The following is a 60,948-nucleotide window of genomic DNA, read 5'->3' as shown; positions in this document are numbered from 1 at the left end:
GAACAAGGAAAAGGATCAACTGAAGATAATATCATACACACTAACTCCCCAAATGAGCAGCAAAACAAAGATACTTAGTTTGACTTAATCACTGCTATTGCACCAGCTGAGTCAAGAATTCCTGTTTTTAAGCAGTTCAATTCATGGGTCTTAGTGTTGTCCAGGACACTAGCTTCATCTTGTCCAAGATGCAAATGCAACCACAGAATGTTTGTGTATGACCTGGATAATTTCCAGTCATTTTGGCGAGTGCTTTTCATCAGCTTATAATCCTCCAACAGGAATTGTCGGTGAGATGTAAAGAGTGAGGGATCCACTGGAGATAAAGCAGTTGTCGTAAAGTCATCTGAGAGAGAGTGAAATCTGTTATGATCAACAGCATTGCCTTGGTAAGGACATGGCACATTTCCCCCTCCAAGACCTGAACATTTCGACAGTAATGATATGAATATACAGCATGTGCTCAAACTCAAGTGCTCCCTCTGCCACAGCTAGGTAGTTGGAAACCTGCACAAACACCACCTAGGCTTGCTCTGCAGAGTTTCACAGATAACTTTCTAGATCAGTCCTTGCTCTGACTAGCTCTAGAACAAAGCACAATTGTTAAACAGAAAACATGTTAGGCACGTCGTTCGCCGAATCTTTCTCCTTGTCAAACTAACTACAGTGAGAAAAGCCTAGAAGGATACTTCCCCTGGATACATCAATGGCGGATCAAAAGAAAGCTACAGTCCAGAAGTAACGGAATATAAAAGTTTGAAATCAATTTTCTTCAAATTCAGTAAATTATAACAATTCATGATGTATATTTCGGGATACTCTTAGCAACCTTTGATGCGTCGTGTTTCCTTTTTCTACTTTTTCCTGAAGAAAGGCAAAATTCCTTTTGAAACGCGTTGAAGAGTATTTATATAGTTCATTACATGCATAAACTCAAAATATAAATCATGAATAGTTACACGGGCCATAAAAGTCTAAAGGATAAGATTATAACAACTTTAAAATTACCGTAAATGCTTGATTTTCAAGAAAACTATAGGTACTATCAAAATATAAAATTAACAAATATTACATTTTCCAACTTAAGGTATCATTTCCTGAGGACTTTATAGTTCTGCATGCTCTTCGCTGCAAAATTTGTAGCATAATCTTTTAGTAAAACAAGGTCAGGAACAGATGTCCATATTACCTGATTTGGCAGAAGGAATAGTTGCCTCATTTCAAACAGAAATTGTCATATTAAAATAATGTTCCAAATATAATTTTCCTAGCTGAAGCAGTCAAATTTTAAAAAGAAAACTGCCATTTGAAATGCCTAAAGAGCAAAACAATGCTCAAGTGTAAGCCTTAGTGAACATTATGAGCTTTACAAAGGCTTTTTCTGAGTATAAAGATGCTATTCTCACTACCAGTCTATTTACCATCCAACAGTGTATTTACTGAGCAGTTTCATAACTCTGCCACTTCTTACAAAACTATTTTTGTAAATTCATAGCATTGCATAAAACTTTTAAAAACAGGGGCATCAGAATACAAAATATATTTTTTCAACAGGTACTTAAAAGAGTGAAGTTAGGCCTCTAATAATGTCCGTCGGCACACGCAGCTCACTCAGTCTTTTTCTATTACCTGTAAATAAAACTGGAATTAGTAAAACTGTAATTTACTACAAAATTAGGTAAGTTATAACAATTGAAATTTTCACAAAGCCAACACAGTCTGTTACCACAATAAATGTGATCTCAAATCATTCAGCAGCAAACAAGCAAGCTGTATACAATAGTTTTGTTATAAGAATGTTACATCTCCCAATAGATGAAGAAAATATAAACAAAGGAAAAACAGTTAATAAACATATAGCAAAAGAGAATGGGTACGACCCAAAACTGATTGATAAAATCACACACACACACACAAATTTTTAAAAACAAAATACACAATATGTAACATTTTTACATTCAAGAAACAGAATTCACATCGATCTCAACAATCGAGTTGTAAGCTTGTGATCATACCACTATGATCGCCCCTGCATGTATCTTCAACTTGCAAAAGTGGCATGTTGGATAACATATTATAACAGCAACAACCCCAGGCTCCGGACACACCGAATCCGGTTTCTCCCGATCATCGGACTCGGGGGGGATTGAGAGCATCATGCAGGGTCGGAGCTTCTCAAAATCTCTGTCTCAAGAAAAGGACCTTTTTAGGTACAATTAATGTCAACATCCTGCTGAAAACGGGAAAGCTTAAACATTAAACAGCTCATGGACAACCTGGACAAATTTGACATTCAAATAGCCACACTCCAGAAAATGTGCTTCAGCAAATGGTTTTATTTTGACTCTGAAGAGTACAGGATTATTTAAAGGTAAACCTGTCACCAGAATCCACGGGAACCTACCACAACTACTGTAGGGACAGCCTTTGCAGTACGAAGAATAATAATCAATTCAGTACTTTACTTTACATCCCCATCTGAAAGAATTTCAGTACTTACAGTGAAATTGAGCAACAAAGCTTACTCCTTGGTCAATGCCCATGTTCCTACAAACAATGACAAGAAAAACCCACAGAAAATTGTAGCCTTCTGGGAACTCTTAGAAGAAACCACTCGCATGATTCCAAAACATCACGTGAAAATTTTACTACGTGATTTTAATGCGCAAACTGGCAGAGAGAGAAAACACAAATGGATTGTACGACATCACTCGGCATATTGGAGGAAGAATAATAACGGAGAATGCCTTATCGACTTTTGTAAAACTTTCTTTTTTGCTAGTTGCTTTACGTCGCACCGACACAGATAGGTCTTATGGCGACAATGGGACAGGAAAGGGCTAGGAGTGGGAAGGAAGCGGCTGTGGCCTTAATTAAGGTACAGCCTGGTGTGAAAATGGGAAACCACGGAAAACCATTTTCAGGGCTGCCGACAGTGGGGTTCGAACCTACTATATTCTGAATACTGGATACTGGCTGTAAAACTTTCGCTTTGAAACTCATGTCTAAGTATTCTGCAAGACTTCCACACAAAATGAAAATGTGGAAATCACCGAACCCATTATTAGGGGAATTCCAGATTTATTACATTGCAATCCCCAGAAAAAATATGTGTGACATCCAAAATGTCATGATATACTAACAATTTGTTGGTCGTTTTGATCCACCTTTTCAATACAAATTAGTTTGTGTTGCTAGGTCGTAATGTTACAACATTAATTTACCGGGACATGTTTCGCTTTATTCACAAGCATCATCAGCCTATACAATTGTCTCAAGGTTTGTCATATTTGGATTGTTGTCACAAACTTCATTACATTGAATGTAAATTTAATTTCAGTGATAACATTATTTAAAACATAGGAATAATATACACATTAAAAATTATGACAATATGATTTGCAATGTTAAAATGGAGTAACTCTTAATTCTAAAACACATTGACGTCCAAAACACAGTTTTTATAATTTGAAAATTTGGCCAAAAATTGTTTGCAATGCTAAAATAAAATTGATTCAACAATAATTTGGCATTAAAATTTGAGTCATAAATATAAATATTGAATGTTAATATATAGGAGCCATAGTTTCAAAAGTGCGTTGGTTTCTAGAACACAGCAACATTTCAGTATTGAGAATTTTAGTTAAGAATAGTGCTCTCTAAATAATGTTATTTAAAAAGACTGTAATTTTGCATCATGCGTGATTAGAGTCATGATGATAATCTAGAATTGAAGTCTTGGGTTCGTTGGAGAATGGCTTCTAGATTTGATGAGGCTTGCTGCTGCAGCTTGGCAATTTGATCAGAGGAAGTATTGACATATTTAATTCTTGTTTGTAGTGACCAGACTCTCCATTGGAAGTTGATTGTTTTAATGTAAGTTATGGTTAAAAGGGGCTTCAATCCAAATTTTGAGTATCTGATTTTGTTTCTTTCGAGATATAGAATGGAAGAAGCATCTGGAACAAATGGAAATTAACTTAAGTAATATTGTGTGTGTGTTGTGCTTGTAATGTGAGTGTTGATGTTGCATTATCATTTACCCCTTTGTCTGCTGCTACAGAATCTTGTGGATCTTATTGCGTTACTGTGACTATTGTCTGTTGTGGTTCTACTCCTTGTGTTGTACGTATGGAAGAGCTGTTGTGAAGGGCAGGTAGGGGGTTGAGGGGAAGAGATGTTGGGCGGGGTGTTTGCTATTGACGTGCTATGTGGTAGGGAATTCTTATCTGTTGTCGAGGTGGGGGTAGAGGACGATCCTGCAGGCGGGGCGTTAAGCTTTGGCGTGTTAATGTGGAGGGGGATTTTTTTGCGTTGCCAAAATGGTTTCAGTTGTGACTGTATTTAGATTGAATATTTTAAAGAATTTGCTTTTATCTGATTTGAGATTTCATAATAATGTTGGCAACTGCTCTATTAACGGACTTTTTATTTCGACCGCGTCATTCAAGTTTTTTCCTTTATTAAAGTATTGATCCAAATAAATATATATGTTTTCAAACTCTGTCATTAGCTTCCCCTTTTTGATTCTTTTGATTATTGTAAGGTCTTTGTCTATTGAGGTGTAATGATGGCCGGTTTCTTTCATATGATTACTCATTGCGGAGTATTTATTGTGTTTTAAGGCGTTGAAGTGTTCCATGTTACATGTTACATGTAATCCAAAATGTCAGAGTACGGAAAGGAGTTGTCGACTCGGACCACTATAACAAATCAAGTGAGATTCCCACTCAAACGATCCAGACCTAAACACAATAGATCTCAAACAGTTGACCCAGAATACCTAAACAGAACATTAGCAACTTCTTACAAGCCAGGATCCCAAAGGCTGGCCAGACCTACATAAAACACTTCAAACATCAGCCCTGAAGTTAGGACAGCCTCCGAGGGAAAAAAAAACAAAACATAGATGATGGAACACGACCTGTGATCAAGCCACTGATGATCGGATGAAAGCACGGAATCAGTGGACTGGACATCAAACGACTGAAAAATGGGAGGCCTTCTTAAAGGAGCAAAAAATTACCTAAAAAATAATCCACCGGGAAAAAGGAGCGTATTACAAAAGCAGTCTTATAGAAATCGAGCAAGAATTCCTCAAAAACACCACTAAGAATTTCTACAAGACCTTCTGTGAGAATTTATCCTGTTATCAATCACAATCTTCACGTTTCCATCGAGCAGATGGAACATTAGAAACGAATGAGGGAAACTGAAATGATCCCACAGGATTGGAAGTGCGCATTAATACACCTATTGCACAAAAAAGGTGACAAAGACAGATCCAAACAACTAGAGAGGCATATCCCTACTACCGATCACATATAAAATTCTTTCTAATGCTTTCTTAAACTGTTTAGAAAAACAGACAGATCACCTGATCGGCAAGTAACAAATGGGTTTGAGGAAAGCTCGATCAGGTGCTGAACAAATATGTAATTAGAAGACGATATTAGGGATCTACCGAGCTACCAGCACGATCGTCACTTCTGTGGACTTAAATAAGGCGTATGAATCTGTGGACAGACAGACCAGAGAACTAATCCGGAAAACCTCACGAATACAAATTCAGAAGTGAACTTCCTTCGGGAAATTTCTGAGCCTTTTGAAATATGTATGGGCGTTGGTCAAGGTGACGGCATCTCCCCTATTCTGTTTAACTTAGCACTATACAAAGTTATTAGTGAATGGGAAAGAAATGTCAAAGGTGTGAGCATCAGAAACTTGGCAAGCAAAGTCCAGGTGATGATCTAGCAATTATTACTAAGACCAGAGATGAACCCAGATATACAGTACAATGCAATATAGCATCAAAGGCAGGCCTCCAGATATCTAACCAAAAAACCAAGTTCAGGGAAAATTTACAGCAAAAACACTCTGCTAGAGATGGAAAATGGCACAATTTCACAGGTGTCCTCCTTCAAATATCTTGGAGAAATCCTACTACCATCAAGACTAGACAGTAGGACCAACACAGAAAGAGCCACTAAACTCCATAAGGTATACAGACTAACGTGGAATTACAACAAGAAAGTCATATCGCGTAATGCAAAATTACAACATTACAAGACAGTTGTTTTGCCGGAAGCTTTATATGCCTCAGAAACCATATACCTTGGGGGTCACTCTTAAAATTATACAAACTGAAAAGCAAGAAGGGAAAATTCTGCAGAAAATGTATGGTCCCAAGAGAGAAAATGGAACGTGGATTAAGAGAACAGCGGACCTCTACTCATTAACCAACAGGTTCACTGATGCCGTATGCAAGAGATGCCTGAAATTCTATGGCCATTTTTATAGAATGGACAGCGACAGACTCACGAAAAGATCATTTACAGTAATCAAATCAAAAAAGGTCAAAATAAACTGGCTAGAAGAAAATAAGGCGGACCTCCAAGAAATTAATATCATGGACGACATCATAGAAGATAGCAGAGCCTTTAGTAGTAGCCGAACACAAATTCGTGTAGCTTGTCCAACCAGACCTACCATTTTCAGTACGTGCAACATCAAGGACAGGATAAAGATAATGGGCAATTTCAATGAAAACAGGACTGAAGGATATAATAAATGATGGGTAAATGTGGAGAAGATATGAAAGCTAATAGGAATGGGAAGCATTTACTGGACTTCAGTGCTGATATGGAATTAGCTGTTATGAATATATTCATCAAACATAAAGACTACTCAATGGTACACATGGGAGGGTGGGGACATCAGATCCATAATAGTCTACACCACTATGGACTTTGAATTCAGTTACAAATGTGCGGGTATACTGAGATTTTTCGCTTATACAGGCCACTATCTGACCTGTAGTGAACTAAGTCTCTCTACGCTTATGACGGAGAAAGTGAAATCTATCTACAGATGAAAAAGTGTGGAAAATCTCCAGGATGAGGAAATTAAACAGAAGTACGTGGACAGAACTGGCGAAAAGCTCCAAACAATAGACATTAAGCAGATTCAGGAAATAGAAAGAGAATGGGTGGCATACAGGTATGCTGTACTAGAAACAGCAGGGAATGCCTAAGAACAACCGCATGTTAAGATGGGAAAAGCAAACATCTTTGTGGAATGATGAAGTAAATGTAAAAGGAATGCATATAAGGAATGGCTTGGCTCCAAACCCAGACTGATGCAGACAGGGTATGTTATGTAGATGAAAGAAACAGAACAAAACAAATAATTGTTGAATCCAAAATGAAGTCATGGTAAAATGTTGATAACATGGAATGGCAGTGGAGGGAAACCTTTCTGGACAGTAATAAAGAGAAGAAAAGAAAATGAACAGTGTTTTGGGCAAATCAGGTGAACTCATAGTAGAGCCCAGAGAATCACTGGACAAATGGAAGGAATATTTCAAAAATCTTCTTAATGTAAAAAGAAATCTTTTTGACATTGCAAACAACTGAGCGTATGGGGAGGAGGAAAATGATGTTGGTGAAATTACGCTTGAGGAAGTGGAAAGGATGGTAAATAAACTCCAGTCATAAAAGCAGTAGGAATAGACAAACTCATACCTGAAATGATGAAATATAGTGGGAAGACAGGGATGAAAGGAATCAGAGTAATAAGACTAGCATGGAATATTAGCAAGGTACCTTCTGATTCAATGAAATCAGTAATTGCAGCCATCTATACGGAAGGGAACAGGAAGGACTGTAACAACTACTGAGGTATTTCATGGATCAGTATACCGGGAAAGGTGTTCACTGGCATTTTGGAAGGAAGGATGTGATCAGTGGTTGAGAGTAAATTGTATGAAAACCAGAGCAGTTTCAGACTACTGTCAGGATGATATTGTCGTGAACGGCGATTCGCGACGCGCCTTTCGCACATATCAGAGTAAGCGAACGGACTCTAATGGAATTCAAATCCGTGAACTCCAGGGTAAAAAGCCTGTGATTTGAAAAGTACCAGGCATATAAATGCATGTATATATGATGGGAAATTACAGGAGAGTCTGTATATGTCTATAATTCATAATGGTAATAATAATAATAATAATAATAATAATAATAATGACAGAATATTTCAAAGAAGGATTTAAAACATTCGATGTTGCGTAGGAGCTCGTAAGCCGAGCTTTGTGTCTTAATATTGTGAAACAAGTTAAATGCGCACTTCTTTTGGGTTGGAAATATACAGTCATGTGTAAGAGACATAGAAACAGTTTCCAAAGTGTTCTGGAACAATGTGTGTAGTGCAACGTGACTGGGTGGTTCCATGCTAAAGAACCAATCAGAGAACAGTGCAGTCGTGACGTGAACTAGTGACTTGTGGTGGTGGTATATGAATAAGTAGGATTATTCGAGAAAGATTAGAAAAAAAACTATATAACTTGGTAACTTGTAAACAACAGGGCTTTTTACTGTGATCCCTCGAAGGAGGCTTTTCGACTCTGAAACCTCAAAGACAGCAGTTGACTGTTAGCTCGAGTCGGCCGTAGGCCCTATCGCGCAGAGAAGTGAATAATTAGCTCAGAGAACTGTTGGAGTGCTGATAGACTTTGTGTAGAACCGCAAGTATGCAGTACAGTAATAAGTCAGAGGGATATTAGGCTCAGAAAATAAGTGTGATTCGTCGGCAAATGATCACAAGGGTTTACCACACCGATTGTCAAAGTAGGTGTTGGAAATTAATCGCATAAGTCAGTAACTCCATCTCATTTGGGAAAGTATCACCTCGTAGCGTAAAACAACGGGTTCCAGGGATCGCTACGCAGAGACAGAAGAGAAGAAAGAAGAACGAAGACTTCAGCGGTACAAGGATCAACTATACCCTGTTGTTAAGTATTCAACCAGTGACAATATGTACTATATGCATTCTTGAGTGTGATAGGAAAAGACTCAAAAACTCTTAGCAAGATTTGAAAGAGATCTAAAGGGTAAATGGTGTCAGAGATATTGTGTTTAACACTGTACATTTGTCTTGTACATATTGGTGCGTGAGAATATTCTTGGGTTTTAGAATATAATAGAGGTTCAAACTTTGCTGATCTGAATATACGCTCCCAGAATTCGAACCCAAGTCCTCAGCCCGTTGAACATCCCTTAGGGTCACGACAGGTGGACTAAAAAATTTGGTGTGCAGATGTGGCGCAAGAATTAATTACGAGAAATCACTAGAAAATTCTGGTGTTAATTTGTTGTGAATATATACAAGTGTAATTACGATCACTTTAAGCGCTCCTTAGAGATCGGGGACATAAGCGAACAAACTTGTAATTGTGTCCGATCACTGTTCCAGGTACATTGAGGAAGACAACGGGAAAGGAAGGAAATTCGAGTTGCTTGGAGGCAGAACTAGTAAGAAAGCAGACAGTAGCAGCTATCGGGAACAGTCAGTCCAGCTCGAAGTCCAGTGGTTATTCAGAGAGGGTGAGTCAAAAGCCAACTTATAATGGAGGGTTCAGATAGAAATGCTAGTCCTACCCCTAGTAATGTAGAAGTAATGCATAACGCAAGCGGAGTGCTGCATGGCCGCTTTCTATCAGTGACCGAAGCTTTAAAACTCATGGGGTCTAAATTTGACGGCTTTCACAAAGATAAGAATTTTGTGAAAATGGTGAAATGGCGATAGGGTTAGTTAGGCCGGAAGAGCGCAAACTATTTGATAAATTAATACTCACTAAAATTACGAAAGATGCACGTAGCAAATTATTGGAAAGGGCCGATATTGAAACATGGAACGATATAAAGGGAGTCTTACAAGAATACTATTCTGAGAGACGAACTGTAGACTTTTATGCATATCAGCTTTCTGCCGCTAGACAGGGTAAAAACAAAACAATTTCACAGTGGGCACATAGAATTGACCGTATGGGAACCGAACTGTGGAACGCGATGGTCCAGGGCGAACCATTGCTCGGCAGAGAACACCAAGCACGGGCAGTACGTAAGCTGGTAAAGGCTAGCTTTGTACAGGGTATCAGAGACGAAAGAATACAGTCTCTCATTAAGAGGCGGGATGCACAAACATTTGTACAGGCCATCAACATTGCCACAGAGGAGGAAACAGCAATAGTTTCCGCTCAGGCTAAGCAACAACTCATGGGTCAAGTTAGGAAACCAGCCAAAACGAGAGTGAAAACATACATGTACTCAGACAGTCACTGCGAATGACCGGGCAAACATCCAGTTAAGTAACAAGTAAAAGGGCGAACATGAGAGTAATCTGCTATAATTGTAATTGTGAGGGGCATATAGCTAGGGACTGTAGAAAACAGAAAGCCACCAAGAAAAGGCCACCTATCTGCCAGTATTGTCAGAAGGTAGGCTATATAGAAAAAGACTGTAGAAAGAAAACTAGGGAAAAAGAATAGGATAGGTCACGAGAAATCCATATTTATCCAATAATTCGATGTTACAACTGTGGTAGGACGGGACACAAACAATCCCATTGCCGCAAAAAGCCGAAACAGTTACGGGAAAGAAAATGCTTCATTTGCGGATGAAAGGGTCATTTACAAAGAGTCTGTTGGTTTAGAGACCAAAAAGAGAGTAGCACAAAAGAAAACAGGAAATCCCAACCTCACGAGTACGCGAGAAAGGAATAAATACCTACACAGGCCGAAACAGTATACAAAAGGAAAAGGTTAAACTAAACTGGGACCGCCATAACGGGCCTAAGGATGAGTCCCAACGAAGCAAAGGCCCATGCAAGAGCGCAACTAGAAAATGCACAGAAAAGTCGCGTAGTCCTCCGCGACAGATTAGTAGAAACCAGTCCATCATAGAACGGGATCAGTCACGATGGGAACATGATACAACAGGTCCGATACTCGTGCACGCTAAAGAACGGGATAGACATTTCAAATTTTTGGTAGACACAGGGGGCTGACATTAGCCTAATTCGGGAGAGAAGCATACCGAAGAAAGAGATTCACTATCGTAAACCGGTAGTAGAGCTCTCAGGTGTAACTGGGAAGACTTCGCGCACTTGGGGATGCGTTATATTACACATAGGGGAATCTTCCCCTGAATTTCATGTTGTCGGAGATGAATTTCGACTTTCGTCAGATGGCCTCATAGGGAGAGACCTTTTGCAAGAGAGTATAATTAATTACAGGGATGGATATGTAGAGATTTTTGATCGAAGATACCCAATGGGTTTAAGCGTACGTGAAGTATGTCAAATAAGTGTTACTAACAGGGATAATTTGAGTGCACTAGAAAGCACTGTAAAAATTAGAATACAAGGTCAGTAGAACCAGCTTCGATTCCTATTAGATACCGGAAGTGGAATATCCCTCATAAAAAGTCAGGTAGTACCAAGAGAAGCCATGATTGCTAGGGAACCTGCCCTCAAATTAAAGGATGTAGGTTGTGAGAGAATCCGAACCAAGGGCACCATAAGACTTCCAATAGGGGAGTCAAATACGGACTTTCACATAGTGGGGGACGATATACAGCTCAAGTATGACGGGATTATAGGCAGAAACATACTTAAAGATAGTATAATAAATTTCAAAGAGGGTCATGTCATACTAAAGGGTGAGCAACACCACATAACAATGAAAACCGCCCAGGTCCACACGATCTGTCTCAAACCTAGAACAGAGACAATTGTTGAGGTTAGAACGGACAAAAGTGTAGCGGAAGGTGTGATTGACAAGAAGGAAATTTTACCAGGGGTATACATAGCGAGTTGCTTGACGAAGGCACATAATCACAAGGCATTAGTGAGTGTGCTTAATAAAAGGGAAACTGAAGTAAATTTTGAGAGCCCCGTACTCCCTGTACAAAAGATTGAGCCTATGACAATCTCAGAACGTACCGAACAAAAGAGAGTGAATAAAGTAAAGTAGAGCGGGAAAACACAAAATCTCGAGAACAAAGAGTGATAGAACAATTAAGGGTCGATCATTTGGCACTTAAAGACCAAGAAGAGTTGTACGCTATCTGTGCAGCATATAATGATATTTTTCACTTAGAAGGGGATAAAATAACATACACCGATCTATTACAACACGAGATCCGAGTCAGGGAAAATCAACCTCCAATTAATGTAAGACCTTCCAGATTACCTGAGGCTCAAAAGGAGGAAATTCAAAGGCAGATTGACAAGATGTTACAGGACAAAATAATTGTACCTAGTAAGAGTGCATGGTCCGTGCCATTATTGCTTGTTCCAAAGAAAATGGATGCTTCAGGGAAACAGAAATGCAGAATTTGCATTGATTTTCGTGCTCTCAACAAGGTGACAATAGGAACAGTATTCCCAATACCTCTCATATCAGAGCTCTTAGATGCTTTTGGGAAAGCAGGGTATTTTTCTACCATGGATCTAGCATCAGGGTACCATCAGGTGCTAATAAAACCACAGGACCATGAGAAGACGGCATTCTCAGCCTTAGGGCGGCATTATGAGTATTTACGTATGCCCATGGGACTGAAAAACTCGCCGAGAACTTTTATGAGGCTCATGACAACAGCCATGTCAGGCCTAAATGGTGTTAAATGTCTTATTTATATGGATGACATTTTGGTGTATGCGAGCTCCACAGAAGACCATAATCAGAGATTACGGGAAGTATTCCAAAGACTCGGGGAGCACAGGCTAAAATTACAGCCAGATAAGTGCGAATTTCTGCGAACAGAGGTAGCATTCCTAAGTCATATTATTACCGAGCATGGAGTGCAACCAGATGAGCGAAAGATTGAGGCGGTAAGGAATTTTCCTAGGCCTACAACCACAAAACAGTTGAAGGGATTTCTAGGCTTAAGCGGGTATTATCGGAGATTCATTCCTCAGTATAGTAAGATTGCAAAACCTCTGTACGAACTCCTGAAGAACATGTCCCTTATGTATGGACAGACAAGCAGGAGGCAGCCCTCAATATTTTGAAGCAAAGGTTAACTGAGAAGCCCATATTACAGTACCCAGATTTTGAAAAGCCATTCATCCTTACTACAGATGCAAGCGGCGAAGCTTTAGGCACTATCCTATCACAGGGAGAATTAGGGAAAGATTTTCCAGTGGCATATGCAAGTAGAACTCTGAATAAAGCAGAGAAAAACTACTCAGTCACCGAGAAAGAACTACTTGCAATTGTATGGGGTGTAAAGTATTTCAGGCTATACTTATTCGGGAAACATTTCACAGTAGTGACAGATCACAAACCACTGAAATGGGTATTTAATGTGCAAGACCCGTCATCCAGGTTAATAAAATTCAGATTGAAATTAGCTGAATATGATTTCACAATAGTGCACAAGACGGGCAAAACGAACAAGAATGCTGATGCACTGAGTAGAATTCCTGCTGTACCTGAGAAAACGGTGCAAGTGGCGAGTTCAGAGGGAACTATTCCCCAAGGGTCAGGTGAAACAGGCGAGGCCGAAAAGAGTAGATAATGAACGGAATGATCTCGCGGACGCGAAAGCAGAGAGATGAGGAAAAGAGGTACAAATCGAAGAATCCAACCCTGAGGACGCAACAGCAGAGGAGAATGAGTCCAAAGAAGAAGGCGAAACACCTGTTAAAGAGCGAAAAGACTTAATTGAGGAAGAAAAGTTAGCAATATTACGTGATGCTCATACGTCCCTTGTAGGTGGACACCAGGGGATCACGAGAACGTTAGCACGTATTAAAGATGTTATACAGTGGCTGAATATGAAGAAGGATGTAGAAACATTTGTACGATCTTGTCCTTCACGTCAAAAAAATAAAATCACGGGTCCAGAGGTTAGAGCACCCATGATTTTAACGGACACCCCTAGTCAAGTATTTGAGAAAGTAGACGTAGTGGGACCCCTGCCAGTTACAGAAAGGCAACATAAATACATACTTACCTGTCAAGACAGCTGTCAAAATATTTAATTGCCAGTCCAATGGTCAATCAGGAAGCTGAGACGGTGGCAAAAACACTAGTAATGAATGTAATTACCATATTCGGGATTCCAAGTAAAATTCTAACAGATATGGGAAGTAATTTTAGGAGTCAGACCTTTAAAAAATTATGTACGATTTTAAGAATCGAAAAGATCCATACGACGGCATTCAGGCCGCAATCAAACGGGAGTATCGAGCGATCACATTGTGTGATCATAGAATATTTGCGTCATTACGTATGTAAGGACCAGAATGATTGGGACGATTATTTACCAATAGCTACTTTTGTGTATAACACTTCCAAACACAGTAACACAGGGTTCACACCTTATGAATTAACTTTTGGGCAAAAGGCTAACATACCAGGAATTTTGCAGAGAAAACCAGAGCCCACTTATGAGTATCAGAATGTAAATTACAAGAAAACCATGAGATCGCACGAAAGACTCTGATTCAGAGCAGAGAGAGGGAGAAACAAAATTATGACAGAAAATGACGGGAAATAAATTTTCAGGTAGGTGACAAGGTATTATTGAGAGATGAAACCTTGAGATGAGGGAGATCGTTGAAATTTGAACCACCATATAAAGGACCTTACAAAATAGAGCGAATTGATGGTGTTAACTGTTTGTTGAAAGTCAACAAGAAAGGTAGGTTAATCAACGTGCACAAAAACCGCTTAAAACTTTATGTGTAGAGGCTCGAAGTACAGACCAAAGGGTTGAAATTGGCTCCAATTTAGGCCTCAGTAAGATGACACTTCTCCTTACTCCAACGGCGCTTTGGAAGTTTCGACGATTGCTGATAAGGCTAGTATGAAATACCCCGTCAAATCACGTCCTAAATTTCACGAGAAGGTCTTAGAAATTCAAACCTGGGTAATCGAGGGGCCAAGAAATAATTCGTGGAACGGAACACATCGCGTGTTATCGCGAAACCTTTCAGAAAAGGTTATGGTTAGTGAGAGCCTAACCTAAATGTCAACCCACACATCGGGAGTTGAACCGAAGGTCCGACCCCATAAAGTGACGATAGAGGTAAACAGGGAGACATAACGATATGTGTGCATGTAACAAGGTGAACAGAAAGATCCAGCTCAATTAAAAGTGAAAAGTATATCCATCATAATAATAATAATAATAATAATAATAATAATAATAATAAAACGCAAGTCTGCCGAACGGGGAAGTACAATATCAGAAAAAGCGAAGGGATGTTTGAACTTGGCCAGTTCAAGTTAACATAACGGCACTTAACAGAAAACGAAAGCACTTAGCAAGGGACACTGTCAACACGGCAGCCAGGCCGCTACAGATAACAGGAAGGTGAGTCTAATGAACCTTGAGCGAAAGTTATCTTCAGCAATTGTGTATACGGGAGTAAAATGATCTAATAACTAAACAGGGGTACACAAATTAGGAGAGTTATATAAAATATGGTGGTGGCTACACTTAACAAAACCTCATGCGGGAAACGAATCCCAACATGGGAAATATTCATTAGGGTGATACCAAGTGCATACCACATAACAGGGTGAACATAACTTGTATTAGAAGGGAGTTACTATGAGTTATTATGATAGTGTTTAAAATATTTATAAATTGCAAATTTTGCATAAATGTAGTACTCTTACAGTACGGTACAACAGAGACTTTTCTTTACAGGTCACCCATAAGGAAACAAAGAAGACACACACTACATTCAAGATGTATTGGATAATTTATGTAGTGCTTATAGTATATTTTCCGGGAAAAGTAGTTGGAGACGGAATAGATTTTCAGATAACTCCATATGAGAAAACCCCAGGGATATATTTTAAAGATGAGGGAAATGTACAGTTATCGACTACAGAGTGGAAATGGGTCACTTAAGTCAATTTAAGTAGATTACAAGCCTACACTGTAATTAGGAAGAACATACAGAAAACACAGGTGTTATGTTATCAGTTACAGAGTGAACTGAATTTTACCTGCCAACACGAAGTGCAGATGGAAATTAGTAGTTAACAGAGAGTACAGGAATTAAGGGACACTTTGAAACAATTTACTAAGAATACAGTGAAACGCGAAAAAAGAAGTCTATTTAATTTTATAGGCACATTATCGAAAACATTGTTCGGGACACTCGATAATGAGGATGCGGAGATGCACCAGAATAAAATTTCAGAATTAGAGAAAGAACAGCTTTCGACACTTAAACTCGCGAAGGAACAACTTACTATCACACGATCAACATTGCAGTCATTAAATAATACTTTGTACGATGTAACAGCTAATGAGCTAAAATTAAACAAGAATTTAGAACAGATAAAAGGGTTTTTGGGAAACGAAACAAGTCAATTAAAACGTGAGTTCACTCAATTAGATGTTCAGATTGCCATCAACTGACATATAATAGAGTTAGAGGATCTCATAACACAAGTGTATGATCAATATAAGGTGATATCATCTGGGATAATGTATGCACAATTAGGAATTATTAATATGCAAATTCTGAGCCCTTCTGAAACTTTAAAAGCTTATAGGAAATCCCAAGATCAGTTTCCACAAGGGATGACCCTCCCTTTAGAGTTGGATATGGCTCGAGATTATTTAATTTACAGGATTGCAACTGTAAATGCATTTATAAATAAGAATATGCTAGTGTATCTGGTAAAAATGCCTCTAAGTAACAAGAAAAACTTTCAGTTATATAAAATAATTCCTTTCCCTACACTAATGAAAGACTGTGATAACAATGTAAATATTGTAAAAGAATATGTTCATATCAGGGTAGAAAAAGACTTTCACCGAGTGTGTACATCTAGTATTGTGTTAAAATTGCTGCATGGACAAAAGGAATGTGTGTTAACCTTGTTGAAAGGAACAACAATACCAAATGAGTAACAAAAACATAATTAAAGTCAATCAGCTTGTATGGTTACCTGTAAGTGACAAATATTTATATTTGAATCCATCACTTACAAGGATAACAATAGTTTGTGAGGAAACACATAATGTAAATTTGGTAAATGTAGGGATAATTACAATGTATCAACCTTGTACAATTTACGGACCAGATAGTAAGATACGGTCCACAGCTAGTGTTAACACCACTTATAGGAAGGATATAATTCCTGACATTTTATTAGAATATTTATGTTGTGAGTATCTTAATAGTGATATGAAACTAAACGATCTACCCGAATTAAAAGAGGTACCATTACATAGTCTGTCACACATATGGATGTTAAAAATGCAGGTGTAAAAATAGAGGATGTGGAAAATTGAATATTGGAAAAGGAATTGTACACAAAACAATTACATGCTGATGTCAATGTGCATAAAATCATAGTATGGACGAAAATGGCTATTGTGGCTCTAGTAATTTTGTTAACATGTTTGTTTTTCGGGAATTTTTAAGAAAAAGCATTGGGATCATGCTACTGCTTGCTGTACTCAAATATGCTTTAAGCAGAAAATCATTAATGAGAATAGGGTTAAAGAGAGGTCATCTGATGATGACTTAGTGGTCCATTTTGGGAGACCAAGGTTAACGGGCAGTTGCGCCAGCACACATGATTCAGAAGTCAATGCAGTTGCGATTGAAGACACAGCAACAGTACAAACACCCAGCAGCTTGAGATATAAAGAGAAAGGTAGAGTTTAAAGAAAATAATGCCACACAGGTGAAAAATTCCACATCCAGAGAAAATGTAAGCAAACACAAATGTCTGACAGAAGTGTTTGCGTCAAGAGGACGCAAAGCACTTCTTCCTAGGCGGGGGAGGTGTAGTGAATGGCGATTTGCGACACGCCTTTCACACATCAGAGTGAGCGAACAGACTCTAATGGAATTCAAATCCGTGAACTCCAGGGTAGAAAGCCTGTGATTTGAAAAGTAGCAGGCATATAAATGCATGTATATATGAAGGGCAATTACAGGAGAGTCTGTATATGTCTATAATTCATAATAATGGTAGTAGTAATAACAATAATAATACAGTGAAACCTCGGAATGCGAGTAACTTTGTCTACGAGTGTTTTGCAAGAGAAGCAAAAATTTTAAATACATCGTAGCTTGATAAGCGAGTGAGGTTCCGCAATACGAGCGTCACGTGTGCCTACGTTTTCCCCTCCCATGTTCGTGTTTTGAACGGATGAACGAGGTCTTTGGTCCTATAGTGAAGACGTACCTTTCAGAAGATAATCTGCCGCTCAAAGTCTTGCTGGTTATGGACAATGCTTCTGCTCATCCTCCAGTCCTTGAGGACGACTTACTGGAAGAATTCAAGTTCATTAAGGTTAAGTTCCTTCCTCCTAACACTACTCCACTACTCCAACCTATGGATCAGCAAGTCATTTCGAACTTCAAGAAGCTATACACCAAAGCACTATTTCAGCGATGCTTCGAAGTGACCGAAGGAACAAACCTTAGCCTCCAGGAGTTTGGGAGAAATCATTTCCCCATCGTGAACTGCCTGAAGATCATCGATAAAGACTGGGATGGTCACCAAGAGAACTCTTAACTTCCGCTTGGGGAAAGCTGTGGCCTGACTGTGTTCTTGTAAGTGACTTTAAGGGGATTGTTGGTGACAACAAGCTGGTGATTGTCGATCAAATTGTGTCTTTAGGGAAGACTATGAGGATGGAGGTGAATGACGTGGACATTCGAGAGCTGATGGAAGAACATAGCCAGGAACTGACCACCAATGAACTGATGGACCTGCATCGCGAACAACAGGAGAAGGTTATGGAGATCTCGTCCGGGGAAAAGGAGGAGGAAGTCAGTGGAATCTCTCACTTCAGCTGAGATACAGGAGAAGTGAAAAATGTGCGAAACGGTGCAAAATTTCGTAGAAAAACACCACCCGAATAAGGCTTTAGCAGTGCGAGCGATGAATCAGTTCAATGACAATACAATGTCACATTTCTGTGAAATCCTCAAAAAGAGGCAAAAGCAACAGTCATTGGACTGGTTCCTCATTAAAGATGCACGAAAAGAAAACAATTCCAGTGAGCCAACAGATAGCAGTGATTCAGTTAGTGAAATTCGTGCTACAGAGTAACTCTTCTCATGTGATCTCTCGTCTCCCTCACACCAGCAACAATTCTATTGTAAGGAAAAGTGCACTTTAATTTGTTTTACGTTATATTTTGTTTTAGAAATGGTATGTGAATAAATATTTTTGTGTTGTGGACGAATCATCCGCGTTTCAATTGTTTCTTATGGGAAAACTTGCTTTGATAAACGAGCGCTTTGGATTACAAGCATGTTGCTGGTACGAATTATGCTCGCAATCCAATGTTCCACTGTAATAATAATGGGAATGACAGAATATTTCAAAGAAGGATTTAGAACATTCGATGTTGCGTAGGAGCTCGTAAGCCAAGAGCTGTGTGTCTTAATATTGTGAAACATTATGTAAGTTAAATACGCACTTCTTTTGGGTTGGAAATATACAGAGTCACGTGTAAGAGACATAGAAACAGTTTCCAAAGTGTTCTGGAACAATGTGTGTAGTGCAACGTGACTGGGTGGTTCCATGCTAAAGAACCAATCAGAGAATAGTGCAGTCGTGACGTGAACTAGTGACTTGTGGTGGTGGTATATGAATAAGTAGGATTATTCGAGAAAGAATAGAAAGAAACTATATAACTTAGTAACTTGTAAACAACAGGGCTTTTTACTGTGATCGCTCGAAGGAAGTTTTTCGACTCTGAAACCTCAAAGACAGCAGTCGACTGTTAGCTCATGTCGGCCGTAGGCCCTATCACGCAGAGAAGTGAATAATTAACTCAGAGAACTGTTGGAGTGCTGATAGACTTTGTGTAGAGCCACAAGTACGCAGTAATAGCAAGTCAGAGGGGTATTAGGCTCAGAAAATAAGTGTGATTCGTCAGCAAACGATCACAAGGGTTTACCACACCGATTGTCAAAGTAGGTGTTGGAAATTAATCGCATAAGTCAGTAACTCCATCTCATTTGGGAAAGTATCACCTCGTTGCGTATAACAACGGGTTCCAGGGATCGCTATGCAGAGACAGAAGAGAAGAACGAAGACTTCAGCGGTACAAGGTTCAACTATACCCTGTAGTTAAGTATTCAACCAGTGAATATATGTACTATATGCATTCTTGTGTGTGATAGGAAAAGACTCAAAGACTCTTAGCAAGATTTGAAAGAGATCTAAAGGGTAAATGGTGTCAGAGATATTGTGTTTAACATTGTACATTTGTCTTGTATATATTGGTGTGTGAGAATATTCTTGGGTTTTAGAATATAATAGAGGTTCAAACTTTGCCGATCTGAATATACGCTCCCAGAATTCGAACCCAAGTCCTCAGCCCGTTGAACATCCCTTAGGGTCACGACAATATTTTCAGGTTGTGCCAGGTAACTGCAGAATGCTACAAGAGCAATGGACAGTTACGTTTAAGATTTGTAGATCTTGATGGACATGATCCATGGTTGATCTAGTTACCAGAGGATGGACAGTGGATGATGTTCTCCATGACAAGTATATGGACGGAAAGAAGTGGAAGAGGCTCATTAGCAGTACCCGGGAAACTGGAATTGTACAATGATGATATTTTGAGAATACACGTGGAAGAGTACCAAGGGAAATGATGTTAGGCACATACATACATATATATATATATATAGACTGCTCCGTACCGAGCATGTGGCCGCGCGGTTTGGGTCAAGTAGCTACCAGCTTGCATTCGGGAGATAATGTGTTTCAACCCCACTTTCATCAGCCTTGAAGATGGTTTACTGTGGTTTCCTATTTTCGCACCAGGCAAATGTCGGCGTTGCACCATAATTAAGACTGTGGCCGCTTCCTTCCCAGTCCCAGCTCTTTCCTATATCACCACCGCCATAAGACCTATCTGTACCTATGCGATGTAAAGCAAAAGAACTGTCAATTTCAGACTTTCAGTGTTCAGTCTGCAAACCTCTGTGAATTTACTAATCGCCACCAGAATCCTCTATCTGAAACTAGTTCTGTAACCTCGTTTAGTTCTATACCTCTTACCTTTAAATCGTTAGAAACCGAGTCTAACCATCGTTGTCTTGATTTCCCTCTACTTCTCTTACCTTCCATAACCGAGTCCATTATTCTCTTATCTTCCTCCATTTGCCTCACATGACCCCACCACGGATGCCAGTTTATGCATACAGCTTCATCCATCGAGTTCATTCCTCATCATCATGATCATCGAATTTACTTCCAGCAAGCCGGGAAGGAACTTTGTGAATGATATGCCTCCACTGAATTCTGTCCTGGTATAGATTTTCCCTCTCCACAGCATCCCATGTTACTCCTCTCCTCTTGAGATCTTCATTAACCTGGTCTGTCCATCTCTTTCCAGGACGTCCAACAGGCCTTCTTCCAGGCACCTCCATCTCCAGATACTTGCGTGGTGTTCGAGTTGGGTGCAGTAGCTTCACATGACCTAACCACTTCAATCTCTCAGCACATTCACCTGCAGATCTCTCCTTACATATTCATTGATTCTGTCTCTCTTGTTTTTCTGTAGAACTTCCCATGCTTGCATTTGACTCACTTCTCTCTTATTTATGACACAGGTCTCCAACTATACGTCATGACTGCCAGGAGATAGGTTTTATGCATTGTCTGTTTAACACTCAGAGGGACTCCCTTGTCCGTGATTAGGTTTTGTACTTGGTGGAAGAAGCTGAATCCTTTTGCTGTTCTGTTTAATACTTCTAGTTTGGCACTTCTATCACATGATATGACACTACCAATATAACAAACTTTTCACACTTTCAAACTTCTCTCCCTGCATGAACAGCTTCTCCACTGGGATTTAAGTCTGAGTCAGTGTGATACACAGGGGTATTTAAACGAGAGTCCATTGGGTTACGAAACTGAAGTCTCCATTTTTCGCCTTGCAGTGTGACGATTCGAAAGATGTGGCTTAACAGTGTCAGTTGATAGTACTGTATATTGGTGATTTGTGGATGAGAAAAAAGTAAGAAGAGAGTTCTTGTTTCCTAAACATCTGCAAACTACATACAAAGGTTCCGACATGTTTTCTACTATCAATTACTTTTTAACTGAAAGTGATTTGTCTTGGGATAAAGTTGTGGGAATTTGTACAGGTGCTGGGTTCACAGACTGGCTTCATGAAACTTGCCAAAGAAAGAATCCTGCTCTTATCCGTTCTTACTGCATTATCGACAGACAAGCCCTGGCTTCTAGAAGTTCACTACAGAAGCTCAATCATGTACTGAATGTGGCTACCAAAGTAGTTTATTTTATTATGTACCTGTTTATTTGCCTGCTTATGGCGCAGTAAACACCTTCTTGGTAAAGATACAACTACGGAAGCGCTGACTAACTCTTTATCACTTCCTCAATTCAACAAGCTTCTAGATAGAAAAATACAGGATCTGAGGAGTGGAGTGAGAGATTCTCCTTCAATATGAGTTCAAGCATTATTTTCATTACTTGACTGCAGAGGACTGGCAGTGCCAATTAGCAAGATCGCCCTCCTTCACTGAACTATAAACTTGACCATATTAATGGCTTATAAGTTAGTGGTCTGTATTGACTACATACAGTGACAAAAGTATTGACAAGGTGGATCATGTTACCTCCTGTTTTACAGTGGAGTAAGATTGTCACTTCACCACTGATGTCAATGTACTTCCAGATAAACTGCAAGAGGAAGTGCCAAAGAACAGTTTTGAGTAACAGGAATGGAAGAATTTTGGGCCAGTTTTCTTCCTGTTTATTGAAAAGTATCAAAGGAAGCCTTTAAAATTCTCGTAGAATTCTCATCCACTTGCTTCTGTGAAAAAAGAGTTTTCAACACTGTTCATCATAAAAACAAAACACTGCAGTCATCTGAACATGGAAAGTCACCTCAGGTGCGACTTAACAACCCCGAACATTAAGGAGCTGTTTAAAGTTTAGCAATGTCATTCATCCCATTGATATTCTGTGTTCTTGTGAGATGATTACAAACAAAACAAATGGCTGAAAGATGTTCATGTGAAATGTAAATAAATGTGAGTGAAAATCATTCATTTAGTTACAATGGAATTTAACTGTTCCATGTTTTTTTAATTAAATTTTCTCTTCAGGCAAACACTTTCAATTTGAAGCAAGAGCTTTTAATTATGACTATTTTTATAATATTCCAATTAACATTCTCATTTGTAGTTACATTACTTTTGATATTTATACAATAATATTTTATTAACTAGTTTGGTAAATGTCAGCTGGATACCTTCATGATAATTCTCAACAGTCTTCTTGCAATAATTGCAATTTCAAACCCCTTTAATTCAATCTACAACACTAAATTATTCACGAGTATAAGTGTTTAAGAAAAAATATTTGTATTAAATATCGTGAGGAGGGGGGGGGGGGGGGGATTTGAAGAGCTCACAAAAGGGGGGCATGAAATGGAAAAGTTTGAGAATCACTACTCTAAAGGTCAAGCCCTGTTACTGTAACTACAGAACTATCATGAGCAATTTGCGTTAGCTGTAAAAAAAGAGCCTCAGATCACTCCGGTGGCCAAAATTTTGAAATACGACTTTCTTGGTTGTCATCTTCCACTCCAGCCGACAACTTTTCGTCATGTCCAAAAATTGTTTTTGCCTTGCTTCTTTCAATCTCTTAAATGAGGCTTCTTTTTTCCATCATTCCTTGGAGAAGCTCAGTGCTGCTCTTCTTCTGAATAAACTTATTCAGGTCATAGCCACAGCTTCTCTTTTCTTCACCTCAAGGATATTTCTGCTGTCACTGGTGACGGTGCTTCTGAGGTAACAAAACTGACCAACATGTGCAATTTTTTTTATTACAAACCATTATTTCAGCCTCAGGTCTTTGAGAGGCGTTACTTATAACCACTGTTTTTGTCTTCTCAGTGTTCATTTTGAGGTTTCCCTAGGAGAGGATTTCAGCCAGGAGTGTTAGTGCTTCTATCATATTCCTTAGCACTATCAGCAACTATTGTAATATCTTATACAACACACCTGTTTACCATTAATTTTAATACCAGCTATTTTTGTTTTCATCACTGCTAATGCCTCCTTCATTTACATGAGCACGTTTCCTTGCAGGTACACTTTTCTCAGAAACAACTGAAAGTTTTTGTGGGTATTCACAGGATTCGTATCAATATGGGAGGTGAATTATATTTTGATAAGAATTAAAATTAAAACCAAACTCCATGGCCCAACAACGCGAAAGGGCTTTGGTCTGCCATGTGACTACTGTTCAACCCCAAGGCCTGCAGATTACGAGATGTCGTGTGGTCGGCAAGACGAATCCTCTCGACTGTTATTCTAGCCTTTCTAGACCAGCATCACCATTTCAACTTCAGATAGATCTTCAATTGTAATCAAAGAGGCTAAGTGGACCTTGAACCAACTTTCAGATCCAGGTAAAAATTCCTCTGGCTGGGAATCGATCCTGCAACCCTTGGGTAAGAGGCACATGTCCATACACCACGGGACCAGCACAATCAAAATTAAATCTAATAAAATATTAAATGCGAGAAACATACAACAGCATGTGCCCACTTTTTTTTTTAAAGTGACTATACGTGTTCAATGCCGGCTCCGTGGTATAGGGGTAGCGTGCCTGTCTCTTACCCGGAGGGCCCGGGTTCGATTCCCAGCCCGGTCAGGGATTTTTACCTGGACCTGAGGGCTGGTTCGAGGTCCACTCAGCTGTGTGATTAGAATTGAGGAGCTATCTGACGGTAAGATAGCGGCCCCGGTCTAGTAAGCAAAGAATAACGGCCGAGAGGATTCGTCGTACTGACCACACGACACCTCGTAATCTGCAGGCCCTCGGGCTGAGCAGCGGTCGCTTGGAAGGCCAAGGCCCTTCAAGGGCTGTAGTGCCATGGGGTTTGGTTTTTTATACGTGTTAAATAAGTAATGTGAAAGCAGGCAGCACTGTCTTGCCTTTCCTTATTTTTGCAGTCACTTTGGTTCATTTCACTTCAATTTCAGTTTGCTGTGGTTTGTACAGATTAAATATTAAGGATATGAAATTTTGGCCAAGTTCTACCTTTTTCATGGTTTGAAAGAGAAGTTCTCAGACTACTATGTCACTATAATTTTTTTTTTTTTTTTTTTTGCTAGTGGCTTTACGTCGCACCGACACAGATAGGTCTTACGGTGACGATGGGATAGGAAAGGCCTAGGAGTTGGAAGGAAGCAGCCGTGGCCTTAACTAAGGTTCAGCCCCAGCATTTGCCTGGTGTGAAAATGGGAAACCATAGAAAACCATCTTCAGGGCTGCCAACAGTGAGATTCGAACCCACTATCTCCCGGGTGCAAGCTCAGAGCCACATACTCCTAACTGCACGGCCAATTCGTCCGGTAAATTTGTTCTTTTAAAGAAAAGGAAACGAACATAAGGAAAGAGAGTGTGTGCTGATTACACATCTCTAGTTCCAGAGTTCCAATACACAACAGTTATAGTAAGACTGGACAGAATCTTATACCCCAAGGGCTAATCATTAATACCACTTCTATACCCACTAATGAACCACTTCATGGATTCTCTCTCAAGAGCACAATTTCCAAACATGTATATGGGATTGACTTGTCAGCATTTCACTGCTCTCAATTCTTTTTTATAGTGTATTCACCCAGTTGAGGACTGACCAATGTTCCGCAGCCAACAGAACAACTTGCATATACTGATTTTATGGTACCAACAACAAGTGCTATCAAACCTACATATCAATATGTCGCAGTCGATCTCCAGTGGAGAGTATATTTCTTTCACTCTTTTCAGTTAACTGTTGCTAAGAATCATCCATTGAAGAAAATAAAGGTGACTTGCCTTAAAAGAAAATAGCACATATTGCAGACAAATATAGACTGATAGGGTAAAAAATGTAACCCAAGACTGCTATTCCACCTCCTGCGCAATATGTCCCGACAGCTTAGCAGCGACAGTGGTGATGGTGGCAATGATGACAAGGACAACAAGACTATTTCTGTAAATGCTTCAAGCAAATGACGAATTCAAAATACAGTCCTATAACACATTTAATGATCAGTTACCTTGTGAATGATAATATACAGTGTCTCTCTTATAAACCCAGCCCGAACACACGGTACGGCAGCTGAACTATGGGAGGCGTGCGCATAGTTGTAAGCATGAGTCGTCAGTCTGAATCTCAGATGTTAATAACATGGTGAGACAGTTACCATTGCAACACCGTATTTTCATTTGTGAAAGTTCTGGTTTCATCTTGATGGTCGTGTGAACAGTCATAACTGTCGCTATTGGTGTGCAGAAAATGCAGAGAGGTACCAAGATGACATTTTGACACCATTCTTCCATCAGTTAATGCAAGAAGAAAAATCATGTGGATGGTTTCAACGAGATTCAGCCCTTGCTCATACAGCAAAAGATTCAGAAGTGTTTGCAGAAAGAGTAATCAGTGCTGGGCCCTGTTCCATGAACGAACTTTGCACTTTACAATTCTTTCTGTTCCACCATGATCTAGGTTTTACTTTACAATTTCTTCGCAAACTGAGAAGTCTTTGCGAATGAGTGATACGATCAAGTTTAATCCATGAGAAAACTGTATAATACTCCATGATTTTAATGCTTTATTTTTTGCAGCAAACTTGACAGTATAATTGTGGTACCGGTATTTAAAAAGTTTTAATCATGAGAAAGAAAGATAATTACAAGAAGCTGGCTGTGCTAGAAGCTGTCAAGGAGAAACGGGACATCCTTTCGACAACTTTAAAAGTAACCTCTCAAATTATGACAAGGATCAGTATTAACGAGAGTACCGTCAACACATCCACACACAGAAGGAAATTCACCCCTCATTAGAAATTCCGTCGCTATATTATGTGGATTCTCAGGCCAACTTACTATGTTAGGAAATATTACATTTACTATAGCATCTATGACTTTGGTAACAGTTCTGCAAATAATTGATTTTGATGTCCCATGCATTGCTGCTACACCAATGTAAACATACGAGAATCTGTTACTTTTTGGAAAGGGATTGACTTCTTTTTGTTGCATGTTTCAATAAATGACCAATCATTTCAAGAATATAGTCACAGCCTGTGTTGAGGTAATACGAAAACACTCACGAAATTTTCGTCGAAGTGAGGTTATGAAAATTAATCCTGTCTTTGAACGTTCTCTTGTTGGATTCTTCATCACTGTCCTCACTTGATGATAACAAAAGCTCTTGTGATAACATGTTTATAACACTAAACCAAACTCTACGCCGAGAAACTAGTATACATACTTGTTAATTAACAGATGAAAAGGGAATAGTCTCTTTGCAAGATTTATGAAAACTTTTCACTTTATTTCTTTGCACTTTGCATTTCTGTACCAATGGAGGAACATAATGCGCTTGAAAAGTGAAAAGATTCCTAACTTTTCACTTTGCAAGCTAAATCTGAAGAGTGATGGTGGAACAAAATCTGAACAGAAAAGTGCAAAGTTGTGAAGTTCGTTCATGGAACAGGCCCCTGGTCTACTTCTCCCTCGTTCTCCAGATCTAACAGTGTGTGATTTTTTACTTGTGGGGTAAATTGAAATTAAAAGTGTATCGAACAAATCCTCACACACTCGAGGAAATGAATAAAAACATTATGAATGAAATCAGAACATTACAGTGGCAGATCTCACTCGCGTCGGCCTGAATGGGGTTACCAGATATAATGCCTGTATAACTCAGGATGGACGACACTTCCAGCATCTCTTATAAGGTAAAATATCCTATAAGACTGTATGTACGCTTAAAGCAGGGTGGCCGCGTGCGACATAAGTTCGGCTGAGGCAGCTGCGTTCAGTCTGTGTTTATAAGAGACCCTGTATATCATATATGCTGATTTTTTAAACTGAAGCAAACATAATAATTTAGGAGTAATAGTAACAAGTTTCAAAAATGTCACACGGACAAAAGGAAGAAGACTGAATGCAGGGGAGGCAAAAGCTGGCTGGTGCAGCAGAGCAGTGGAGTCAGAACTGACTGTTTTGTTGGAAGATTTAGTTCAGGATTAGACTGTACTTAAATTACAGAACACGTATATACAATACGGAATTTTGCTTAGCTGTGCTTTATAACACACGTACCTGGCAGTGGAATCCTGCAATTTCCAATTAAAGAATTCAACTCCGCAATATGTATCAGTATTCTTCTGAATGACTACTTAACACTTCACTCATGGTTATGTCATCGTACTCAAATGCCACTGGATCCTTTCCTGCCACACTATTATCTATCCCCATTTCACTTACATTTGTTGGCACCAGACAGTCAGATTCGGGGTAGGAAAATTCAGACTCTGTATAGTTATACATACGTTCCAGTGCAACTGTTCTGTTCATGCATTCTAGGTCTTTGACAGACATCACATAATCCTCATTAGAAAAGCCATAAAAGCCATGTTCATCCGTAACTATTACCTTGAGAGAACAGAAATTCCAACCATCATCAGGAAACCCTGGAAACCCATCAAGATCACTTCCATCATCCGAAAACCCGATAAATCCAGAAACATCTGAATCATTGTCTGAGTCATGGAATTTGAGTGTCTGATTGATGCACAAATGTCCACCATCGTCGGGAAACCCAATGAAGTCCGATTCATCATCAGAGTCTTTGTGCACAGATGAGCCATTCACTGTAGCTCCTGTAATACGTGACTCTTTCTTGTGTGGTGCAGTTGAAGACTCGACTTTGTCAGCAGGAACAGAAGTCTTCTTCTTTCGCAAACTCTTACGACGTTTTGTAGTTCTGTTACAATGTTTCTCATTACTTTCTAACCACTTGAGTAAGCTGAAATGTTTAGGATCGGTGTAGATGTCATTGTAATCTGTTTGTTTACTTCTTAAATATTCCAAGTCCAAGTTGATTCCAGCCCGCACATTCAAAGGCAATCGCTTTTTAGGAGGTAAAGACAGGGTTTCTGGAGCAATGAAATCCTGTTTATCCATGCTTTCTTTGTGATCAACCCGTGCCAACGCAGCCTGAAGACGAGCCGATATCTCAAATGCCTGTAACAGAATATCCACACTTTAGAAAAAACAGATTTCTTAAATACAATTTTGGTCAAAGCAGCTGAATTACATAGGACAATAAATATTTTGGTCACCTCCTCTGAAATAACAAGTACAGCCTGATACACATGATCACGTAAGGCAAGACAAGATGGAAATGAGGTGCAAGAGAATCAGTCATCTAAGAAGTCCTAGCTCATTGTCTAGGGAATGCCTGGATCTAAAACAATTTTTAAAAATGCATTGTACTATGAGGCTTCTCTTGGATGAATGTTGCAAACTTCTGGGCAGTGGAACTTTGAAATGAACTGTCAAGATGTATATACCTATCAATGTGTATACACAGTATTGTAATGTACACAAATTCACTAATATAATTTATAATAGCCTGTACACTAGTTTTTTTTCTCTCTCTTACAAAATTATACAAAACTATTTTAATCCTCCTAGTCAATACTATATATTTTTTACGTCCAATTAAGACTAAACATCACACACAAATAGACATGTTTCGACTTGGCATGATGAATTAAAAACATAGGAAACATACAAAATGAAATGTTAGTTTAAAAGTTTTTTAAAAAGCATGATGAAAGTTGAAAATCTGAAATGTTGATTGTTAATACAGTCTTGAGCTGGAAGTCTTTCAGTTTCAATGTTTTTTGTTGTCCTTTGCTGTGGTTCAACTGGTATCTGTAAACTGTTGGCTTAGTTGTGTTAAGAACTAGTGTTAGGGTTAAGGTCCATCCAATCAATACACTTCACTTTTCTTTTTCTTTCTAGTTTCATTCTAGTTCTTAAATTACTATATTACCCGGCGAGTTGGCCGTGAGCGTAGAGGCGCGCGGCTGTGAGCTTGCATCCGGGAGATAGTAGGTTCGAATCCCACTATCGGCAGCCCTGAAAATGGTTTTCCGTGGTTTTTGATCTGATTTCCGTGGTTTCCCATTTTCACACCAGGCAAATGCTGGGGCTGTACCTTAATTAAGGCCACTGCCGCTTCCTTCCAACTCCTAGGCCTTTCCTATCCCCCTAGCAAAAAAAAAAAAAAAAAATTACTATATCAATACAGATCTATATGATGAAGTTTGTAAATTGAAAAAATTAGTAGCTGTGTTCCGACATGGGCTGATATACATAAGCATTATTGCTGTATAGGGAGAATAATTTAAGTGTTCAGACTTCTGCTCGCATACCATGGGAAGTCCCAAGAGAGCGCCATATGGCTTCTGTCAACACTGGCGAGATAAGAAGTGTTCACTGCCAGCGCACAGCTGTTTAGCACTCTGTCTCTCAGTTCACTAGAAACTATTGGACTTTTACGGTGTGTTGCGAGGTTATTATCACGACGGTTAAATACAGTATAGAGCAAAGAATATTTTTGGTCGAGTGTTATTTGCATAAGAAGAAGAAACCAGTTAAAAGGTGCCTTCGAAAATTCCGTAAACAATTTGCCAGTGCGACAGTACCATCAAAATGTTACGTACATCAGCTCGTTTACAAATGGCGTAGTACTGGTTCCGCAAGCAATAAGAAAAAGAAGCAAAGGAGAACAGCTCTCACACGGGAGAGGTTAGAAGATATACAGGCAAGACTCCAGGTCAGTCCACATAAGTCGCTTCGGAGAGTAGTTCAGGAAAGTGGTATTTCACCTTCTTCAGCAAGTAATGCAACAAAACTGTTACATTTACGATCTTATCAGACTCATTCAGTCCATAACACACTGCCTACAGATTTCAATGCAAGAATACGATTTTGCAATTGCCTAATGAATAGTGTCCACGACTGTATTATGGATCCGAACTTCCTTTTTATGAGCGACGAAGCCTGGTTTCTTTTGAGTGGATATGTCAATTCACAGAACAATATAATACGATCTTTGGCAGATATCCAGGTCCACACAACCCAACATCACGTAAACAGTATTTCATGGTTGACAATGACACTGGTTAAATAAAATTCCGGAAACTCAATCGTCAAAAATTACCAGTGTTTCTCCCCAGTGCAGCATGGGATCATCAGTTGGATACCGCACCTTCCCAAAACACTGGTTGGCTAGCATGCCGGTAGCGACACAACTGCAAGCTATATATGTGATAAGCACAATGCAGTGCTGACGTACTAGGGGGGGAATTGCATCACTACTTGCTATATATGCCCTCTCGGGCTAACATGACCAAAAATGTTCTTATCACATGTATAGCTTGCAGCGGTGTCTCTACTGGCGTGCTAGCTGGCCAATGTATTGGGAAGGTGCAGTATCCAACAGATGAGCCCATGCCGCACTAGAGTGAAACACTGGTCATTTTTTACGATTGAGTTTCCTGAATTTTATTTAGCTATCTCAATCGGAAGGCATATTTTTGGCAATGACACTGGTTGATTTCTGTGCAGATGTCCACAGCTGTAAGCCTTCTGCTATACTTGCTTAAGACCAAAATCTCACCAAGTCTCCCACCTTATTGCTACCAAAACAGCAGCAGATAATCATCTAGGATGTCCACTATGTACCTGATCTAAAACCAGAGCAAATGCCAAATTCATAAATCCCTACTTTTGCAGCAATCTGTCAGTCTGACCAACCATCTTGTAAGCATATGCTGTAGCAAACTTTTTTTTCATTTACACTATACTAGCTTTTATTTTCCAGCAGTGAGTCTCTACCCTGCAAAAATTGGAGTAGTTCTGAAGGGAAATCAGTGTTGAAAAACAGTCTAAACCATTCAAAATGGAGGTAAACTACTGTAGTTTGCATTACAGCTAACAATAGCAGATTTCATCACAAAGAAAATAAGTCTCTCTTAAAAATCACAAATGCTTTGGTACAGCAATATAACAGAATCCAGACAGACATTTGGTGCCCACAGTCAGAAGATTATATTCACTCTTCATATACATACATAATATCTAAATAATAATGAAATATATTCCACTGTCTAATAGATCAGAATGGACAAATACCTGCAGCAGGAAATAGATCATAAATTCAATAAATCTCATTTGTATCAGTTTCAAGAATAGGCTATACAGAATTTCAAAAGTGAGTTGGAACTTTTGATATTAGTGTACGCGGCTTAACTCGGCACACAAAAGTAGTTCATATCCAGCTAAATGATACAAAGTGGTCAATATCACAGATTCTATTTGACGCTAGTGTACGTGTCTGGCCAGGTTTGCCCCGCTAAACAATGGAGTAGAGCGACACCTTCATAGCAAGTCCGCCAGGCATTTTCTCTTTTCCTTCACTTACTGTACTGAAGGCTATCTTCTACACCAAGTAAACCATTACTGATTAATGGTATTTCAGTAGCATTTCCTCTACTGAGGGCCTATTGTCCTCCAAGAAAGGATCATCCGCCTCATCCGCCCAAAGCCGTTGGCCCTTGTCAGGGGGTCAGGTTATTTTCCACTCCTTAACACTTGACGTGGAGTCTGTCTGTAACAGTCTAAGTTTGTCATGCCAGGCGGACTTGCTATGAAGGTGCCACTCGGTTTTACTCGAGTCAGCATCAGTCCGTTGCAGTTTCGGTATCTGACACCACATGTTTCATGCATATGTGCCGTGGTGAATGATGCCGAAATCACAGTATGCTGGTCACCTCTTGGCAAGCTGCAATCCACCTAGGCTAAACATTGGAAGTCACACTTTTGTCTGGTGGGTCGCCTCACATGCAGTCGAAATAATAAAGGAAAACAAATGACAATTGCAACATGGAATATTCGAACACTGCTTGACATGAAAGAGAGTGACAAACCTGAAGAAAAAAACAGCTCTTGTTACCCACAAGATTTCTAGATTGAATATTGATATACAGTAGCTGCCCTGACTGAAACGAGATTATCCAGTCAATGCAAAGTTACTGAGTCCAACTTAGGATATACCATATTTCGGAAGGGTAAGGATGAGGGAGAGTGGCGTATTCATTGTGTTGGATTTGCCGTGAAGACAAATCATGTTAATGATCACCAATTTGCCCCAACTGCAATTTATAAGTTAGGTTCTTCACTAAGCAAAAACTAATTTTGAATAAATAAATGTAAAAACTAGCATAAAAAGAAAAATAACTTAACAGAGATGTCTTCAATTGCAATTAGTGAAAGAGTTATGACCCACCACAGAACACTCTCCGCACATGGTTTCATGACTCATCTCTTTTTATGCTCCAACATTAGATGCCAATTAAGATGCTAGAAACCAGTTCAGTGTTCTCCCTAGAACCTTTTTAAAGGGCGCACCAACCTGCCGTTTTTACATAGGCCTACCGCCGCTAACAATCTAGATATGTGCTAGTTTCCTCAAAAGGGTAAACAAAGGAGTGGATAGGGAACAAACACTGACTTCTTGCAGGAAGCAGGCAATGTAAACAAATGCATGTTTATTCATTCCTAATTCTGGCTATCATTTCCAGATTTACTTCTGGCTGAAATCTATCTGGATCACTTAGAACACACCAAATGAATATTAACAACACCTTTAATAATATTATTTTTTGGACAAGATATGTGGTGATCATGAACGTAAGTGCCATCACCACTCTATCCAATCTTAATCACATTGACCCACACATCAAGTTTACACTAGAATCAGAGAATGATAAAAAACTCAATTATTTAGATCTAATGATTATCAAACAACCTACAAGATTTTTAGAAAACCAACTCAAACTGTGAACACAATCCATCAAGATTCCATACACCCACATGCCCAAAAATTTGCAGCATACCATAGTATGGCTTTTAGCATCCTGCTGTCTAAAAAAGAACTACAAAATTAATTAAACACCATTCCCAGTATAGCTAAATTTAATGGCTACAACAGCTCCTTTATAGAGAAAACCATTAATAAACATAAACAGCAATCTTCAACCAGATTAACAAAAGAAAATACAACAATTTTTTTTATCTACTGTTACATTTAACAATAAACACAAGTCTACCAAATCACAAGCATGACATCAAAATAGCCTTCAAAACTTGTAACAGAAACACAGATATTTTAAACAATACCAATTCTATTAATCATAGCAATAAGTTCACCAAGTTAGGTGTTTACAGACTCAATTGTAATAATTGTAACGCATCATATGTCGGTCAAACAGGTAGGAGCTTCATACAAGATAGTTAGAGCATTTTAACGCCCTGAAATATAACACATTTTTGGCCATGAGTGATATTAACCATAAGTTCACTAATGTTAACCAAGATATAAAAATTCTCAAAGTTATACAAAAAGGCCCCCCTGCTCAATATTACGGAAAATTGTTTTATCCATCTGGAACAGTTTTTCGATCGTAACTTCAATCTAAATGAAATTTCAGATAAATCAAACATTTTATTTCACCTTTTAATTCCTATCTTTAGTAATCATGTCTTAGATAAAAATAATTCTTTATTTTATAATCTCTTTAAATTCACCTCTCAGGAGCAGTCTTTCTGAATCCTTCAGCCCCACCTTAGACACCCCTTCTCTCCTTCCTCCCCTTCCCCTCCCTTTTTTACTCCTCCCATCCTCTCCCTATCTACTCCTTTATTTATATTGCCTGCCTCCTACAAGTCAATGCTTGTTCCCTATCCACTCCTTTGTTTCCCTGGCCTGCCTGCTTCCTCCAGCAAGTCAGTGCTTTTTCTACATCCGATATTAGATATACCGGTACTGTACATTTCACTATAGAGGTGAGTCTCATAAATCATTTTTATGCTTGATGATGCCGAATTATAAATATTATATGCCAGAAAACTGAATCTTAATGAGGCTCATTATAGTTCAAGTTTCATTATGATACAGGTTCTGCACCAATCAAGAGTTCAGATTTTCGTTTTATGATACCGGTTCTCCACCAATCAGAGTTCAGATTTTCATTATGATACAACTGTTTGACCAATTAGGTAAGGATAGCATCGCACCTGCGGTCAACGCACTAGCTTCGCACTTGTTTCCAAAATCAAACATGTTGGACACATATATTAACATCAATGCACCTTCTACTTCCAATATTCCATAACCACACAGCTATTTCCCGCAAATTCACTTCACCAACTGTACAATAAACAATTTGTATTTGAAATAAAGCTAGGTAACGATAACCTTCTATCAAAGCTTTGAAAACATGACATTGTCAAGGTCTCTGATTCACTCATGGAAAATCAATAACCCAGCGCATGCGCTCTGTTCTGTAAACTGTTAATGCGGTCAAACATAAAAGATATTCGGCAATGGGAGAACATATGGTTGAAATGAATCATAAATTTACAGACATTTCCAATGCCATGAAATTATTACATTCGATCAAATAGGGAAAACTGATGAATGTTTTGGAAAATTTAGAAATTTACCTTACACAAAAATGTAATTCTGAATCAAGTTTAAATGAGAAAAGTACAGAAGATAACCCACTGTTTAGGCTAGCATATAATCATTTAAGGAACAAAAAGAAGAAGAAAAGAAGAAAAACTTGAAGATCCTAAATTTGTGTAGTGTTCTCATTCAGTTCAACCAAAATTGTATGTATTGATCATTTTTATAATATTTCATAAGTTCTCTTTACTCTTTGATATGATGTATTGGGACACAATACTCCTTCAAATTGTAAAACAAAAGATTGTGTCATATTGTGTTATTCTTTGATCTAACCACTGATGAAGGGAATGGTTGAGATTTCCCGAAACATGTATGGTTTAATTAATAATGTTTCTTTCATTTAATGAGTGTATTGATCAAGGCGGATTTAAATAAATTATTATAAATAGTTATATTACACATTCTGTTCTGTAAACTCAACTGTCAAGCGACATCTCGACAGAAATTCATGAATATTTAAAAAATAGAGTTATAATTATCGTCGAACGTAAACAGTTGTATGCAACTCGCCTATAATGGTAATTAAAACACTCTTATGGAAATTATAAAACTTGCTTTGCTCGTTTTATAAACATACTCGTATCTTAATTATTGCCATGATAGGCTTGTTACATAACATACTATTCTCCTTTTTAACTTCTTTTCTGTATATGTATTCATTCCTACTTCTGGCTATCATATCCAGATTTACTTCTTTGCCTGAGGTCCTAAGTCAACTTAAAGACATCATATTATGACTAGGTCATAACCATAATTTTTGCTTATGTATTTTAATGTTATAATTATTCTTGCAACATTGTCTTTGTCTGGTATGCATATGTTTTAGTTATCACATAATCTGTTTAATTTTTATTTGGCTGAAGATGGCCAGATAGTGGGGTAAGACATCCCTAGCATCTCTAGGGGAGGGGATAACATATAAAAATAATTGAAAACAACCGATATTAGTGTCAAGTCTTCGTTGTCACTGAGATGAATTGTGACACACTGGATGTTGTTTAAGTCCAAGTTCAGCTTCTATCAGCATGGGGGTTCAGGAGCAAAAACAAAAATTTCCAAAATTACCAGGAGTGTTGATTCCACAGATTTTGGGGTCCATAGACTGATTGACAGTCTCAGTGACAGAATCATGTACATCATATCAATATTGTGACATGTAAATACACAGAGTTAGGCCTGTAACTTAGCTGGAAGAATATTTCTCCACTCTTCATAATCGCGAGTTCAAATGATGCTGAAGACTTTCCCAATGATGTGCCTCTACATCCCCAACAACCATGGATGGCTCCCTCGCCATTCAATGCCACTCTCAGTAAACTGAATCGTGGCAAGACTCGTGGCTCAGATAACATTCCCCTGGAATTGGTTCAAAGTGGAGGTCTACCTCTACAGACCAGACTTCTTACTCTTATCATCTTCATATGGAAAAACTGTAAAGTACGTCGTAACCTTAAAAATGCCACTGTCGCTACTCTATTCAAGAAAGGTCATCACAGTGTTTGTGGCAACTATTGTGGTATATCATTGTTACCTATAGCAGGTTAAATCTTTGCTAGTATTTTGCTCAATCACCAGCAGATATATTTCTGAGAGTAACCTATCTGAGTCACAGTGCAGCTTTTGAACCTCCAGAGGCACGACAGATACGATCTTCTGTGCTACCTTCAGAATAAAATTACCTACTGTATACAGGTTACTGCTATGCAGTATAGAACAAAGGCAAGCAGTGTATAAGCAGTCTGTTGTACTTTCAGAGCTCAGTGCGTAGTCTAACATAGAGCAGACAGGCGCATATGGAAATAACATAATTACGAAACAAAAAAAAACTGGTGGGAAAAGGAAAGAAACGCAACTCCGGAGGGAAGGAAAATAATTATTCGGCTGCACAACCAGTTTAAATCATTAGCAGAGATCAGGAGGCTTGTTGGATGACATCGTACAACCATCCAGTCTATAACAGACTGGTTTGGAAAAATCAAAGCCATGGAAAATCTATCAAGGAGTGGTAAATACATACAGTTAGGCCTGTAACTTAGCTGGAAAGAATATTTCTCCACTCTTCTTAATTGGAGTTCAAATGATGCTGAAGACTTTCTCAATGATGTGCCTCTACTTTCCCAACAACCAAGGATGGTTCCCCCGCCAACATTCAAGGAATTCAATGCCGCTCTCAGTAAACCGAAACCTGGCAAGACTCCTGGCTCAGATAACATTCCCCTGGAATTGATTCAAAGTGGAGGCCTACCTCTAGACTTCTTACTCTTTCTTTTCCTCTTAATGTGGGAAAACTGTGACGTACCTGGTAACCAGTGGAAAACTCAAGGTTAGGAGAAAGAAGAATGAAGAGCTAGAACTGAGAAATTTCATTCCCTCTGTTAAACGTGGTGATGGCTACATAATATTATGGGGCAGCACGAGTGCATCAGATGTTGGCAAGCTTCACATAATTGATGGGATCATGAACCACACAGAACATATCAAGATCCTAAAAGAAGAACTGCCTGCTAGTATGGAAAAAACTGGGAATGGGAGACTGCTGGATATTCATGCAGGACGATGATCCTAAGCACACTGTGCAACACGAAGAGATGTGGCTCCTATACAATACTCCCCAACAAATTCCAACTCCTCCCCAGCCACCCGACATAAACCCAGTCAAGCATATATGGAGCATCCTAAAGGAAAAGATAAGAAAGAACCACCAAAAACAAGGAAAGCCGGAAACCAGATCTACTCGAGGAATGGGATCTCATACCAGCTTCTGAAACTGCAAAATGTGTGAATTCCATGCAAAGACTTCAGGCAATCATCAGAGCCAAAGGATACCCCTCTAAGGACTGAACTGTGATTCGTGTATTGAATTTTAGACTGTATGACGACTTTTTGTATCTGAAAAAAGTATGTATTTTTATTTTTTAATATTTCATTTTTATTATTTACATATATGTAAGGAAACATGGTAAAAATTTTCATCGAACAGGACAATTTTGAACTTTTTTTTTTTTTTTTTTTTTTTTTTTTTTGTTCTTTGTGCACTTACTTGTTGACTTACATAATTATAAAAGGAAACTTAATGAAGCAGACTATGCAGGCCCTTGGGTAAGTTATTCCAATCCCTGACTCTCCTTCCTATGAACAAATATTTGCCCCAATTTGTCCTCTTGAATTTCAACTTTATCTTCATATTGTGATCTTTCCTACTTTTAAAGACACTATTCAAACTTACTCGTCTACTAGTCACTCCACGCCAGCTCTCCACTGACAGCTCGGAACATAACACTTAGTCTTCCAAGTTTAATAATACCGGTAACTTCATTGTTCTGTTTAGCAGAGCACTGTCTCCTAAGAAAAGCACTTAAACTTCTTCGTAAAGGCAAAAATCAATTTTCTCTCAATCAAAGATGCTTAACAGCTCCCAAGTATTGTAACTGTTAAAAGCTTGTAAATAAGCTGCAATCTTGTTGCAAAAATGATCACTGACTCATTTAAATATCATTCCTATAAACACAGCTCCTCATTTAAAATGGTAACAACTCAGCATTTTCTTAAAGTAACTAAATGCTGCCTGAATGATGCAATATCAACACAAATTTATGGGTTATTCCTAACAACCCTCCGATGCTCATCAACACTTTGTGACAGTCATACAGTAAGCAAGAAATACCTAAGGTAGATGCGCCAGTAGCTGACACTTTAATACATAGTCCAGGGACAAAAGTTTGCTAAACAAGTCACACATTATCTTTATGTACCATCAGACAGATCTCTTTGTGCTCAAGATGCATAAAAAGAAAATATTTATGTAATCAATAATTATCCCTTAAAATTAATTTTTTAAATTTGTGTTTTTGTACCTGTAGCTGACATCTCATTTTCCCTCATCTCCTAAGGCAGACACTTTTCGCACCTATAGCCAACATAGATTATACTGTATGACATAACAAAATAAATTACCCTTTAATCAACTAATCATTGTTACAGATATCCTGTACATTATAAGCAGGATACTTCCCCCCAACCTTGTACAGAGGAGCAGTTTTTGGTACCCCTTATTCTGAATCTGCCATATTTACTGGCATTCCTCGTTACACCTCACCAATGCAGCAGCAATACATGACTGTGGATACTTAATGAATTTACTTTGTGGAGGGTCCATTTTATTCCACAGCCTGAAAAATAGATGTGACAAAATTTTTAAAATACACACACTGTGTATCAGTTTTGCATATGGTTTGCATCAGCTGCCTACACCTGAAGCATGGGGTCAGGTTCCCTTATTGGAGAATCGCATAAAAAGAAATATTATATCTAGCTAATATATATGTATGTCCAACCTTTGTCCCGTTCCTCTAAGGGGTCGGGTATATATATTTTATTTTTTTTTTGCCACGGGCTTTACGTCGCGCCGACACAGATAGGTCTTATGGCGACGATGGGATAGGAAAGGCCTAGGAGTTGGAAGGAAGCGGCCGTGGCCTTAATTAAGGTACAGCCCCAGCGGGTCGGGTATAAAGAGAGATTGGAATAATAACAATAAGTTAATATAAAGAGAGATGCCTCCTCTGCGAACCATGTGACCTTGCCGCGGTGGGGAGGCTTGCGTGTCCCAATGATGCAGATAGCCGAGCCGCAGGTGCAACCATATCGGACGGGTATCTGTTGAGAGACCAGACTAACGAATGGTTCATCGAAAGGGGGGTAGCAGCCTTTCGGTAGTTACAAGGGCGGCAGTCTAGATGATTGACTGATACGGCCTTGTAATAATACTCAACATGGCTTAGCTGTGTTGATACTGCTACACGGCTGAAAGCAACGGGAAACTACAGCCGTAACTACCTCCCGAGGACATGCAGCTCTCTCTGTATGAATGGTGTTCTGATGATGGCTTCCTCCTGGGTAAAATATTCCGGAGGTAAACTAGTCCCCCATTCGGATCTCCAGGTGGGGACTACACGAGAAGGGGCGATCATCAGAAAGATGGATACTGACATTCTGCGAGTCGGAGCGTGGAATGTTAGAAGTTTGAATCGTTGTGGTAGGTTAGAGAATCTGAAAAGGGAGATGGATAGGCAAAAGTTAGATGTAGTTGGTATAAGTGAAGTACGTTGGCAGGAAGAACAGGATTTTTGGTCAGGCGACCACCGAATTATCAACACAAAATCAAACAGGGGAAACGCAGGAGTTGGTTTAATAATTAATAAGAAAATAGGGCAGCGGGTAAGTTACTACGACCAGCATAGTGAAAGAATTATTGTCGTCAAGATAGACACCAAACCAATGCCCACCACAATAGTGCAGGTCTATATGCCTACTAGTTCAGCGGATGATGAAGAAATCGAAAGAATATATGAAGAGATAGAAGATTTAATACAATATGTAAAAGGTGACGAGAATCTAATTGTGATGGGAGACTGGAGTGCAGCGGTAGGCCAAGGAAGAGAAGGTAGTACAGTAGGAGAATTTGGATTGGGACAAAGGAGCGAAAGAGGAAGTCGGCTGGCTGAATTCTGCGCTGATCATAATTTAGTCCTTGCCAATACTTGGTTCAAACACCACAAACGACGGCTGTATACGTGGACGAGACCTGGAGACACCGGAAGGTATCAAATAGACTTCATTATGATTAAGCAGAGATTCAGAAACCAGGTGTTGGATTGCAGACGTGGACTCTGACCATAACTTGTTGGTCATGAAATGCCATCTGAAGTTGAAGAAATTGAAGAAAGGAAAGAATGCAAAAAGATGGGATCTAGAAAAGTTGAAAGAAAAGAGTGTGAGGGATTGTTTCAAGGAACATGTTGCACAAGGACTAAATGAAAAGGCTGAAGGAAACACTATAGAGGAAGAGTGGAGAGTCATGAAAAATGAAGTCGGTAGGGCTGCTGAAGAAATGTTAGGAAGGAAGAAAAGATCAACTAAGAATCAGTGGATAACTCAGGAGATACTAGACCTGATTGACAAAAATACAAGAATGCTAGAAATGAAGAGGGCAGAAAAGAATACAGGCGATTAAAGAATCAAGTGGATAGAAAGTGCAAGGTAACCAAGGAAGAATGGCTGAAGGAGAAGTGCAAGGATGTCGAAGGCTGTATGGTCCTGGGAAAGGTAGATGCTGCATACAGGAAAATCAAGGAAACCTTTGGAGAAAGGAAATCTAGGTACATGAATATTAAGAGCTCAGATGGAAAGCCACTTCTAGGGAAAGAAGACAAAGCAGAAAGATGGCAGGAGCATATCCACCAGTTGTATCAAGGTAAAGATGTAGATAATTTCGTTCTGGAACATGAAGAGGCTGTTGATGATGATGAAATGGGAGACCCAATTTTGAGGTCAGAGTTTGACAGAGCTGTGAGTGACCTCAATAGGAACAAGGCACCTGAAATTATGACATTCCCTCTGAATTACTGACTGCCTTAGGAGAAACCAGCATGGCAAGGTTATTTCATTTAGTGTGCAAGATATATGAGACAGGAGAAGTCCCATCCGATTTTTGGCAGAATGTTGTTATACCTATTCCCAAGAAAGCCGGTGCTGACAGGTGTGAAAACTACCGCACCATTCGTTTAGTATCTTATGCCTGCAAAATTTTAACACGTATTATTTATAGGAGAATGGAAAAACAAGTGGAAGCTGAGTTGGGGGAAGATCAATTTGGCTTCAGAAGAAATGTAGGAACACGTGAGGCAATCCTGACTTTACGTCTGATCTTAGAGGATCGAATCAAGAAGGACAAGCCCACGTACATGGCATTCGGAGATCTAGAAAAGGCATTCGATAATGTTGATTGGACCAAGCTATTTATGATTCTGAAGATGATAGGGATCAGATACCGAGAACGAAGAATTATCTACAATCTGTATAAAAATCAGTCTGCAGTGATAAGAATCGAGGGCTTTGAAAAAGAAGCAGCAATCCAGAAAGGAGTGAGGCAAGGCTGCAGTTTGTCCCCTCTCCTTTTCAATGTTTACATAGAACAGGCAGTAAAGGAAATCAAAGAAAAATTTGGAAAGGGAATCACAGTCCAAGGAGAGGAAATCAAAACCTTGAGATTTGCCGATGATATTGTTATTTTATCTGAGACTGCAGAAGATCTCGAGAAGTTGCTGAATGGTATGGATGAAGTCTTGGGTAAGGAGTACCAGATGAAAATAAGTAAGTCCAAAACAAAAGTAATGGAGTGCAGTCAAACAAAGGCAGGTGATGTAGGAAACATTAGATTAGGAATTGAAGTCTTAAAGGAAGTAGATGAATATTGTTACTTGGGTAGTAAAATAACTAACGATGGCAGAAGTAAGGAGGACATAAAATGCAGACTAGCACAAGCAATGAAGAGTTTTCTTAAGAAAAGAAATTTGCTCACTTCAAACATTGATATCGGAATCAGAAAGATGTTTTTGAAAACTTTCGTGTGGAGCGTGGCGTTGTATGGAAGTGAAACATGGACGATAACTAGCTCAGAAAGAAAGAGAATAGAAGCTTTTGAAATGTGGTGTTACAGAAGAATGCTGAAGGTGAGATGGATAGATCGAATCACGAATGAAGAGATACTGAATCGAATTGGTGAGAGGAGATCGATTTCGCTAAATTTGACAAGAAGAAGAGATAGAATGATAGGACACATCTTAAGACACCCAGGACTTGTTCAGTTGGCTTTTGAAGGAAGTGTAGGTGGTAAGAACGGTAGGGGTAGACCAAGGCATGAATATGACAAGCAGATTAGAGCAGATGTAGGATGCAATAGTTACGTAGAAATGAAAAGGTTAGTACATGATAGGGTGTGATGGAGGGCTGCATCAAACCAGTCTATGCACTGATGACTCAAACAACAACAAAGAGATGAATCTTCGTAGCGAATTTTTACGACGGGATGCCCTTCTTGACGTCAACCTCATCAGAGGAGTTCTTGAGATGAAATGAATGATGTGATATATGATAGTAGGAAGGGAGAACATTAAACCTGGTACTGGCACATACCCTATTCCTGTTGAATAGCACCAAGGGGTCTGCTCAAGGCTTCATGTCTCCATCCGACAAACTAATCACCTCGCTCCATATGTTTCCTATCTTACCATATGAACACTGCGGAGACGTTTAGCACACAATCTGGTGATTAAAAATTTTATACCACCACCTCTCCTACCCTGCCACCAACATTCTGATGGTGAAATCTTTTTCGATAAATAAGACTCAAACTGGCTAACTATGGTGTCAGACCATATAGACCTGATGCCTAAACAATCATGGCCACCATATCTGTATCTTGGTAGTATAAACTGAATGTTTCTAATTTGACACAGACCAAAATAATTTTTTCACCCAAAGCTGACAAGTGTCAGGTATGGATATAAGGTGTACCAATGACTGACCCTCCATAATTTATAACTTCAGCTATCATATAGAATTCATATACACTCATTAAACATACTATCAAACATTGATTTAACTTTCAGAACCCAATAAACAAAATACAATACCTTATTTACTTGCACTAACCTACTTATGAAAAATGCTAAGGTACCCTCCAAACTTTGTTTGCTGATGCTCCCCTTCATACAAAGGACTTGCAGATCTGGATCATAACTTGAATTATATCTTGAGTTAGGCTGTCAGCTATAGGTACAGGGTCAGGCATACATATCAATACCTTATACACAAGTTTGTCCCAGTAGAAATAAACCATGGAAATTCACATAACAGTGTCAAATTAACTCAAACTGGGATTCGTCACAGATATAGATCTAAGCAAAGCTAGGTAGCCCACAAAAGTGTTGGCACTGTTCGTCTGAATCAAACGTAAAATAACTATTAAGGAATGCTACCTTCAAAATAAAATCAGCCATATACATTACCGGTACTCCTGTGCAGTATAGAACAAAGGCAAGCAGTGTATAAACTGTAAATTCATACTTGTATTAAAAACCTACATATAAGATTCCAGCCGAGCGGTTAACTATGAATACATATACAAGAAAGTAATAAATGGATTTTATTTGGAATAGAAAAACTGCATTGTACCTGTTACCTGACTCCTATGATGCTGATACGTTTTAAAAGGTACCTTTCACCCTTAAAAAAGAAAACAGTAAGCACCAGAATTCATTTCCGAATTCGAACAACATTTATCGCCGCATTTCACCTCCTCGCAAACTGGATACCGGTACCGAGTTCAAGCCGGCAATATTTACGACTGATGGAGTCGCTGTCATCTGAGGATCTAAGACGCTAGTATTTTAAAAAAAATTGGCGCTAAGCCGAGAGAGAGAGAGAGAGAGAGAGAGAGAGAGAGAGAGAGCTCGTTTTGTTTCACCTCTCTCTCTCTTTACACATTGAAGCTTGTGACTAATACACAGGGAGAATTGGTATGATGAATTTCACAAGCTACTGTGAATAGAAATTTGAGGTTAGAAGTGCAAATATATTTTCATGATTTGTCTTATGTTATGACCACAACAAACTACAGTTTGCTTAAAAATCGACAGCAAACCTTGATTCAGTAGCCAAGGCTTCATCACAACAAATTATCACGACGAACACTGAAGGTTAATTCATACTACAACTGCCAATCCTTTGCACCGGTCTACAGCCTGCACGTGACTCCCCAACCCCATCAAACACATTACGCTTTCCCTCTCAACTCGCTTCTGCATCATCCCTGTTGTCATAGAACCAACAGCGCCCGAGGATCCGTGTAATTTTATCCTATACTCTTTGCGTAGTTCTATACAGGTTCTGTTAGTTATAAAATAGGACAAAGTTCGCTACCCAACTAATGTTAAATAAGTACCTACGATAGCCCATCTACGACCTAGGATTTTTTTGTTTCGAAGGCAGCGTATACAAATATCCCAACAAGTTCGAATAACTATTGGGTTAAATAGTAGCATTCAATCAGAGTGGATCGCATGCAAAAGACGTAAGGAGAGAGCATGGCCAAGGTCCCCTATGAGGGTAAACCTCTGCATCCTCACACCTGAACGGTGGGCCCAAGGGTGCAGCTTCACAGTTGGCTCAGAGCTTCCAAATTTGAATAGTTGCCGCAGTCTCCACGTTGCGGATGTTGGATGGCACATTCTCTGTTCAATATGAGTGATCTACAACTTTGGTCCTATGACTTAGAGAGGCAAACCGAGTCTTACATTGAAATCTGTGGCATTTATGTCTTACCCAATATTAGCCTATACGAGTGGTTTTCTGCGGTGTGGTGGAAAGTTTAAGTATCCTCAAATGGCATTATTTAATCAATATATTTAATACTTAATGGTCAAAAAGTGGAGCTTATTTCTTGGAAAAACATGCATCATGTTCGATCATCCCGCAAGTGTACTGCTGGGGTGAGTTAGCAACTTCAGTTGCTTACCTTCACAGCCTGGACGTGGCCGTCTAAATATTCAAATTGTGCAATATAAATAAGTGGCTAAGATGGTACGCTGCAGAACGTCGTCGGAAACGGAAAAATATATTTTAAAAATAATCATCCTTAGTAGGTCTACGTTAGTTGTGTACCGGTAGTCAATATTCAAGAGATGTACGGTATTCCCAACCAAGTCCAATAGTATAGGTAGGCCTAAGTCCATCAGTTTACTGCTAGAAAGATTGGGCAGAAACAAGAATAGGTCATTATAAAGGAGACATGAACCCTTGATCTCTTGCGTCTCCGTGAATTCCATCCACGATTTTACAAGTTGAAGAGTGAAGATCTTTATTCTTAACTTCAGGAATCATTACACTATAGAAATGTCCACACATGAATCAAGAATATTTTGTAATTTGCCACTCTAACCTGATCCCACTTTACACCTGACATCTTCTTCTCGTTATTTTTTTTACCATCAACAGCCAACCACGCCAAATATAACCATAATATTTCAACAAGGAGTAATAAAAAGTAAAAAAGCAAGTATGGAGTACGACATAGAAAGAAAAAAAAAGTATTTGTTACTACCAACTTCCCTTGAAATAATATCAGTACATGCCAATAAAACAAAGTACATAGAATTCTGAAATAAATACAATATTTAAACAATTTTATTTCACCAAATTTGATACACATTTTTATTCACGATAATTCTTAAGGTTCTTGACTGAAGCTTATCTCTCTTACTGAAAGCAGTACATCACAGTCAAGTTGGCAAAGTTGAGTTCACTTTCACGTTTATAAATGGCGGATGATTGGTTAAAGATAAAAATGTGTCTCCGGTTTCTAAGGAGGATGTTATCTTCGTTTAGAACGTAAAAGAAATTACTGACGCAGTTGTACTGTATTTGAAATGAGGAACGTTTTGCAAAGTACATTTGTTTCCGATCAATGCAGTTTTTGATTCTTTTGGTATGACGCTATCAATAACAGACATATCAATAATCAATATTGTATCTTCCCTTGCGGAAATTATTGCCCAGTGTGGCCCAGTGATTATCGCTTGCTTTTCACCACACGTTATGGAACTGGCAAGTCAGTCTTATAGATAATTACTGCGTTTATTTTTCAGTGAATATCTCGTCCCTTCAATAAGCTGTTTAACATAGCAATCTGTATAATATTTCACCAGTATATTCTTATCTTTAAAATACTGTATGCCATTCTCATGTAAACCTATGGAAATTCAGCAGCGGTTTTGAATTCTCCAGCTTTTTTTTTTTTAATCTGCTAATCCGATTCTCAACGACCGTTATTTTAAGGCTATTCACAACATGCGGCATAAAATTACTGTGATAGCGTACAGATTGTTTTCATGTCTTATAGTCACTGTAATCATAATTGATGCCTTTTTTTGTGCGACTAGAATTTGATTACTGCTCCTTGTGTGTGTGTGTGTGTGTGAGAGAGAGAGAGAAAGAATTACTCAAGAGAATTGGAACTACCGTACCCATTCTCTTTGCAAATAACCGTTCCAGAAATTTTCTGGAGCGAAGGTAGAAATGGGATGAACCGCGCTCAGTGTGAACTGCGCCCGGTTCCTTGGCTGAATGATCGGTGTAGTGATTCAGAAGGCCCCGGGTTCGATGCCTGACCTTGTCGGCGATTTTGATCTTAATTACCTTGGTTCGGAGACTGAGTGTCTGTATTGTCCCCACTTCCCTGCAACTCGTTCATCGCATACAACTCTTTATCTTCCACCAAAATAACACTCATTTAGCCATACATGGCACCCTTACCAGACGATCTGCTTCACTAGGACTCCATCAGGCCTGCAACAGCCACCCGATATTATTATTATTATTATTATTATTATTATTATTATTATTATTATTATTATTATTATTATTATTATTATTATTATTATTATTATTATTATTGGACTAATATACGTTGTCCGCTCCGCATATCTTAAGTTCGAATCTCCGTTCCGAAGAGCTGCAATTTTTACCTATGCGAGCTAGCAGTGGATGCTGCTGCTTTGCCATTTCGGTGCGCTGCTAAGGCGTCGGGTTCAGATTTCTCACTGTTTTGAACTGTTAATTCAGTTCAGCTATAAATTAATATTATTATTTATTGCCGCCAATGGCCGAGACGGGTTTAACTTTAGAATAAGCATTTTAGTATGGGCTGTCTTCTGCGTTTACTATTTTACTCTTCCTATAAATTAGGTACTCACTTGAATTAGATGTAGATTACAGAGTCAGCATATCACGCTAAAAGATTTCAATAGGCCCGAGGTTAAACATGTCCTTTTAATTAATTCTGAAAATTCCTTCCAATGTTTAATAAACTGATGACTACAGCTCGGATTTCTAAGACTGGAAATTTGCCCTAAAATAATATGACGCAAAAAAAAATCCCTAAAAGAACATGACGCGAAAGAAATTTCAAAAACTTGCTTAAAAGGGACAGTAAATTATTCGCCCTGTAAAAAAAAAACAGAATAACATTACTTTCTCACCAAAAAAAAAAACAACAAGAAAATGTAGGCTAATTAACTGAATTCGCATGTCACTGCAGAGTAGAGCAAAGTATTCTGAGAGGCAAAAAAGTCCTACAACTGTTCTCTGCACAACTAATGCTTTCACAAGTTATGTACTGGTAAGTTTATGTTAACAGAGTCACTGACCGTTCAGACATACTATCTGGATGGAACCACTTAATACAGAATGTTTTGGTGTAGGCAAAGCTTGTATCTCAAATATTATTATAATATTTATAGATCCACCTGTTCAATACAATACAATATAATCCACTATTTCATGTGGTTAAAATTTATACATAATACATAAAAGTCATATTACATGTTTCACCCTTTTTTTACGGGCATCATTAGTAGTGTTTAAGAACCATGTCATTAGCCTATATCAATCTTAAAAATTAATGGATATGGAATCTTTCTAATCTTATAAACTATAGAGTAAAATGTTGGACAATGATTTCATAAACTATTATACTATAACGTCTAAAATAATGATATTGCACAGAAAGTATGTTAAAAATACTGTGAATTATCATTTTTTGAAGATTAAAACTGGTTAACCATGAATATTTGAGCGTATGTATAAATTTTAACCACATGAAATAGTGGATTATTTTGTATTGTATTGAACTGTTGGATCTATAAATATTATAATAATATTTGAGATATAAGTCAACTTCAATATGGAACCAAAATGAGAATAGTTACTTGTAGGCAAAGCTAATGAACAGCAAACTGGTATTTTTAACATTCTTTTATCCTTTCTATTTTGACAATGCAGGCAATTACAAGATATTAAAATCATTCCGTATTGACGGTTTTCACTTTACAAAGGAAATTTCATTTGTCCTCCTATTCAAAATGTAGGCTATAGCTTTCAAAACCACAATTTCCTTCAAATGCATTCAACCACAAAATATGTTTAAGGAAATCCAAAATAATAACATGAACAAAATTACTTGGCATGATCAGCACAAAGGATGTGAATATACCTGGAGAACAATTATACTCGTAACATAATTAACATATATTTTATGATGATGCTTGTTGTTTAAAGGGGCCTAACATCTAGGTCATCAGTCCAAGGCAAGCAAAGTATAGCGTAGTTCATGCAGCAAGTGTTACCACAAGAAATGAGAAAAATTTTATGAAGTGGCTGTGCGTGGAGTGTATGGGATCAAAGATTAATGAAGGTAGTAGCGAGACAGTTAAAACTGTAGATAAGAGCATACCGTATCTGCACGATATATTCTGTCTTTTAAAGGGGTTGCGCGAGGAGATGAGAGATTGATGGAGGAACAGGAGGGAACTCTCTTGAATGCAAGAAGCTAGAAGTCAACGACTGTGTGATTGCTAAACAGCAGCAAGATATTGTGCTATGCACAGGGCAAATAGATACTTAGCCACATTAGTTTGAAAACAAAAGTAAAGGCTCCAGAATATCATTTATCTGATGCAGAACAGTATTCATTAAGAAATATGATAGTGATCCATGGGGCTCCCAAGTCTCAAACGAATGTAAACTGGATACGGTGCAAAAAGTGGGTCAGGCATGAAACGGTGATGTACAGGCCAAAATGTTGGATGTGTGTCATTGCCTCCCCAAGTTCCCCAGTCAACGGCATAGGGGGATTATAGTAAAATTTGTCCGACAGTGTGATGCGGAGCGATTTATGTAATACCATCTTTTTAAGAGGAACCACTCTTGGGCTACGTAAACGAGAGCCTATCACCGAAGAAGAGGAACATCAGAAAGGAGAAAGATTACACATTTCTCTATATAAAAATGAAAAAAAACCCAACTAAATCCCATGGTGCAACAACCCAGAAGGTCCGTGGCCTACCAAACGACCGCTGCTCAGCCCAAAGGCCTGCAGATTATGAGGTGTCATGTGGTCAGCATGACGAATCCTCTCAGCTGTTTTTCTTGGCTTTCTAGACCACGGCCACCATCTCACCATCGGATAGCTCCTCAACTGTAATCACGTAGGCTGATGACCTTGAACCAGCCCTCAGATCCAGTTTAAAAGTCCTTACCGGGCTGGGAATCGAACCCGGGGCCTCCAGGTAAGAGGCAGGCACACTAGCCCTACACCATGGGGCCGGCCTCGATAAGAACGGGCGTGATAAAATTATGCAGAAGTCAGGGCTCTAAGGTAATCATACTTAAATCATATGATGACTTAAGTGAACTGTAAAATGAATAAGACTGCCATATGATCAATTTACTTTCAGAATGTTCAGGAACTGAGAACAAAATTGAATTCTTTAAATGAGAGTCTCATAAACTGTGATTATGATGTAATCCTGTTGTAGAAACCTTGCGTGGAAAGTATATTTATGATGAGAGAGGTATCTAGTAGTGATATGTTCAGAGAGTAGAGATGTGACCAGGATGGTAGGATGGGAGGAGAGTTTCTTACAGCTGTTAAAAGCGGATTTATAATCCTGAAGGTCGAGCAAACAAGAGGAAGGTTTGAGTATCTCTTACTGAAACTTCAAGTAAAATGTAAACTGTACTAAGTTTACATCTCCAATGTGTATATACCCACCACACCTAAAATAGACTTTTACAGTGACCTGTTCCAGTGATTTGAGTTGCAATATGAGATATATAATCAAAACTTTTAAAAAGCTTGAGATGTTAATATCTCATCTTATTCAGAGTATGTCCATGAACTTTAATACAAATAACTGCAGTGAAGAACTAAATTTGATGAATATTTTAATCTTACTTTATACAACCCAGTCTGTAATTACAACAGAAGAACTTTGGAGTTAAGTATTCAAAATACAGTAATTTAAGTGTAACAAGAGATATTGGTATGGAACTGCTACTCCCACAAGATCCACACCACCCTGCCCTGAGTACCTCCGTCCTCATGCCGAAACCAATTTACCATCAAGCCCAACGCAATTTTTAGTTTTAGAAAGGCAAACATTGAACAACTTCACTTTGAACTGAGAGAATGTAATGCTCTGATTTAGATATAGCAGTAGATAGATTTTTTTGATAATATTAATTTGGTATTACAAGAAGCAGTATCCAAAACTAAACCATGTACAAGCAGAAAATATCCTCTTTGGTTCTCTCCCAAAATAAAGCAAAAACTTACAGAGTATCATAAAAAGTAAGTTTTTCTGACTATAATAAGAAACAATTTGCAGAAGTAAGATAAAAATTAAAAGAACATACAGAAATTATGTTATAATATTAAAATGATATATTGAGAATGCAAATGAATACTAGACATTTATTAAATATAAGACATAATAATGGTAAGTGCGACGCGTTCACCTTTAACAACAAGATTTCAGTGCAGAAACAATTGTTGAAGGCTTGACGCAATATTTGAATGTTGGGAGTCAGGAACCCATTTCTACCAGGACTGTAAGGAGGGAACTGCACCGCATAGGCACCAGCCGACAACCAACTCATGTCCCTTTGCTGACACCTCGTCGCAGAGCTCAATGACGTGCATGGGCCCGCGAACATCGGCAATGGACCATGAAACAGTGGCGGCATGTGGTATGGTCTGTTGAATCCTGGTTCCAGTTGTATCGAGCTGATAACTGCGTGAGTGTGTGGCAAATGCCCCATGAAGATATGGATCCTGCGTGTCAAGAAGGTTGTGTCCAGGCGGGAGGTGGCTCAGTTCTGGTCTGGGCGGCATTCTCATGGTCGCTATTAGGCCCCATTGTTTGGCTGCAGGGAGCGCTGAAAGGTGCACGTTATGTGGACATTGTTTCAGACCATCTGCATCCCATTCTGGCCCTAGAGTACCCTGATGGAGATGCTATGTTTCAACAGGACAATGCGCCGTGTCACCGCTCTGTGGTGGCACACAGGTGGTTGGAGGAGCACTGCAGTGAAGTTACGACCATGGATTGGCCCTCCAGATCCCCCAATCTTCATCCAGTCGAGCATTTATGGGATGCTGTCAATGCTGGTGTATACTCCATGAACCCCACACCAACTACACAAAACCAATTATGGGTAGCAGTGCAAGATGCGTGGGTCCAGATCCCTCCAGAACGATTCCAACACCTAGTAGAGTCGATGCCTCGCCGTATTGCTGCCGTTTTGAGGGCTCACATTATTAACATCACATTCAGTGTTATCCCATGACTTTTGGCCACTCAGTGTACAGCCAAAACCTGAATATTCAAGCCAAATTTGGAATCCAAGCTGCAAAATTCATATTAAAGCAAGTTCAGATACACTTTCTTAGATTACTGCATATCAAAACAACAGGCATTTACCCCTTTATGGTACTTTATGAGGTAATTGGGGGTGGGTAAAATAAATTGTTATAACATTTTAGCCAGCTGAAACTACTAATTTTTTTTAAATTATACAAATCCTGTTGTCTTATCACCTCATTCTTTCATTTCATTTTTAAATATTAAAAAAATGACCGTGCAAATACACACAAAATATTTGACTCGGTTAACCGATTCGTACAGCGCCACGGCAAGTAGTGGAGACTAGCGCAGCAGCGTGTAGAAGTGTGATTGCTATCTGATCACAATGAAACCTTAGTTGCACGTTAAATGTTTTGTATGCGGACGAGTCAAAGTACTGCAGCGTGAGTGAGATGGGAAACATATCCACTTAGCTAGTTGCTACAAAAGTGTTCATGTTGGCTTCTGGCGACTACAATAATGTGACAAGACTTAATTTTTCTCCCAATAGCTCAGCAGTAGTTAACCCCTCCACTACCTTCCTTCTCCTACTTTCTTTTCCAAACTCGGGGCTTCGTGCAAGTTTGTACCATCAGATAGTAATCGTACTTCTAGCATATGCTGTGAGGAAGGAAAGCAGGGTATATTTTTGCCAAGGTCATGGACAATGAGATATGATTCACCCGCTTGCAGCACACATTTGGCAGTCTGGTTGTCTCGGTCAGCAGTGTGTCTGTGTAGTTCTGTCTGTCTCATGTCTCTTCCTTTCTCAGTGTGTAATCAATTGGCTTTTTATTCTATTATAATGCCGTACTTCTATTTAATTGTAGTACATGTCTAATTGTTCCTTTGATGAAAGTTTATTATATAGTATTGAATCAAAATCTCAAAAAAAAACTATTATTACCACATTTAACTTGGTAAACTGTCAACCTTTATTTTTCTGTTGAAATTTGCAGAGAGAGCATCAAAAACCTACCATATTTTAGCTAATTTGTTTCAATTTTGGTGTCTTCGCTCATCCATTAAATTGCCAAGAACTCCAGTACTGTTTATTGTCTATAGATTTGGTTGCCTGCTCCCCTCCCCCCCACTTCTAATTCCCAATCGCCGTTACTGAGAATTACTACTAAATTTTGCTATTAAGAAATTGGAATATCGAAGACAGATGGATGATATGACATTTTTATACAAAAGTGTAAATGCAACAATTGATAATCCAGTCTTCCTGGGAGTCCTAAATTCAATGTTCTCTGTATTACAACCTGTGTCTGAAAAGTTCCGTGAGTGGTCTCCTAGTTTGTACGCATTGCAAAACATGACACCAAGTGCCCCCTATCGGTCAACTCAACACAGTCAAATGGAGTTGAACGCTGCAACACATCGCACGGAGTCAGTGTGAGGACTCGTGCCATTGCACAATGGAGTGCAAAACGGAGCAACGCGTTAACATGAAGTTTTGCTTCCACCTAGGTAAAACGGCATCAGAAACACACGCAATGTTAGTGCAAGTTTACCATTCTCAAGCAGTGAGTAAAAAGTGCGTTTTTGACTGGTTTAAACGCTTTCGAGATGGACAGGAAGGTGTTGAGGACGCGCCGCGTTCGGGTCGACCAACCACAAGTACATCTCTAGAAAACATCGAACGAGTGCGACAGATGCTTGTGAATGATCGGCGACTGACCTTACAAATGATAGCAGATGAAGTGGGTGTAGGCAAGGACAGTGTAAGGACCATTGTTCACAAACATTTGAAAAAGCGGAAGATTTGTGCCAGGTTTGTACTGCACAAGCTGACAGACGAGCAGAAGCAAACTTGGATGGAAATGTCGGGAGATTTCATTGATGTTTGTGACCAAAATCCGGAGGTGTTGAAAACCATCATTACAGGAGATGAGTCGTGGTGCTACCAGTATGATCCAGAGACCAAGAGATAGTCAGTGGCGTGGTGTTCAGTGTCTTCTCCGCCTCCCAAGAAAAGTCGGCACACGAAGACCAAGATTAAGACAATGCTGATCGCCTTTTTTTGACAGCAATGGTGTCATTCATCATGAATTTGTACCCCAATGTACAACTGTCAACGCAGAATACTACGAGGGAGTTTTGAAATGGCTACTGCAACGAATCAGACGGGTTCGGCCTGAACTGCCGGAGTGGACAGTGGACGCTCCTCCACAATGCCCTTCTGCACACCGCGATCCGCGTGACCCCATTTCTCGCTGAATGCCAGGTGACTGTTCTTCCACACCCTCCGTATTCTCCCGATTTGGTGCCAGCAAATTTTCTTTTGTTCCTCATTTTAAATTACCCCTGAAAGGCCACCGGTTTGACAGTGTAGCATGTATCCAACAACGCGTGACAAGGGTTCTCTGGGAGATTCCAAAATAAGCATTTGCTGCCAGCTTCCAGCAGCTTTACAGTCTCTGTCAAAAGTGTGTTATTGCTAACAGAGATTACTTTGAAGGCCAGTAAAGGAGTTTTATGTGTAACTTACATTGTGTTTATTTCATGAGATCATTCACCGAACTTTTCAGACACGGGTTGTACATCAAGGTCAACTGCAGCATTCACGAACCCTGTAGCATGAACTGCTTCACACAACATTTCACTTTCATGTAAGCCATGCAGCAGAGAGCGAGGTTAGCACATTCTGTGCTAGTGAGCAGGCATCGAGACACAGCTGAACACATATAACTAGACTGTGGTGTCGGCTTGTGTATTATAATATGAAAGAATGAAATGGAATTCTAAAATGTATCTCTTCACTATATTCAGTTTTCTTTTTCCCTTAATGTTAAGAACAAAAGATAAGTAGCAGGTAAAGGTGTAATAATAAGTTTAATAAGAGGTAAGCATGTTGAATTTTTAATTATGAAAATCTTATTTCAAATAAATTTTCAATGTATATGGCCAATCGGGCACTAATTGAAACCTCATCTGCATCTCACCAACAACTCTCCCTTTCCAGTATTTGGATGCACTGGTCAGATTGCATCATCCCATTCTCTGGATTAAGGGTCCAGGTCCTTCACCCCCCTGTGTCTGGGGGCGGTACAATAACACCCACGGTATCCCCTGCCTGTCGTAAGAGGCGACTAAAAGAGGCCTCAGGGGCTCTGAACTTTGGAGCGTGGCTTGGCGACCATGAGGCCCTAAGCTGAGTCCTGCCATTGCTTCCACTTACTTGTGCCAGGCTCCTCACTTTCATCTATCCTATCCGACCTCCCGTGGTCAACTCTTGTTCTTTTCTGACCCCGACGCTATTAGGTTTGTGAGGGCTAGGGAGTCTTTCATCTTCATGCCCTTCGCAGCCCTTGTCTTCCTTTGGCCGATACCTTCATTTTTCAAAGTGTTGGACTCCTTCCACTTTTTCTTTCTGATTAGTGTTATATAGAGGATGGTTGCCAAGTTGTACTTCCTCTTAAAACAATAATCACCACCACGGCCCCAGGTCCTTCATGAGTGATTGTGATAGTGGCGTTTGTTTAAAGAGGAAGTACAATTAGGCTATCATCCCCTCTGAACAAATTAAATGGAGAGGAAATTTTAAATAAAACATTATTCAACAAGTAATTTGAAAATGGGCCGGCCCTGTGGTGTAGGGGTAGCGTGTCTGCCTCTCGCCCGGAGGCCCCGGGTTTGATTCCCAGCCAGGTCACGGATTTGTCTCTCGACCTGAGGGCTGGTTCGAGGTCCACTCAGCCTAGTGATTAGAATTGAGGAGCTATCAGATGGTGAGATGGCGGCCCCAGTCTGGAAAGCCCAGAATAACGGCCGAGAGGATGCGTCGTGCTGACCTCACAGCCCCTCGTAATCTGCAGGCCTTCGGGCTGAGCAGCTGTCGCTAAGCAGGCCAAAGCCCTTTCAAGGGCGTTAAGTGCTGTGGGGTTTAATTTGAAAATGAATTTTTTAAAATAAGAGAAAAAATTATTGTGAAAAATGAAAACCCACAACCTGCTTTCCAGTCACGGATGGGATGAATGAAGCCCCCAACTTGCGGCGAGGATAGGAATTGTGCCGGCTGTCAAGGCCTGTCACACTCCTCTGGGGCAATGATTAATGACTGACAGATGAAATGAAATGATAGTGGAGAGTGTTGCTGGAATGACAGATGAAGGGAAAACCAGAGTACCCGGAGAAAAACCTGTCCCGCCTCCGCTTTGTCCACCACAAATCTCACATGGAGTGACCGGGATTTGAACCACGGTATCCAGAGGAGGGTGCGCTGCCCGCCTGAGCCACGGAGGCTAAAAATGATTGTATTAAGCCAAAAGGATCACAAATGCATCAAAAGTGAACATAAGTTCCCTGAGGAACAGAACCCTTGAAATTTACATAAAGAGAACGATGAGATCCGCAGTAGTCGCATCATCGGCTAGTATGTGTTTACTCATTCAGGACAAATATTTCATGTTTCCTACGGGAATCAACATCTGTATCATTGTCTTCTGCAGGCCGAGGTGTCATTAAAAATAAGAAACGTGGGCGACTTCTTTCTGTAGACCAAGAAATACGGGTGTGTTTGCCTGCGATTCCTCCCCGCATCGAACATTTGTGCAAAAATAAACAAGTCCGCATTTCCCACTAAACTGCAACAATAGTGTAATACGAGTATTATTGACAGAGTATCTTATTTTTTGAGTTCTTACTGCATGTACGCTTACGCCTTTCTGTAATATTAATAAATAGTATTACTAAAATACTGAATACACAAGCAATTTTTTTGCAGCACAGTCCAACAATTTCACAGCACATCCTTTGAGAACCCCTACTTTAGAATATACCTTTTGATTTTTTTCATGTTTACCTTCTGCTTGGTTAATTGTATTTTCAATTTCGTTATTCGGTCAGTGAGTTTTAATACTCAGACTATTCAGTGATGTGTTTCAAAATGTCATAATTGAACATACCAAAGATAGTCTCAATAAATGCTAAACAACAGGCAGAATGAGATCCAGGTTGTGTATTGATTCAAACTCTGAAAATGGCCAACTGTTGTGAGACATTGCAGTACTTGATGCTACTAAAATGAAGAGAAAAAGACATGCATAATGTGAAAATGAAGTAAGATGAATCAGCAGATGTTTTAATTAGAATGAATCTAATTTATTTTCCATCACACCACAATACAGACAGGTCCTTTTTCTTTTGCTATTTGTCTTACGTCGCATCGACACAGATAGGTCTTATGGCGACGATGAGAGAGAAAATGCCTAGGAGTGAGAAGGAAGCGGCCGTGGCCTTAATTAAGGTACAGCCCCAGCATTTACCTGGTGTGAAAATGGGAAATCATGGAAAACCATCTTCAGGGCTGCCGACAGGGGGGTTCAAACCCACTATCTCCTGGATGCAAGCTCACACAGACAGGTCTAATGGTGACGATGGGATAGGATAGATCTAGGACTAGGAAGGAAGTGACTGTGGCCTTAATTAAGGTACAACCCCAGCATTTGCCTGGTGTGAAAATTGGAAACCGCAGAAAACCATCTTCAGAGCTGCCAACAGTGGGGTTTGAACCCACTATCTCCCAAATGCAAGCTCACAGCTACTGCATAGCCATCTCGCTCCTTTCCAATTAATACTATACAATACAAGGGTTAAGGGACTTGGCAGACAACTCCGGAGTTGAAGACGTCCCAGGGCTAAGAATAATTTCCACATTGCCATGCTCAACTGCAGAATGCTGAATGTGAGCGATGGTTCAGCGTGTTATAACTAACATCTCCAGCCATATGTCTATTCATTCAAATGTCCCACCAGTTGACCAATTCAAACTTGGTTGCAAAAGACTATACTGCCACAGGCACCAATTCAAGAGTGACTTTAACTGTTTCATACCATGTAATTAATGCTGCCCAGACATAACGTGTATCATTTTGTATAATTTTTTTCACTCTTAAATACACTCGCAAACCACAATATTACTTATGCATTGACTAAGTTGCTTATAACCTCATCACCTGCCAAGTAAATGGAATAATAAAATTTTAAAGCATTAAATCTTGTTTTTCTTTGTCTGTGCTCTTAGCAATGAATTAACTTTGAACCTCGCCAAGTGTAAATAATTTAACTCATCATAACTTGTGTTCTTATTGAGACTTGTGTTTTCTGTAAACTTCTCCATAATCTCCGCACTTTTAAACCCTGACTTCGAGATACAAGTGACAGTCATCAGTCTTCAAGAACGTCCAGCGAGGGACTCTCATCACTGGATACGTGGTTCTGTGGTGATGTCAATTGGAAGATACATGGTTCTATTGTGATGATATTGGAGGATACCTGGTTGCAAGGTTTAGGAAGGTATCACAAGCAAATTCTAGGAGTATGCATCATTGCAGGAAACTACAAGTCTATTGTAAAGGGGATACGAACACTGTTGAAATAAACCACAGCTTAACAGTTTTATGCATATTTTTGGAAATAAACCTCTCTCTGTACCCACTCCAATGGTGTACTGCACACACCTTGCATCTAACTGTTCATGCTGCTCCTCAAGCTATCTTCAAGTGCGGGCATTTCCTATATATAAAGAGTTTTGTCTGTACATTGCTCAGAATTTCTGTATCGGTTATGTCCACAGTAACAAGGAAATGCACTTTTTACGTTTCCCTAATTTCTGTCTGTATGTATGTACATGCATCACGAGAAAACGACTGAAGAGAATTTAATGAAAATCGATATGTAAAGTTAGGGAATGAGCCACTATAATCTAGGCTATAAATAATTTTATTCTCGCTGAGTGAAATGGTAGTTAGGGGAAGGCCTAAAATTTAATTCTCAGATATTCATGTTATTAGTGGTCCTAAAATACTACATCACTAAGTTATATAGAATTAAATTTCCAATCATTTATGTCTTGTACATTTTTACCCTACCGGCTATGATAACAGAGATATTCACGAATTTGTAATTTTGTTGCCAAGTCCATACCAACGGCAGCTAAGGATAACATGATGGCAAGCATAATTGGCAGTCATACAAATTTTAGTGAAAAATGGAAGGGTATGTATAGGTATTTTAAGGCAGAAACAGGTTCCAAGAAGGACATTCCAGGAATAATTAATGAACAAGGGGAGTGTGTATGTGAGGATCTTCAAAAGGCAGAAGTATTCAGTCAGCAGTATGTAAAGATTGTTCGTTACAAGGATAATGTCGAGGTAGAGGAAGAGACTAAGGCCAAAGAAGTAATAAAATTTACATATGATAACAATGACATTTACAATAGGATACAAAAGTTGAAAACTAGAAAAGCCGCTGGAATTGATCAGATTTCTGGGGATATACTAAAGACAATGGGTTGGAATGTAGTACCATATCTGAAGTACTTATTTGATTATTGTTTGGTCGAAGGAGCTATACCAGATGAATGGAGAGTTGCTATAGTAGCCCCTGTGTATAAAGGAAAGGGTGATAGACATAAAGCTGAAAATTACAGGCCAGTAAGTTTGACATGCATTGTATGTAAGCTTTGGGAAGGCATTCTTTCTGATTATACTAGACATGTTTGTGAAATTAATAATTGGTTCGATAGAAGGCAATTCGGTTTTAGGAAAGGTTATTCCACTGAAGCTCAACTTGTAGGATTCCAGCAAGATATAGCAGATATCTTGGATTCTGGAGGTCAAATGGACTGTATCGCGATTGACATGTCTAAAGCATTTGATAGGGTGGATCATGGGAGACTACTGGCAAAAATGAGTGCAATTGAACTAGACAAAAGAGTGACTGAATGGGTTGCTATATTTCTAGAAAATAGATCTCAGAGAGTTAGAGTAGGTGAAGCTTTGTCTGACGCTGTAATAGTTGAGAGGGGAGTTCCTCAGGGCAGTGTTATCGGACCTTTATGTTTTCTTATATATATAAATGATATGAGTAATGGAGTGGAATCGGAGGTAAGGCTTTTTGCGGATGATGTTATTCTCTATAGAGTGATAAATAAGTTACAAGATTGTGAGCAACTGCAACATGACCTCGAAAATGTTGTGAGATGGACAGCAGGCAATGGTATGTTGATAAACGGGGCTAAAAGTCTGGTTGTGAGTTTCACAAATAGGAAAAGTCCTCTCAGTTTTAATTACTGCGTTGATGGGGTGAAAGTTCCTTTTGGGGATCATTGTAAGTATCTAGGTGTTAATATAAGGAAAGATCTTCACTGGGGTAATCACATAAATGGGATTGTAAATAAAGGGTACCGATCTCTACACACGGTTATGAGAGTGTTTAGGGGTTGTAGTAAGGATGTAAAGGAGAGTGCATATAAGTCTCTGGTAAGACCCCAACTAGAGTATGGTTCCAGTGTATGGGACCCTCACCAGGATTACCTGATTCAAGAACTGGAAAAAATCCAAAGAAAAGCAGCTCGATTTGTTCTGGGTGATTTCCGACAAAAGAGTAGCGTTACAAAAATGTTGCAATGTTTGGGTTGGGAAGACTTGAGAGAAAGAAGAAGAGCTGCTCGACTAAGTGGTATGTTCCAAGCTGTCAGCGGAGAGATGGCGTGGAATGACATTAGTAGACAAATAGGTTTGAATGGCGTTTATAAAAGTAGGAAAGATCACGATATGAAGATAATGTTGGAATTCAAGAGGACAAATTGGGGCAAATATTCATTTATAGGAAGGGGAGTTAGGGATTGGAAT

The 60,948-nt window shown here is 39.2% G+C and overlaps 1 protein-coding gene across 1 annotated transcript; it reads right to left on the bottom strand.

Annotated features, from left to right (window-relative positions):
* Positions 1-366: 366 nt before the first annotated feature.
* LOC136879071 (uncharacterized) lies at positions 367-46,081 on the bottom strand. The gene is made up of 3 exons (XM_067152820.2): positions 46,006-46,081; positions 28,274-28,864; positions 367-1,629 (listed from the first exon to the last, which is right to left on the bottom strand). The coding sequence occupies exons 1-3, from the start codon at positions 46,027-46,029 to the stop codon at positions 1,612-1,614; spliced, it is 633 nt and encodes a 210-aa protein (XP_067008921.2). The 5' UTR covers positions 46,030-46,081; the 3' UTR covers positions 367-1,611.
* Positions 46,082-60,948: the final 14,867 nt, after the last annotated feature.

Source organism: Anabrus simplex, chromosome 8 (genome assembly GCF_040414725.1).
Source record: "Anabrus simplex isolate iqAnaSimp1 chromosome 8, ASM4041472v1, whole genome shotgun sequence".
Lineage (NCBI taxonomy): Eukaryota > Metazoa > Arthropoda > Insecta > Orthoptera > Tettigoniidae > Anabrus > Anabrus simplex.
This window is presented reverse-complemented; position numbering and strand designations above follow the sequence as displayed.

Excerpts from the sequence above, each read along its gene's own strand:
- LOC136879071 (XM_067152820.2), bottom strand. The coding sequence starts at position 46,029 with ATGTCAGGTGTAAAGTGGGATCAG. Across the intron at positions 28,865-46,005 it reads CAGGTGTAAAGTGGGATCAG|GCATTTGAGATATCGGCTCG; the intron begins GTTAGAGTGGCA and ends ATTCTGTTACAG.